The following is a 72,089-nucleotide window of genomic DNA, read 5'->3' as shown; positions in this document are numbered from 1 at the left end:
TCCCGTGGAGGAAAGTGCGCATGGTGACTGTTGTATCCCATCCCGATGCAATTTCTGTGTTTCATCAACACTCTGATAGTACACAGATTACAGAATGCCACCAGATGTGCATCGGAAACTACTACTGGTCTTCCAGGGAACGATCAAAGCGTAGAGTGTTTGAGACATTACTCCTGTGGAGGAAAATGCGCATGGTGACTGTTGTATGCAATCGCGATGCAATTTCTGTGCTTTGTCAACACTCTGATAGTCCCCAGATTACACAATGCCACCAGATGTGCATCGGAAACTACTACCGGTATTCCAGGGAACGATCAAACCATAGACTCTTTGAGACATTACTCCCGTGGAGGAAAGTGCGCATGTTGACTGCTGTATTCAATCCCGATGCAATTTCTGTGGTTCATCAACACTCTTTAGGTCCAGAGATTACAGAATGCCACCAGATGTGCATCAGAAACTACTACTGGTCTTCCAGGGAACGATCTAACCGTAGACTGTTTGAGACAATACTCCCGTGGAGGAGTGTGCACATGGTGACTGTTGTATTCAATCCCGAAGCAATTTCTGTGTTTCATCAACACTCTGATAGTCCACAGATTACAGAATGCCACCAGACGTGCATCGGAAACTACTACTGGTCTTCCAGGGAACGATCAAATCGTAGACCGTTTGAGACCTTACTAATGTGGAGGTAAGTGCGCATGGTGACTGTTGTATTCAATCCCGAGGCAATTTGTGCGTTTCAACAACACTCTGATAGTCCACAGATTACGGAATGCCACCAGATGTGCATCGGAAACTACTACTGGTCTTCCAGGGAACGATCTAGGCGTAGACTGTTTGAGACATACCTCCCATGGAGGAAAGTGCGCATGGTGACTTATGTATTCAGTCCCTATGCAATTTCTGTGTTTCATCAACACTCTGATAGTCCACAGATTACAGAATGCCACCAGATGTGCATCGGAAACTACTACTGGTCTTCCAGTCAACGATCAAAGCGTAGACTGTTTGAGAATTACTCCCACTGAGGAAAGTGCTCATGGTGACTGTTGTATTCAATCCCCATGCAATTTCTTTGTTTCATCAACACTCTGATAGTCCACAGATTACAGAATGCCTCCAGATGTGCATCGGAAACTACTACTGGTCTTCCATGGAACGATCAAAGCGTAAACTGTTTGAGACATTACTCCCATGGAGGAAAGTGCGCATGGTGAATGTTGTATTCAATCCCGATGCTATTTCTGTGTTTCATCAACACTCAGTGAGTCCACACATTTCAGAATGCCTCCAGATGTGCATCGGAAACTGCAACTGGTCTTCCAGGGAACGATCAAAGCGTAGACTGTTTGAGACATTACTCCCGTGGAGGAGAGTGCGCATGATGACTGTTGTATTCAATCCCGATGCAATTTCTGTGTTTCATCAAAACTCTGATAGTCCACAGATTTCAGAATGCCTCCAGATGTGCATCGGAAACTACTCCTTGTCTTCCAGGGAACGATCAAAGCGTAGACAGTTAGAGACATTACTCATATGGAGGAAAGTGCGCATGGTGACTGTTGTATTCAATCCCTTTGCAATTTCTGTGTTTCATCAACACTCTGATAGTCCACAGATTACAGAATGCCTCCAGATGTGCATCGGAAACTACTACTGGTCTTCCAGGGAACGCTCAAAGCGTAGACCGTTTGAGACCTTACTCCCGTGGAGGTAAGTGCGCATGGTGACTGTTGTATTCAATCCCGATGCAATTTATGTGTCTCATCAACACTCTGATTGTCCACAGATTACAGAATGCCACCAGACGTGCATCGGAAACTACTACTGGTCTTCCACGGAACGATCAAAGCGTAGACCGTTTGAGACCTTAACCCCGTAGAGGAAAGTGCGCATGGTGACTGTTGTATTCAATCCCGATGGAATTTCTGTGTTCCATCAAAACTCTGATAGTCCACAGATTACAGAATGCCTCCAGATGTGCATCGGAAAGTACTTCTGGTCTTCCATTGAACGATCAAGGCGTAGACTGTTTGAGACACTACTCCCATGGAGGAAAGTGCGCATGGCGACTGTTGTATTCAATCCCGATGCAATTTCTGTGTTTCATCAACACTCTGATAGTATACAGATTGCAGAATGCCCCAGATGTGCATCGGAAACTACTACTGGTCTTCCAGGGAAAGATCAAAGCGTAGACTGTTTGAGACATTACTCCCATGGAGCAAAGTGGGCAAGGTGACTGTTGTATTCAATCCCGCTGCAATTTCTGTGTTTCATCAACACTTAGTTAGTCCACAGATTTCAGAATGCCTCCAGATGTGCATCGGAAACTACTAGTGGTCTTCCAGGGAACGATCAAAGCGCAGCCTGTTTGAGACATTACTCCCATGGAGGAAGGTGCGCATGGTGACTGTTGTATTCAACCCCAATGCAATTTCTGTGTTTCATTAACACTCTGATACATCACAGACTACAGAATGCCTCCATATGTGCATCGGAAACTACTACTGATCTTCCTTTGAACGATCAAAGCGTGGACTGTTTGAGACATTACTCCCGTGGAGAAAGTGCGCATTGTGACTGTTGCATTCAATCCCGATGGAATTTCTGTGTTACATCAACACTCTGATAGTCCGAAGATTACAGAATGCCACCAGACGTGCATCGGAAACTACTACTGGTCTTTAGGGACGATCAAAGCGTAGACCGTTTGAGACCTTACTCCCGTGGAAGAAAGTGAGCATTGTGACTGTTGTATTAAATCCCGATGCAATTTCTGTGTTTCATCAACACTCTGTTAGTCCACAGATTACAGAACGCAACCAGATGTGCATCGGAAGCTACTACTGATCTTCCAGGGAACGATCATAGCGTAGACTGTTCGAGACATTACTCCCGTAGAGGAAAGTGCGCATGGTGACTGTTGTATTCAATCCCGATGGAATTTCTGTGTTCCATCAAAACTCTGATAGTCCACAGATTACAAAATGCCTCCAGATGTACATCGGAAAGTAGTTCTGGTCTTCCAGGGAACGATCAAAGCGTAGACTGTTTGAGACACTACTCCCATGGAGGAAAGTGCTCATGGCGACCGTTGTATTCAATCCCGATGCAATTACTGTGTTTCATCAACACTCTGATAATCCACAGATTACAGAATGATTCCAGATGTGCATCGGAAACTACTTCTGGTCTTCCTGGGAACGATCAAAGCGTATAATGTTTGAGACATTACTAACATGGAGGAAAGTGCGGATGGTGGCTGTTGTATTCAATCCCGATGCAATATCTGTGTTTCATCAACACTTTAAAGGTCCACAGATTACAGAATGCCACCAGACGTGCATCGGAAACTACTACTGGACTTCCAGGGAACGATCAAAGCGTAGATCGTTAGAGACATTACTCCCATGGAGGAAACTGCGCCTGGTGACTGTTGTATTCAATCCCGATGCAATTTCTGTGTTTCAATAACAATCTGATAGTCCACAGATTACAGAATGCCTCCAGATGTGCATCGGAAACTACTACTGGTCTTAAAGGGAACGATCAAAGCGTAGACTGTTTCAGACATTACTCCCATAGAGGAAAGTGCGGGTGGAGACTGTTGTATTCACTCCGAATGCAATTTCTGTGTTTCATCAACATTTTGATTGTCCACAGATTACAGAATGCCTAAAGATGTGCATCGGAAACTACTACTGGTCTACCAGGGAACGTTCAAAGCGTAGACTGTTTGAGACATTACTCCCACGGAGGAAAGTGCGGATGGTGACTGTTGTATTCAATACCGATGCAATTTCTGTGTTTCATCAACACACTGATGGTCCACAGATTACAGAATGCCACCAGATGTGCATCGGAAACTACTACTGGTCTACCAGGGAACGATCAAAGAGTAGACTGTTTCAGACATACCTCCCGTGGAGGAAAGTGCGCATGGTGACTGTTGTATTCAATCCCGATGCAATTTCTGTGTTTCATCAACACTCTGATAGTCCACAGATTACAGAATGCCACCAGACGTGCATCGGAAACTACTACTGGACTTCCAGGAAACGATCAAGGCGTAGACCGTTAGAGACATTACTCCCATGGAGGAAAGTGCGCATGGTGACTGTTATATTTAATCCAGATGCAATTTCTGTGATTCATCAACACTCTGATAGTCCACAAATTACAGAATGCCTCCAGATGTGCATTGGAAACTAACACTGCTCTTACAGGGAACGATCAAAGCGTAGACTGTTTGAGACATTACTCCTGTGGAGGAAAGTGCGCGTGGTGACTGTTGTATGCAATCCCAATGCAATGTCTGTGTTTCTCAGCACTCTGATACTCCACAGATTACAGAATGCCTCCAGATGTGCATCGGAAACTACTACTGGTCGTCCTGGGAACGATCAAAGCGTAGACTGTTTCAGACATTACTCCCATGGAGGAAAGTGCGGATGGGACTGTTGTATTCTCTCCCGATGCAATTTCTGTGTTTCATCAACACTCTGATAGTCCACATATTACAGAATGATACCAGATGTGCATCGGAAACTACTACTGGTCTTCCAGGGAACGACCAAAGCGTAGACTGTTTGAGACATTACTCCCATGGGGGAAAGTGCGCATGATGACTGTTGTATTCAATCCCAATGCAAATTCTGTGTTTCATCAACACTCTGATAGTCCACAGATTACAGAATGCCTCCAGATGTGCATCGGAAACTACTACTGGTCTTCCAGGGAACGATCAAAGCGTAGACTGTTAGAGACATTACTCATATGGAGGAAAGTGCGCATGGTGACTGTTGTATTCAATCCCTTTGCAATTTCTGTGTTTCATCAACACTCTGATAGTCCACAGATTACAGAATGCCTCCAGATGTGCATCGGAAACTACTACTGGTCTTCCAGGGAACGCTCAAAGCGTAGACCGTTTGAGACCTTACTCCCGTGGAGGTAAGTGCGCATGGTGACTGTTGTATTCAATCCCGATGCAATTTATGTGTCTCATCAACACTCTGATAGTCCACAGATTACAGAATGCCACCAGACGTGCATCGGAAACTACTATTGGTCTTCCACGGAACGATCAAAGCGTAGACCGTTTGAGACCTTAACCCCGTAGAGGAAAGTGCGCATGGTGACTGTTGTATTCAATCCCGATGGAATTTCTGTGTTCCATCAAAACTCTGATAGTCCACAGATTACAGAATGCCTCCAGATGTGCATCGGAAAGTACTTCTGGTCTTCCAGGGAACGATCAAGGCGTAGACTGTTTGAGACACTACTCCCATGGAGGAAAGTGCGCATGGCGACTGTTGTATTCAATCCCGATGCAATTTCTGTGTTTCATCAACACTCTGATAGTATACAGATTGCAGAATGCCCCAAATGTGCATCGGAAACTACTACTGGTCTTCCAGGGAAAGATCAAAGCGTACACTGTTTGAGACATTACTCCCATGGAGCAAAGTGGGCAAGTTGACTGTTGTATTCAATCCCGCTGCAATTTCTGTGTTTCATCAACACTCAGTTAGTCCACAGATTTCAGAATGCCTCCAGATGTGCATCGGAAACTACTAGTGGTCTTCCAGGGAACGATCAAAGCGCAGCCTGTTTGAGACATTACTCCCATGGAGGAAGGTGCGCATGGTGACTGTTGTATTCAACCCCAATGCAATTTCTGTGTTTCATTAACACTCTGATACTTCACAGACTACAGAGTGCCTCCATATGTGCATCGGAAACTACTACTGGTCTTCAGGGAACGATCAAAGCGTAGACCTTTTGAGACCTTACTCCCGTGGAAGAAAGTGCGCATTGTGACTGTTGTATTAAATCCCGATGCAATTTCTGTGTTTCATCAACACTCTGTTAGTCCACAGATTACAGAACGCAACCAGATGTGCATCGGAAGCTACTACTGATCTTCCAGGGAACGATCATAGCGTAGACTGTTCGAGACATTACTCCCGTAGAGGAAAGTGCGCATGGTGACTGTTGTATTCAATCCCGATGGAATTTCTGTGTTCCATCAAAACTCTGATAGTCCACAGATTACAAAATGCCTCCAGATGTACATCGGAAAGTAGTTCTGGTCTTCCAGGGAACGATCAAAGCGTAGACTGTTTGAGACACTACTCCCATGGAGGAAAGTGCGCATGGCGACTGTTGTATTCAATCCCGATGCAATTACTGTGTTTCATCAACACTCTGATAATCCACAGATTACAGAATGATTCCAGATGTGCATCGGAAACTACTTCTGGTCTTCCTGGGAACGATCAAAGCGTATAATGTTTGAGACATTACTAACATGGAGGAAAGTGCTGATGGTGACTGTTGTATTCAATCCCGATGCAATATCTGTGTTTCATCAACACTTTAAAGGTCCACAGATTACAGAATGCCACCAGACGTGCATCGGAAACTACTACTGGACTTCCAGGGAACGATCAAAGCGTAGATCGTTAGAGACATTACTCCCATGGAGGAAACTGCGCATGGTGACTGTTGTATTCAATCCCGATGCAATTTCTGTGTTTCAATAACAATCTGATAGTCCACAGATTACAGAATGCCTCCAGATGTGCATCGGAAACTACTACTGGTCTTAAAGGGAACGATCAAAGCGTAGACTGTTTCAGACATTACTCCCATAGAGGAAAGTGCGGGTGGAGACTGTTGTATTCACTCCGAATGCAATTTCTGTGTTTCATCAACATTTTGATTGTCCACAGATTACAGAATGCCTAAAGATGTGCATCGGAAACTACTACTGGTCTTCCAGGGAACGTTCAAAGCGTAGACTGTTTGAGACATTACTCCCACGGAGGAAAGTGCGGATGGTGACTGTTGTATTCAATACCGATCCAATTTCTGTGTTTCATCAACACACTGATGGTCCACAGATTACAGAATGCCACCAGATGTGCATCGGAAACTACTACTGGTCTTCCAGGGAACGATCAAAGAGTAGACTGTTTCAGACATACCTCCCGTGGAGGAAAGTGCGCATGGTGACTGTTGTATTCAATCCCGATGCAATTTCTGTGTTTCATCAACACTCTGATAGTCCACAGATTACAGAATGCCACCAGACGTGCATCGGAAACTACTACTGGACTTCCAGGAAACGATCAAGGCGTAGACCGTTAGAGACATTACTCCCATGGAGGAAAGTGCGCATGGTGACTGTTATATTTAATGCAGATGCAATTTCTGTGATTCATCAACACTCTGATAGTCCACAAATTACAGAATGCCTCCAGATGTGCATCGGAAACTAACACTGATCTTACAGGGAACGTTCAAAGCGTAGACTGTTTGAGACATTACTCCTGTGGAGGAAAGTGAGCGTGGTGACTGTTGTATGCAATCCCGATGCAATGTCTGTGTTTCTCAGCACTCTGATACTCCACAGATTACAGAATGCCTCCAGATGTGCATCGGAAACTACTACTGGTCGTCCTGGGAACGATCAAAGCGTAGACTGTTTCAGACATTACTCCCATGGAGGAAAGTGCGGATGGGACTGTTGTATTCTCTCCCGATGCAATTTCTGTGTTTCATCAACACTCTGATAGTCCACATATTACAGAATGATACCAGATGTGCATCGGAAACTACTACTGGTCTTCCAGGGAACGACCAAAGCGTAGACTGTTTGAGACATTACTCCCATGGAGGAAAGTGCGCATGATGACTGTTGTATTCAATCCCAATGCAATTTCTGTGTTTCATCAACACTCTGATAGTCCACAGATTACAGAATGCCTCCAGATGTGCATCGGAAACTACTACTGGTCTTCCAGGGAACGATCAAAGCGTAGACTGTTAGAGACATTACTCATATGGAGGAAAGAGCGCATGGTGACTGTTGTATTCAATCCCTTTGCAATTTCTGTGTTTCATCAACACTCTGATAGTCCACAGATTACAGAATGCCTCCAGATGTGCATCGGAAACTACTACGCTCAAAGCGTAGACCGTTTGAGACCTTACTCCCGTGGAGGTAAGTGCGCATGGTGACTGTTGTATTCAATCCCGATGCAATTCATGTGTCTCATCAACACTCTGATAGTCCACAGATTACAGAATGCCACCAGATGTGCATCGGAAACTACTACTGGTCTTCCACGGAACGATCAAAGCGTAGACCGTTTGAGACCTTAACCCCGTAGAGGAAAGTGCGCATGGTGACTGTTGTATTCAATCCCGATGGAATTTCTGTGTTCCATCAAAACTCTGATAGTCCACAGATTACAGAATGCCTCCAGATGTGCATCGGAAAGTACTTCTGGTCTTCCAGGGAACGATCAAGGCGTAGACTGTTTGAGACACTACTCCCATGGAGGAAAGTGCGCATGGCGACTGTTGTATTCAATCCCGATGCAATTTCTGTGTTTCATCAACACTCTGATAGTATACAGATTGCAGAATGCCCCAGATGTGCATCGGAAACTACTACTGGTCTTCCAGGGAAAGATCAAAGCGTAGACTGTTTGAGACATTACTCCCATGGAGCAAAGTGGGCAAGGTGACTGTTGTATTCAATCCCGCTGCAATTTCTGTGTTTCATCAACACTCAGTTAGTCCACAGATTTCAGAATGCCTCCAGATGTGCATCGGAAACTACTAGTGGTCTTCCAGGGAACGATCAAAGCGCAGCCTGTTTGAGACATTACTCCCATGGAGGAAGGTGCGCATGGTGACTGTTGTATTCAACCCCAATGCAATTTCTGTGTTTCATTAACACTCTGATACTTCACAGACTACAGAATACCTCCATATGTGCATCGGAAACTACTACTGATCTTCCTGGGAACGATCAAAGCGTGGACTGTTTGAGACATCACTCCCGTGGAGAAAGTGCGCATTGTGACTGTTGTATGCAATCCCGATGGAATTTCTGTGTTACATCAACACTCTGATAGTCCGAAGATTACAGAATGCCACCAGACGTGCATCGGAAACTACTACTGGTCTTCAGGGAACGATCAAAGCGTAGACCGTTTGAGACCTTACTCCCGTGGAAGAAAGTGCGCATTGTGACTGTTGTATTAAATCCCGATGCAATTTCTGTGTTTCATCAACACTCTGATAATCCACAGATTACAGAATGATTCCAGATGTGCATCGGAAACTACTTTTGGTCTTCCTGGGAACGATCAAGCGTATAATGTTTGAGACATTACTAACATGGAGGAAAGTGCGGATGGTGACTGTTGTATTTAATCCCGATGCAATATCTGTGTTTCATCAACACTTTAAAGGTCCACAGATTACAGAATGCCACCAGACGTGCATCGGAAACTACTACTGGACTTCCAGGGAACGATCAAAGCGTAGATCGTTAGAGACATTACTCCCATGGAGGAAACTGCGCATGGTGACTGTTGTATTCAATCCCGATGCAATTTCTGTGTTTCAATAACAATCTGATAGTCCACAGATTACAGAATGCCTCCAGATGTGCATCGGAAACTACTACTGGTCTTAAAGGGAACGATCAAAGCGTAGACTGTTTCAGACATTACTCCCATAGAGGAAAGTGCGGGTGGAGACTGTTGTATTCACTCCGAATGCAATTTCTGTGTTTCATCAACATTTTGATTGTCCACAGATTACAGAATGCCTAAAGATGTGCATCGGAAACTACTACTGGTCTTCCAGGGAACGTTCAAAGCGTAGACTGTTTGAGACATTACTCCCACGGAGGAAAGTGCGGATGGTGACTGTTGTATTCAATACCGATCCAATTTCTGTGTTTCATCAACACACTGATGGTCCACAGATTACAGAATGCCACCAGATGTGCATCGGAAACTACTACTGGTCTTCCAGGGAACGATCAAAGAGTAGACTGTTTCAGACATACCTCCCGTGGAGGAAAGTGCGCATGGTGACTGTTGTATTCAATCCCGATGCAATTTCTGTGTTTCATCAACACTCTGATAGTCCACAGATTACAGAATGCCACCAGACGTGCATCGGAAACTACTACTGGACTTCCAGGAAAAGATCAAGGCGTAGACCGTTAGAGACATTACTCCCATGGAGGAAAGTGCGCATGGTGACTGTTATATTTAATCCAGATGCAATTTCTGTGATTCATCAACACTCTGATAGTCCACAAATTACAGAATGCCTCCAGATGTGCATCGGAAACTAACACTGCTCTTACAGGGAACGATCAAAGCGTAGACTGTTTGAGACATTATTCCTGTGGAGGAAAGTGCGCGTGGTGACTGTTGTATGCAATCCCGATGCAATGTCTGTGTTTCTCAGCACTCTGATACTCCACAGATTACAGAATGCCTCCAGATGTGCATCGGAAACTACTACTGGTCGTCCTGGGAACGATCAAAGCGTAGACTGTTTCAGACATTACTCCCATGGAGGAAAGTGCGGATGGGACTGTTGTATTCTCTCCCGATGCAATTTCTGTGTTTCATCAACACTCTGATAGTCCACATATTACAGAATGATACCAGATGTGCATCGGAAACTACTACTGGTCTTCCAGGGAACGACCAAAGCGTAGACTGTTTGAGACATTACTCCCATGGAGGAAAGTGCGCATGATGACTGTTGTATTCAATCCCAATGCAATTTCTGTGTTTCATCAACACTCTGATAGTCCACAGATTACAGAATGCCTCCAGATGTGCATCGGAAACTACTACTGGTCTTCCAGGGAACGATCAAAGCGTAGACTGTTAGAGACATTACTCATATGGAGGAAAGTGCGCATGGTGACTGTTGTATTCAATCCCTTTGCAATTTCTGTGTTTCATCAACACTCTGATAGTCCACAGATTACAGAATGCCTCCAGATGTGCATCGGAAGCTACTACTGGTCATCCAGGGAACGCTCAAAGCGTAGACCGTTTGAGACCTTACTCCCGTGGAGGAAAGTGCGCATGGTGACTGTTGTATTCAATCCCGATGCAATTTATATGTCTCATCAACACTCTGATGGTCCACAGATTACAGAATGCCACCAGACGTGCATCGGAAACTACTACTGGTCTTCCACGGAACGATCAAAGCGTAGACCGTTTGAGACCTTAACCCCGTAGAGGAAAGTGCGCATGGTGACTGTTGTATTCAATCCCGATGGAATTTCTGTGTTCCATCAAAACTCTGATAGTCCACAGATTACAGAATGCCTCCAGATGTGCGTCGGAAAGTACTTCTGGTCTTGCAGGGAACGATCGAAGCGTAGACTGTTTGAGACACTACTCCCATGGAGGAAAGAGCGCATGGCGACTGTTGTATTCACTCCGAATGCAATTTCTGTGTTTCATCAACATTTTGATTGTCCACAGATTGCAGAATGCCCCAGATGTGCATCGGAAACTACTACTGGTCTTCCAGGGAACGATCAAATCGTAGACCGTTTGAGACCTTACTAATGTGGAGGTAAGTGCGCATGGTGACTGTTGTATTCAATCCCGAGGCAATTTGTGCGTTTCAACTACACTCTGATAGTCCACAGATTACGGAATGCCACCAGATGTGCATCGGAAACTACTACTGGTCTTCCAGGGGACGATCTAGGCGTAGACTGTTTGAGACATACCTCCCATGTAGGAAAGTGCGCATGGTGACTTATGTATTCAATCCCTATGCAATTTCTGTGTTTCATCAACACTCTGATAGTCCACAGATTACAGAATGCCACCAGATGTGCATCGGAAACTACTACTGGTCTTCCAGTCAACGATCAAAGCGTAGACTGTTTGAGAATTACTCCCATGGAGGAAAGTGCGCATGGTGACTGTTGTATTCAATCCCCATGCAATTTCTTCGTTTCATCAACACTCTGATAGTCCACAGATTACAGAATGCCTCCAGATGTGCATCGGAAACTACTACTGGTCTTCCATGGAACGATCAAAGCGTAAACTGTTTGAGACATTACTCCCATGGAGGAAAGTGCGCGTGGTGAATGTTGTATTCAATCCCGATGCTATTTCTGTGTTTCATCAACACTCAGTGAGTCCAAACATTTCAGAATGCCTCCAGATGTGCATCGGAAACTGCAACTGGTCTTCCAGGGAACGATCAAAGCGTAGACTGTTTGAGACATTACTCCCGTGGAGGAGAGTGCGCATGGTGACTGTTGTATTCAATCCCGATGCAATTTCTGTGTTTCATCAAAACTCTGATAGTCCACAGATTTCAGAATGCCTCCAGATGTGCATCGGAAACTACTCCTTGTCTTCCAGGGAACGATCAAAGCGTAGACTGTTAGAGACATTACTCATATGGAGGAAAGTGCGCATGGTGATTGTTGTATTCAATCCCTTTTCAATTTCTGTGTTTCATCAACACTCTGATAGTCCACAGATTACAGAATGCCTCCAGATGTGCATCGGAAACTACTACTGGTCTTCCAGGGAACGCTCAAAGCGTAGACCGTTTGAGACCTTACTCCCGTGGAGGTAAGTGCGCATGGTGACTGTTGTATTCAATCCCGATGCAATTTATGTGTCTCATCAACACTCTGATAGTCCACAGATTACAGAATGCCACCAGACGTGCATCGGAAACTACTACTGGTCTTCCACGGAACGATCAAAGCGTAGACCGTTTGAGACCTTAACCCCGTAGAGGAAAGTGCGCATGGTGACTGTTGTATTCAATCCCGATGGAATTTCTGTGTTCCATCAAAACTCTGATAGTCCACAGATTACAGAATGCCTCCAGATGTGCATCGGAAAGTACTTCTGGTCTTCCAGGGAACGATCAAGGCGTAGACTGTTTGACACACTACTCCCATGGAGGAAAGTGCGCATGGCGACTGTTGTATTCAATCCCGATGCAATTTCTGTGTTTCATCAACACTCTGATAGTATACAGATTGCAGAATGCACCAGATGTGCATCGGAAACTACTACTGGTCTTCCAGGGAAAGATCAAAGCGTAGACTGTTTGAGACATTACTCCCATGGAGCAAAGTGGGCAAGGTGACTGTTGTATTCAATCCCGCTGCAATTCCTGTGTTTCATCAACACTCAGTTAGTCCACAGATTTCAGAATGCCTCCAGATGTGCATCGGAAACTACTAGTGGTCTTCCAGGGAACGATCAAAGCGCAGCCTGTTTGAGACATTACTCCCATGGAGGAAGGTGCGCATGGTGACAGTTGTATTCAAACCCAATGCAATTTCTGTGTTTCATTAACACTCTGATACTTCACAGACTACAGAATGCCTCCATATGCGCATCGGAAACTACTACTGATCTTCCTGGGAACGATCAAAGCGTGGACTGTTTGAGACATTACTCCCGTGGAGAAAGTGCGCATTGTGACTGTTGTATTCAATCCCGATGGAATTTCTGTGTTACATCAACACTCTGATAGTCCGAAGATTACAGAATGCCACCAGACGTGCATCGGAAACTACTACTAGTCTTCAGGGAACGATCAAAGCGTAGACCGTTTGAGACCTTACTCCCGTGGAAGAAAGTGCGCATTGTGACTGTTGTATTAAATCCCGATGCAATTTCTGTGTTTCATCAACACTCTGTTAGTCCACAGATTACAGAACGCAACCAGATGTGCATCGGAAGCTACTACTGATCTTCCAGGGAACGATCATAGCGTAGACTGTTCGAGACATTACTCCCGTAGAGGAAAGTGCGCATGGTGACTGTTGTATTCCATCCCGATGGAATTTCTGTGTTCCATCAAAACTCTGATAGTCCACAGATTACAAAATGCCTCCAGATGTACATCGGAAAGTAGTTCTGGTCTTCCAGGGAACGATCAAAGCGTAGACTGTTTGAGACACTACTCCCATGGAGGAAAGTGCGCATGGCGACCGTTGTATTCAATCCCGATGCAATTACTGTGTTTCATCAACACTCTGATAATCCACAGATTACAGAATGATTCCAGATGTGCATCGGAAACTACTTCTGGTCTTCCTGGGAACGATCAAAGCGTATAATGTTTGAGACATTACTAACATGGAGGAAAGTGCGGATGGTGACTGTTGTATTCAATCCCGATGCAATATCTGTGTTTCATCAACACTTTAAAGGTCCACAGATTACAGAATGCCACCAGACGTGCATCGGAAACTACTACTGGACTTCCAGGGAACGATCAAAGCGTAGATCGTTAGAGACATTACTCCCATGGAGGAAACTGCGCATGGTGACTGTTGTATTCAATCCCGATGCAATTTCTGTGTTTCAATAACAATCTGATAGTCCACAGATTACAGAATGCCTCCAGATGTGCATCGGAAACTACTACTCGTCTTAAATGGAACGATCAAAGCGTAGACTGTTTCAGACATTACTCCCATAGAGGAAAGTGCGGGTGGAGACTGTTGTATTCACTCCGAATGCAATTTCTGTGTTTCATCAACATTTTGATTGTCCACAGATTACAGAATGCCTAAAGATGTGCATCGGAAACTACTACTGGTCTTCCAGGGAACGTTCAAAGCGTAGACTGTTTGAGACATTACTCCCATGGAGGAAAGTGCGCATGGTGACTGTTGTATTCAATACCGATCCAATTTCTGTGTTTCATCAACACACTGATGGTCCACAGATTACAGAATGCCACCAGATGTGCATCGGAAACTACTACTGGTCTTCCAGGGAACGATCAAAGAGTAGACTGTTTCAGACATACCTCCCGTGGAGGAAAGTGCGCATGGTGACTGTTGTATTCAATCCCGATGCAATTTCTGTGTTTCATCAACACTCTGATAGTCCACAGATTACAGAATGCCACCAGACGTGCATCGGAAACTACTACTGGACTTCCAGGAAACGATCAAGGCGTAGACCGTTAGAGACATTACTCCCATGGAGGAAAGTGCGCATGGTGACTGTTATATTTAATCCAGATGCAATTTCTGTGATTCATCAACACTCTGATAGTCCACAAATTACAGAATGCCTCCAGATGTGCATCGGAAACTAACACTGCTCTTACAGGGAACGATCAAAGCGTAGACTGTTTGAGACATTACTCCTGTGGAGGAAAGTGCGCGTGGTGACTGTTGTATGCAATCCCGATGCAATGTCTGTGTTTCTCAGCACTCTGATACTCCACAGATTACAGAATGCCTCCAGATGTGCATCGGAAACTACTACTGGTGGTCCTGGGAACGATCAAAGCGTAGACTGTTTCAGACATTACTCCCATGGAGGAAAGTGCGGATGGGACTGTTGTATTCTCTCCCGATGCAATTTCTGTGTTTCATCAACACTCTGATAGTCCACATATTACAGAATGATACCAGATGTGCATCGGAAACTACTACTGGTCTTCCAGGGAACGACCAAAGCGTAGACTGTTTGAGACATTACTCCCATGGAGGAAAGTGCGCATGAAGACTGTTGTATTCAATCCCAATGCAATTTCTGTGTTTCATCAACACTCTGATAGTCCACAGATTACAGAATGCCTCCAGATGTGCATCGGAAACTACTACTGGTCTTCCAGGGAACGATCAAAGCGTAGACTGTTAGAGACATTACTCATATGGAGGAAAGTGCGCATGGTGACTGTTGTATTCAATCCCTTTGCAATTTCTGTGTTTCATCAACACTCTGATAGTCCACAGATTACAGAATGCCTCCATATGTGCATCGGAAACTACTACTGGTCTTCCAGGGAACGCTCAAAGCGTAGACCGTTTGAGACCTTACTCCCGTGGAGGAAAGTGCGCATGGTGACTGTTGTATTCAATCCCGATGCAATTTATATGTCTCATCAACACTCTGATAGTCCACAGATTACAGAATGCCACCAGACGTGCATCGGAAACTACTACTGGTCTTCCACGGAACGATCAAAGCGTTGACCGTTTGAGACCTTAACCCCGTAGAGGAAAGTGCGCATGGTGACTGTTGTATTCAATCCCGATGGAATTTCTGTGTTCCATCAAAACTCTGATAGTCCACAGATTACAGAATGCCTCCAGATGTGCATCGGAAAGTACTTCTGGTCTTCCAGGGAACGATCAAAGCGTAGACTGTTTGAGACACTACTCCCATGGAGGAAAGTGCGGATGGTGACTGTTGTATTCAATCCCGATGCAATTTCTGTGTTTCATCAACACTCTGATAGTATACAGATTGCAGAATGCCCCAGATGTGCATCGGAAACTACTACTGGTCTTCCAGGGAAAGATCAAAGCGTAGACTGTTTGAGACATTACTCAAATGGAGCAAAGTGGGCAAGGTGACTGTTGAATTCAATCCCGCTGCAATTTCTGTGTTTCATCAACACTCAGTTAGTCCATAGGTTTCAGAATGCCTCCAGATGTGCATCGGAAACTACTAGTGGTCTTCCAGGGAACGATCAAAGCGTAGCCTGTTTGAGACATTACTCCCATGGAGGAAGGTGCGCATGGTGACTGTTGTATTCAACCCCAATGCAATTTCTGTGTTTCATTAACACTCTGATACCTCACAGACTACAGAATGCCTCCAGATGTGCATCGGAAACTACTACTGCTCTTCCTGGGAACGATCAAAGCGTGGACTGTTTGAGACATTACTCCCGTGGAGAAAGTGCGCATTGTGACTGTTGTATTAAATACCGATGCAATTTCTGTGTTTCATCAACACTCTGATAGTCCACAGATTACAGAACGCAACTAGATGTGCATCGGAAACTACTACTGGTCTTCCAGGGAACGATCATAGCGTAGAGTGTTCGAGACATTACTCCCGTAGAGGAAAGTGCGCATGGTGACTGTTGTATTCAATCCCGATGGAATTTCTGTGTTCCATCAAAACTCTGATAGTCCACAGATTACAAAATGCCTCCAGATGTACATCGGAAAGTACTTCTGGTCTTCCAGGGAACGGTCAAAGCGTAGACTGTTTGAGACACTACTCCCATGGAGGAAAGTGCGCTTGGCGACTGTTGTATTGAATCCCGATGCAATTACTGTGTTTCATCAACACTCTGATAATCCACTGATTACAGAATGCCTCCAGATGTGCATCGGAAACTACTTCTGGTCTTCCAGGGAACGATCAAAGCGTATAATGTTTGAGACATTACTAACATGGAGGAAAGTGCGGATGGTGACTGTTGTATTCAATCCCGATGCAATATCTGTGTTTCATCAACACTTTAAAGGTCCACAGATTACAGAATGCCACCAGACGTGCATCGGAAACTACTACTGGACTTCCAGGGAACGATCAAAGCGTAGATCGTTAGAGACATTACTCCCATGGAGGAAACTGCGCATGGTGACTGTTGTATTCAATCCCGATGCAATTTCTGTGTTTCAATAACAATCTGATAGTCCACAGATTACAGAATGCCTCCAGATGTGCATCGGAAACTACTACTGGTCTTCCAGGGAACGATCAAAGCGTAGACTGTTTCAGACATTACTCCCATAGAGGAAAGTGCGGTAGGAGACTGTGGTATTCACTCCGAATGCAATTTCTGTGTTTCATCAACATTTTGATTGTCCACAGATTACAGAATGCCTAAAGATGTGCATCGGAAACTACTACTGGTCTTCCAGGGAACGTTCAAAGCGTAGACTGTTTGAGACATTACTCCCACGGAGGAAAGTGCGGATGGGACTGTTGTATTCTCTCCCGATGCAATTTCTGTGTTTCATCAACACTCGGATAGTCCACAGATTACAGAATGCCACCAGATGTGCATCGGAAATTACTACTAGTCTTCCAGGGAACGACCAAAGCGTAGACTGTTTGAGACATTACTCCCATGGAGGAAAGTGCGCATGGTGACTGTTGTATTCAGTCCCAATGCAATTTGTGTGTTTCATCAACACTCTGATAGTCCACAGATTACAGAATGCCTCCAGATGAGCATTGGAAATTACCAGTGGTCTTTCAGGGAACGGTCAAAGCGTGGACTGTTTAAGACATTACTCCCGTGGAGGAAAGTGCGCATGGTGACTGTTGTATCCCATCGCGATGCAATTTCTGTGTTTCATCAACACCCTGATAGTCCACAGATTACAGAATGCCACCAGATGTACATCGGAAACTACTACTGGTCTTCCAGGGAACGATCAAAGCGTAGACTGTTTGAGACATTACTCCTGTGGAGGGAAGTGCGCGTGGTGACTGTTGTATGCAATCCCGATGCAATTTCTGTGCTTTGTCAACACTCTGATAGTCCCCAGATTACACAATGCCACCAGATGTGCATCGGAATCTACTACTGGTATTAAAGGGGACGATCAAACCATAGACTGATTGAGACATTACTCCCATGGTGGAAAGTGCGCATGGTGACTGTTGTATTCAATCCCGAAGCAATTTCTGTGGTTCATCAACACTCTGAAGGTCCAGAGATTACAGAATGCCACCAGATGTGCATCAGAAACTACTACTGGTCTTCCAGGGAACGATCATAGCGTAGACTGTTCGAGACATTACTCCCGTAGAGGAAAGTGCGCATGGTGACCGTTGTATTCTATCCCGATTCAATTTCTGTGTTTCATCAACAGTCTGATAGTCCACAGATTACAGAATGCCTCCAGATGAGCATTGGAAACTACCACTGATATTCCAGGGAACGATCAAAGCGTAGACTGTTTGAGACATTACTAACATGGAGGCTAATGCGCATGGTGACTGTTGTATTCAATCCCGATGCAATTTCTGTGTTTCATCAACACTTTGAAGGTCCACAGATTACAGAATGCATCCAGATGTGCCTCGGAAACTACTACTGGTCTTCCAGGGAACGATCAACGCGTAGTCTATTTGAGACATTACTCCCAAGGAGGTAAGTGCTCATGGTGACTGTTGTATTCAATCCCGATGCAATTCCTGTGTTTCATCAACAGTCTGATAATCCACAGATTAAGGAATGCCACCAGATGTGCATCGGAAACTACTACTGGTCTTCCAGGGAACGATCAAAGCCTAGACTGTTTGGGACATTACTCCCGTGGAGGAAAGTGCGCATGTTGACTGCTGTATTCAATCCCGACGCAATTTCTGTGGTTCATCAACACTCTGAAGGTCCAGAGATTACAGAATGCCATCAGATGAGCATCAGAAACTACTACTGGTCTTCCAGGGAACGATCTAACCGTAGACTGTTTGAGACATTACTCCCGTGGAGGAGTGTGCACATGGTGACTGTTGTATTCAATCCCGAAGCAATTTCTGTGTTTCATCAACACTCTGATAGTCCACAGATTACAGAATGCCACCAGACGTGCATCGGAAACTACTACTGGTCTTCCAGGGAACGATCAAATCGTAGACCGTTTGAGACCTTACTAATGTGGAGGTAAGTGCGCATGGTGACTGTTGTATTCAATCCCGAGGCAATTTGTGCGTTTCAACAACACTCTGATAGACCACAGATTACGGAATGCCACCAGATGAGCATCAGAAACTACTACTGGTCTTCCAGGGAACGATCTAACCGTAGACTGTTTGAGACATTACTCCCGTGGAGGAGTGTGCACATGGTGACTGTTGTATTCAATCCCGAAGCAATTTCTGTGTTTCATCAACACTCTGATAGTCCACAGATTACAGAATGCCACCAGACATGCATCGGAAACTACTACTGGTCTTCCAGTCAACGATCAAAGCGTAGACTCTTTGAGAATTACTCCCATGGAGGAAAGTGCGCATGGTGACTTTTGTATTCAATCCCCATGCAATTTCTGTGTTTCATCAACACTCTGATAGTCCACAGATTACAGAATGCCTCCAGATGTGCATCGGAAACTACTACTGGTCTTCCATTGAACGATCAAAGCGTAGACTGTTTGAGACATTACTCCCATGGAGGAAAGTGCGCATGGTGAATGTTGTATTCAATCCGGATGCTATCTCTGTGTTTCATCAACACTCAGTGAGTCCACACATGTCAGAATGCCTCCAGATGTGCATCGGAAACTGCAACTGGTCTTCCAGGGAACGATCAAAGCGTAGACTGTTTGAGACATTACTCCCGTGGAGGAGAGTGCGCATGGTGACTGTTGTATTCAATCCCGATGCAATTTCTGTGTTTCATCAAAACTCTGATAGTCCACAGATTACAGAATGCCTCCAGATGTGCATCGGAAACTACTCCTTGTCTTCCAGGGAACGATCAAAGCGTAGACTGTTAGAGACATTACTCATATGGAGGAAAGTGCGCATGGTGACTCTTGTATTCAATCCCTTTGCAATTTCTGTGTTTCATCAACACTCTGATAGTCCACAGATTACAGAATGAATCCAGATGTGCATCGGAAACTACTACTGGTCTTCCAGGGAACGCTCAAAGCGTAGACCGTTTTAGACCTTACTCCCGTGGAGGTAAGTGCGCATGGTGACTGTTGTATTCAATCCCGATGCAATTTATGTGTCTCATCAACACTCTGATAGTCCACAGATTACAGAATGCCACCAGACGTGCATCGGAAACTACTACTGGTCTTCCACGGAACGATCAAAGCGTAGACCGTTTGAGACCTTAACCCCGTAGAGGAAAGTGCGCATGGTGACTGTTGTATTCAATCCCGATGGAATTTCTGTGTTCCATCAAAACTCTGATAGTCCACACATTACAGAATGCCTCCAGATGTGCATCGGAAACTACTACTGGTCTTCCAGGGAACGATCAAAGTGTAGACTGTTTCAGACATTACTCCCATAGAGGAAAGTGCGGTAGGAGACTGTGGTATTCACTCCGAATGCAATTTCTGTGTTTCATCAACATTTTGATTGTCCACAGATTACAGAATGCCTAAAGATGTGCATCGGAAACTACTACTGGTCTTCCAGGGAACGTTCAAAGCGTAGACTGTTTGAGACATTACTCCAGCGGAGGAAAGTGCGGATGGTGACTGTTGTATTCAATACCGATCCAATTTCTGTGTTTCATCAACACTCTGATGGTCCACAGATTACAGAATGCCACCAGATGTGCATCGGAAACTACTACTGGTCTTCCAGGGAACGATCAAAGAGTAGACTGCTTCAGACATACCTCCCGTGGAGGAAAGAGCGCATGGTGATTGTTGTATTCAATCCCGATGCAATTTCTGTGTTTCATCAACACTCTGATAGTCTACAGATTACAGAATGCCACCAGATGTGCATCGGAAACTACTGCTGGTCTTCCTGTGAACGATCAAAGCGTAGACTGTTTCAGACATTACTCCCATGGAGGAAAGTGCGGATGGGACTGTTGTATTCTCTCCCGATGCAATTACAGTGTTTCATCAACACTCGGATAGTTTACAGATTACAGAATGCCACCAGATGTGCATCGGAAATTACTACTGGTCTTCCAGGGAACGACCAAAGCGTAGACTGTTTGAGACATTACTCCCATGGAGGAAAGTGCGCATGGTTACTGTTGTATTCAGTCCCAATGCAATTTGTGTGTTTCATCAACACTCTGATAATCCACAGATTACAGAATGCCTCCAGATAAGCATTGGAAATTACCAGTGGTCTTTCAGGGAACGGTCAAAGCGTAGACTGTTTGAGACATTACTCCCATGGAGGAAAGTGCGGATGGTGACTGTTGTATTCAATCCCGATCCAATTTCTGTGTTACATCAACACTCTGATAGTCCACAGATTACAGAATGCCACCAGATGTGCATCGGAAACTACTACTGGTCTTCCTGTGAACGATCAAAGCGTAGACTGTTTCAGACATTACTCCCATGGAGGAAAGTGCGGATGGGACTGTTGTATTCACTCCCGATGCAATTTCTGTGTTTCATCAACACTCTGATAGTCTACAGATTACAGAATGCCACCAGATGTGCATCGGAAACTACTACTGGTCTTCCTGGGAACGATCAAAGCGTAGACTGTTTGATACATTACACCTGTGGAGGAAAGTGTGCATGGTGACTCTTGTATTCAATTCCGATGCAATTTCTGTGTTTTATTAACACTCTGATAGTCCACAGATTACAGAATGCCTATAGATGTGCATCGGGAACTACTACTGGTCTTCCAGGGAACGATGAAATCGTAGACTGTTTAAGACATTACTCCCGTGGAAGGAAAGTGCGCATGGTGACTGTTGTATCCCATCCCGATGCAATATCTGTGTTTCATCAACACTCTGATAGTACACAGATTACATAATGAAACCAGATGTGCATCGGAAACTACTACTGGTCTTCCAGGAACGATCAAAGCCTAGACTGTTTGAGACATTACTCCTGTGGAGGAAAATGCGCATGGTGACTGTTGTATACAATCCCGGTGCAATTTCTGTGCCTTGTCAACACTCTGATAGTCCCCAGATTATACAATGCCACCAGATGTGCATCGGAAACTACTACTGGAATTCCAGGGAACGATCAAACCATAGACTGTTTGAGACATTACTCCCATGGTGGAAAGTGCGCATGGTGACTGTTGTATTCAATCCCGATGCAATTTCTGTGTTTCATCAACACTCTGTAAGTCCACAGATTACAGAATGCCACCAGATGTGAATCGGGAACTACTACTGGCCTTCCAGGGAACGATCAAATCGTAGACTGTTTGAGACATACCTCCCGTTTAGGAAAGTGCGCATGGTGACCGTTGTATTCAATCCCGATGCAATTTCTGTGTTTCATCAACAGTCTGATAGTCATCAGATTACAGAATGCCTCCAGATGAGCATTGGAAACTACCACTGATATTCCAGGGAACGATCAAAGCGTAGACTGTTTGAGACATTACTAACATGGAGGCTAACGCGCATGGTGACTGTTGTATTCAATCCCGATGCAATTTCTGTGTTTCATCAACACTTTGAAGGTCCACAGATTACAGAATGCATCCAGATGTGCCTCGGAAACTACTACTGGTCTTCCAGGGGACGATCAACGCGTAGTCTATTTGAGACATTACTCCCAAGGAGGTAAGTGCTCATGGTGACTGTTGTATTCAATCCCGATGCAATTCCTGTGTTTCAGCAACAGTCTGATAATCCACAGATTAAGGAATGCCACCAGATGTGCATCGGAAACTACTACTGGTCTTCCAGGGAACGATCAAAGCCTAGACTGTTTGAGACATTACTCCCGTGGAGGAAAGTGCGCATGTTGACTGCTGTATTCAATCCCGATGCAATTTCTGTGGTTCATCAACACTCTGAAGGTCCAGAGATTACAGAATGCCACCAGATGTGCATCAGAAACTACTACTGGTCTTCCAGGGAACGATCTAACCGTAGACTGTTTGAGACATTACTCCCGTGGAGGAGTGTGCACATGGTGACTGTTGTATTCAATCCCGAAGCAATTTCTGTGTTTCATCAACACTCTGATGGTCCACAGATTACAGAATGCCACCAGACGTGCATCGGAAACTACTACTGGTCTTCCAGGGAACGATCAAATCGTAGACCGTTTGAGACCTTACTAATGTGGAGGAAAGTGCGCATGGTGACCTTTGTATTCAATCCCGAGGCAATTTGTGCGTTTCAACAACACTCTGATAGACCACAGATTACGGAATGCCACCAGATGTGCATCGGAAACTACTACTGGTCTTCCAGGGAACGATCTAGGCGTAGACAGTTTGAGACATACCACCCATGGAGGAAAGTGCGCATGGTGACTGATGTATTCAATCCCTATGCAATTTCTGTGTTTCATCAACACTCTGATAGTCCACAGATTACAGAATGCCACCAGATGTGCATCGTAAACTACTACTGGTCTTCCAGTCAACGATCAAAGCGTAGACTGTTTGAGAATTACTCCCATGGAGGAAAGTGCGCATGGTGACTGTTGTATTCAATCCCCATGCAATTTCTGTGTTTCATCAACACTCTGATAGTATACAGATTGCAGAATGCCCCAGATGTGCATCGGAAGCTACTACTGGTCTTCCAGGGAAAGATCAAAGCGTAGACTGTTTGAGACATTACTCCCATGGAGCAAAGTGGGCAAGGTGACTGTTGTATTCAATCCCGCTGCAATTTCTGTGTTTCATCAACACTCAGTTAGTCCACAGATTTCAGAATGCCTCCAGATGTGCATCGGAAACTACTAGTGGTCTTCCAGGGAACGATCAAAGCGCAGCCTGTTTGAGACATTACTCCCATTTAGGATGGTGCGCATGGTGACTGTTGTATTCAACCCCAATGCAATTTCTGTGTTTCATTAACACTCTGATACTTCACAGACTACAGAATGCCTCCATATGTGCATCGGAAACTACTACTGCTCTTCCTGGGAATGATCAAAGCGTGGACTGTTTGAGACCTTGCTCCCGTGGAAGAAAGTGCGGATTGTGACTGTTGTATTAAATCCCGATGCAATTTCTGTGTTTCATCAACACTCTGATAGTCCACAGATTACAGAACGCAACCAGATGTGCATCGGAAGCTACTACTGATCTTCCAGGGAACGATCATAGCGTGGACTGTTCGAGACATTACTCCCGTAGAGGAAAGTGCGCATGGTGTTTGTTGTATTCAATCCCGATGGAATTTCTGTGTTCCATCAAAACTCTGATTGTCCACAGATTACAAAATGCCTCCAGATGTACATCGGAAAGTACTTCTGGTCTTCCAGGGAACGATCATAGCGTGGACTGTTCCAGACATTACTCCCGTAGAGGAAAGTGCGCATGGTGACTGTTGTATTCAATCCCGATGGAATTTCTGTGTTCCATCAAAACTCTGATAGTCCACAGATTACAAAATGCCTCCAGGTGTACATCGGAAAGTACTTCTGGTCTTCCAGGGAACGATCAAAGCGTACACTGTTTGAGACACTACTCCCATGGAGGAAAGTGCGCATGGCGACAGTTGTATTCAATCATGATGCAATTACTGTGTTTCATCAACACTCTGATAATCCACAGATTACAGAATGCCTCCAGATGTGCATCGGAAACTACTTCTGGTCTTCCAGGGAACGATCAAAGCGTATAATGTTTGAGACATTACTAACATGGAGGAAAGTGCGGATGGTGACTGTTGTATTCAATCCCGATGCAATATCTGTGTTTCATCAACACTTTAAAGGTCCACAGATTACAGAATGCCTCCAGATGTGCATCGGAAACTACTACTGGTCTTAAAGGGAACGATCAAAGCGTAGACTGTTTCAGACATTACTCCCATAGAGGAAAGTGCGGGTGGAGACTGTTGTATTCACTCCGAATGCAATTTCTGTGTTTCATCAATATTTTGATTGTCCACAGATTACAGAATGCCTAAAGATGTGCATCGGAAACTACTACTGGTCTTCCAGGGAACGTTCAAAGCGTAGACTGTTTGAGACATTACTCCCACGGAGGAAAGTGCGGATGGTGACTGTTGTATTCAATACCGATCCAATTTCTGTGTTTCATCAACACTCTGATGGTCCACAGATTACAGAATGCCACCAGATGTGCATCGGAAACTACTACTGGTCTTCCAGGGAACGATCAAAGAGTAGACTGTTTCAGACATACCTCCCGTGGAGGAAAGTGCGCATGGTGACTGTTGTATTCAATCCCGATGCAATTTCTGTGTTTCATCAACACTCTGATAGTCCACAGATTACAGAATGCCACCAGACGTGCATCGGAAACTACTACTGGACTTCCAGGAAACGATCAAAGCGTAGACCGTTAGAGACATTACTCCCATGGAGGAAAGTGCGCATGGTGACTGTTATATTTAATCCAGATGCAATTTCTGTGATTCATCAACACTCTGATAGTCCACAAATTACAGAATGCCTCCAGATGTGCATCGGAAACTAACACTGCTCTTACAGGGAACGATCAAAGCGTAGACTGTTTGAGACATTTCTCCTGTGGAGGAAAGTGCGCGTGGTGACTGTTGTATGCAATCCCGATGCAATGTCTGTGTTTCTCAGCACTCTGATACTCCACAGATTACAGAATGCCTCCAGATGTGCATCGGAAACTACTACTGGTCGTCCTGGGAACGATCAAAGCGTAGACTGTTTCAGACATTACTCCCATGGAGGAAAGTGCGGATGGGACTGTTGTATTCTCTCCCGATGCAATTTCTGTGTTTCATCAACACTCTGATAGTCCACATATTACAGAATGATACCAGATGTGCATCGGAAACTACTACTGGTCTTCCAGGGAACGACCAAAGCGTAGACTGTTTGAGACATTACTCCCATGGAGGAAAGTGCGCATGGTGACTGTTGTATTCAATCCCAATTCAATTTCTGTGTTTCATCAACACTCTGATAGTCCACAGATTACAGAATGCCTCCAGATGTGCATCGGAAATTACTACTGGTCTTCCAGGGAACGATCAAAGCGTAGACTGTTAGAGACATTACTCATATGGAGGAAAGTGCGCATGGTGACTGTTGAATTCAATCCCTTTGCAATTTCTGTGTTTCATCAACACTCTGATAGTCCACAGATTACAGAATGCCTCCAGATGTGCATCGGAAACTACTACTGGTCTTCCAGGGAACGCTCAAAGCGTAGACCGTTTGAGACCTTACTCCCGTGGAGGAAAGTGCGCATGGCGACTGTTGTATTCAATCCCGATGCAATTTCTGTGTTTCATCAACACTCTGATAGTATACAGATTGCAGAATGCCCCAGATGTGCATCGGAAACTACTACTGGTCTTCCAGGGAAAGATCAAAGCGTAGACTGTTTGAGACATTACTCCCATGGAGCAAAGTGGGCAAGGTGATTGTTGTATTCAATCCCGCTGCAATTTCTGTGTTTCATCAACACTCAGTTAGTCCATAGGTTTCAGAATGCCTCCAGATGTGCATCGGAAACTACTACTGGTCTTCCAGGGAACGATCAAAGCGTAGACTGTTTGAGACATTACTCCTGTGGAAGAAAGTGCGCGTGGTGACTGTTGTATGCCCTCCCGATGCAATTTCTGTGCTTTGTCAACACTCTGATAGTCCCCAGATTACACAATGCCACCAGATGTGCATCGGAATCTACTACTGGTATTAAAGGGGACGATCAAACCATAGACTGATTGAGACATTACTCCCATGGTGGAAAGTGCGCATGGTGACTGTTGTATTCAATCCCGATGCAATTTCTGTGTTTCATCAACACTCTGTAAGTCCACAGATTACAGAATGCCACCAGATGTGAATCGGAAACTACTACTGGTCTTCCAGGGAACGATCAAATCGTAGACTGTTTGAGACATACCTCCCGTTTAGGAAAGTGCGCATGGTGACCGTTGTATTCAATCCCGATTCAATTTCTGTGTTTCATCAACAGTCTGATAGTCCACAGATTACAGAATGCCTCCAGATGTGCATTGGAAACTACCACTGGTATTCCAGGGAACGATCAAAGCGTAGACAGTTTGAGACATTGCTAATATGGAGGAAAGTGCGCATGGTGACTGTTGTATTCAATCCCGATGCGATTTCTGTGTTTCATCAACACTCTGATAATCCACAGATTACAGAATGCCTCCGGATGTGCATCGGAAACTACCACTGGTCTTCCAGGGAACAATCAAAGCATAGACTGTTTGAGACATTACTAACATGGAGGCAAGTGCGCATGGTGACTGTTGTATTCAATCCCGATGCAATTTCTCTGTTTCATCAACACTTTGAAGGTCCACAGATTACAGAATGCATCCAGATGTGCCTCGGAAACTACTACTGGTCTTCCAGGGAACGATCAACGCGTAGTCTAATTGAGACATTACTCCCAAGGAGGAAAGTGCTAATGGTGACTGTTGTATTAAATCCCGATGCAATTTCTGTGTTTCAGCAACAGTCTGATAATCCACAGATTAAGGAATGCCACCAGATGTGCATCGGAAACTACCACTGGTCTTCCAGGGAACGATCAAAGCCTAGACTGTTTGAGACATTACTCCCGTGGAGGAAAGTGCGGATGTTGAATGCTGTATTCAATCCCGATGCAATTTCTGTGGTTCATCAACACTCTGATGGTCCAGAGATTACAGAATGCTACCAGATGTGCATCAGAAACTACTACTGGTCTTCCAGGGAACGATCTAACCGTAGACTGTTTGAGACATTACTCCCGTGGAGGAGTGTGCGCATGGTGACTGTTGTATTCAATCCCAATGCAATATCTGCGTTTCATCAACACTCTGATAGTCCACAGATTACAGAATGCCTCCAGATGTGCATCGGAAACTACTACTGGTCTTCCAGGGAACGATCAAAGCGTAGAACGTTAGAGACATTACTCATATGGAGCAAAGTGCGCATGGTGACTGTTGTATTCAATCCCGATGCAATTTGTGTGTTTCATCAAGACTCTGACAGCCCACAGATTACAGAATGCCTCCAGATGTGCGTCGCAAATACTACTGGTCTTAATGGGAACGATCCAAGCGTAGACCGTTAGTGACATTACTCCCATGGAGGAATGTGCGCATGGTGAATGTTGTACTCAATCCCGATGCAATTTCTGTGTTTCATCAACACTCTGATAGTCCACTGATTACAGAATGCAAACAGATGTGCATCGGAAACTACTACTGGTCTTCCAGGGAACGATCAAAGCGTAGACTGTTTGAGACATTACTCAAATGGAGGAGAGTGCGCATGGTGACTGTCGTATTCAATCCCGATGCAATTTCTGTGTCTCATCAACACTCTGATAGTCCACAGATTACAGAATGCCACCAGACGTGCATCGGAAACTACTACTGGTCTTCCAGGGAACGTTCAAAGCGTAAACTCTATGAGACATTACTCCCATGGAGGGAGGTGCGCATGGTGAGTGTTGTATTCAATCCCGATGCAATTTCTGTGTTTCATCAACACTCTGATACTAAACAGATTACAGAATACCTCCAGATCTACGTCGCAAATACTACTGGTCTTAATGGGAACGATCCAAGCGTAGACTGTTAGTGACATTACTCCCATGGAGGAATGTGCGCATGGTGACTGTTGTACTCAATCCCGATGCATTTCTGTGTTTCATCAACGCTGTGATAGTCCACTGATTACAGAATGCCCCAGATGTGCATCGGAAACTACCACTGGTCTTCCAGAGAACGAACAAAGCGTAGACTCTTGAGACATTACTAACATGGAGGCAAAAGCGCATGGTGACTATTGTATTCAATCCCGATGCAATTTCTGTGTTTCATCAACACTTTGAAGGTCCACAGATTAAAGAATGCATCCAGATGTGCATCGGAAACTACTACTGGTATTCCAGGGAACGATCAAAGCGTACACTGTTTCAGACATTACTCCCGTGGAGGAAAGTGCGGATGGTTACTGTTGTATTCAATCCCGATGCAATTTCTGTGTTTCATCAACACTCTTATAGTCCACAGATTACAGGATGCCAACAGATGTGCATCGGAAAATACTACTGGTCTTCAAGTAAACGATCAAACTGTAGACTGTTTGAGACATTATTCCCGTAGAGGAAAGTGCGCATTGTGACTGTTGTATTCAATCCCGATGCAATTTCTGTGTCTCATCAACACTCTGATAGTCCACAGATTACAGAATGCCACCAGACGTGCATTGGAAACTACTACTGGTCTTCCAGGGAACGATCAAAGCGTAGATTGTTTGTGACCTTACTCCCGCGGAAGAAAGTGCGCATTGTGACTGTTGTATTCAATCGCGATGCAATTTCTGTGTTTCATCAACACTCTGATAGTCCACAGATTACAGAACGCAACCAGATGTGCATCGGAAACTACTACTGGTCTTCCAGGGAACGATCAAAGCGTAGACTGTTTGAGACATTACTTCCGTAGAGGAAAGTGCGCATGGTGACTGTTGTATTCAATCCCGATGCAATTTCTGTGTTTCATCAACACTCTGAAACTCCACAGACTACAGAATGCCTCCAGATGTGCATCGGAAACTACTACTGCTCTTCCTGGGAACGATCAAAGCGTGGACTGTTTGAGACATTACTGCCTTGGAGGAAAGTGCGCATGGTGACTGTTGTATTCTATCCTGATGCAATTTCTGTGTTTCATCAACACTCTGATAGTCCACAGATTACAGAACGCAACCAGATGTGCATCGGAAACTACTACCGGTCTTCCAGGGAACGATCGAAGCGTAGACTCTTAGAGACATTACTCCCAATGAGGAAAGTGCGCATGGTGACTGTTGTATTCAATCCCGCTGCAATTTCTGTGTTTCATCAACACTCATTTAGTCCACAGATTTCAGAATGAATCCAGATGTGCATCTGAAACTACTACTGGTCTTCCAGGGAACGATCAAAGCGTAGAATGTTTGAGACATTACTAACATGAAGGAAAGTGCGCATGGTGACTGTTGTATTCAATCCCGATGCAATTTCTGTGTTTCATCAACACTTTGAAGGTCCACAGATTACGGAATGCCTCCAGATGTGCATCGGAAACTTTTTCAGGTCTTCCAGGGAACGATCAAAGCGTAGAATGTTTGAGACATTACTCCCATGGAGGAAAGTGCGCATGGTGACTGTTGTATTCAATCCCGATGAAATTTCTGTGTTTCAACAACACTCTGATAGTCCACAGATTACAGAATGCTCCCAGATGTGCATCGGAAACTGCTACTGGTCTTCCAGGGAACGATCGAAGCGTAGAGTCTTAGAGACTTTACTCCCAATGAGGAAAATGCGCATTGTGACTGTTGTATTCATTCCCGATGCAATTTCTGTGTTTCATCAACACTCTGATAGTCCACAGATTACAGAACGCAACCAGATGTGCATCGGAAACTACTACTGGTCTTCCTGGGAACGATCAAAGCGCAGACTGTTAGAGACATTACTAACATGTAGGCAAGTGCGCATGGTGACTGTTGTAATCAATCCTGATGCAATTTCAGTGTTTCTTCAACACTCTGATAGTCCACAGATTACAGAATGTCAACAGTTGTGCATCGGAAACCACTACTGGTCTTGCAGGGAACGATCAAATCGTAGACTGTTTGAGACATTTCTCCCATGGAGAAAAGTGTTGATGGTGACTGTTATATTCAATCCCGATGCAATTTCAGTGTTTCATCAACACTCTGATAGTCCACAGAATACAGAATGCCACCATATGTGCATCGGAAACTACTACTGGTCTTCCAGGGAACGATCAAAGCGTAGACTGTTGGAGACATTACACCCATGGAGGAAAGTGCGCATGGTGACTGTCGTATTCAATCCCAATGCATTTTCTGTGTTTCATCAACACTCTGTTAGTCCACAGATTACAGAATGCCTCCAGACGTGCATCGGAAACTACCACTGGTTTTCCAGGGAACGTTCAACGCGTAGACTGTTTGAGACACTACTCCCATGGAGGAAAGAACGGATGGTGACTGTTGTATTCAATCCCGATGCAATTTCTGTGTTTCATCAACACTCTGATAGTCCACAGATTACAGAACGCAACCAGATGTGCATCGGAAACTACTACTGGTCTTCCAGGGAACGATCAAAGCGTAGGCTGTTTGAGACATTACTCCCATGGAGGAAAGTGCGCATGCTGACTGTTGTATTCAATCCTGATGCAATTTCTTTGTTTCATCAACACTGTGATAGTCCACAGATTACAGAATGCCACCAGACGTGCATCGGAAACTACCACTGGTCTTCCAGGGAACGATCAAAGCGTAGACCGTTTGTGACCTTACTCCCGTGGAAGAAAGTGCGCATTGTGACTGTTGTATTCAATCCCGATGCAATTTCTGTGTTTCATCAACAATCTGATAGTCCACAGATTACAGAACGCAACCAGATGTGCACCGGAAACTACTACTGGTCTTCCAGGGAACGATCAAAGCGTAGATTGTTTGAGACATTACTCCCGTAGAGGAAAGTGCGCATGGTGACTGTTGTATTCAATCCTGATGCAATTTCTTTGTTTCATCAACACTCTGACAGTCCATACTGTGCAGAATGCCCCCAGATGTGCATCGGAAACTACTGCTGGTCTTCCAGGGAACGATCAAAGTGTAAACTGTTTGAGACATTACTCCCATGGAGAAAAGTGCGCATGGTGACTGTTGTATTCAATCCCGATGCAATTTCTGTGTTTCATCAACACTCTGATAGTCCACACATTACAGAATGTCCCCAGATGTGCATCGGAAACTACTACTGGTCTTCCAGGGAACGATCAAAGCGTAGGCTGTTTAAGACATTACTCCCATGGAGGAACGTGCGCATTGTGACTGTTGTATTCAATCCTGATGCAATTTCTTTGTTTCATCAACACTCTGATAGTCCACACTGTACAGAATGCCCCCAGATGTGCATCGGAAACTACTGCTGGTCTTAGAGGGAACGATCAAAATGTGAACTGTTTGAGATATTACTCCCATGGAGGAAAGTTCGCATGGTGACTGTTGTATTCAATCCCGATGCAATTTCTGTGTTTCAACAACACTCTGATAGTCCACAGATTACAGAATGCCTCCAGATGTGCATCGGAAAGTACTTCTGGTCTTCCAGGGTACAATCAAAGCGTAGACTGTTTGAGACACTACTCCCATGGAGGAAAGTGCGCATGGCGACTGTTGTATTCAATCCCGATGCAATTACTGTGTTTCATCAACACTCTGATAGTCCACAGATTACAGAAAGCCTCCAGATGTGCATCGGAAACTACTTCTGGTTTTCCAGGGTACGATCAAAGCGTAGACTGTTTGAGACACTACTCCCATGGAGGAAAGTGCGCATGGCAACTGTTGTATTCAATCCCGATGCAATTACTGTGTTTCATCAACACTCTGATAGTCCACAGATTACGGAATGCCTCAAGATGTGCATCGGAAACTACTTCTGGTCTTCCAGGGAACGATCAAAGCGTACACTGTTTGAGACATTACTCCCATGGAGGAAAGTGCGCATGGTGACTGTTGTATTCAATCCTGATGCAATTTCTTTGTTTCATCAACACTCTGACAGTCCATACTGTGCAGAATGCCAACAGATGTGCATCGGAAACTACTGCTGGTCTTCCAGGGAACGATCAAAGTGTAAACTGTTTGAGACATTACTCCCATGGAGAAAAGTGCGCATGGTGACTGTTGTATTCAATCCCGATGCAATTTCTGTGTTTCATCAACACTCTGATAGTCCACACATTACAGAATGTCCCCAGATGTGCATCGGAAACTACTACTGGTCTTCCAGGGAACGATCAAAGCGTAGGCTGTTTAAGACATTACTCCCATGGAGAAACGTGCGCATTGTGACTGTTGTATTCAATCCTGATGCAATTTCTTTGTTTCATCAACACTCTGATAGTCCACACTGTACAGAATGCCCCCAGATGTGCATCGGAAACTACTGCTGGTCTTAGAGGGAACGATCAAAATGTGAACTGTTTGAGATATTACTCCCATGGAGGAAAGTGCGCATGGTGACCGTTGTATTCAATCCCGATGCAATTTCTTTGTTTCATCAACACTCTGATAGTCCACACTGTACAGAATGCCCCCAGATGTGCATCGGAAACTACTGCTGGTCTTAGAGGGAACGATCAAAATGTGAACTGTTTGAGACATTACTCCCATGGAGGAAAGTGCGCATTGTGACTGTTGTATTCAATCCCGATGCAATTTCTGTGTTTTATCAACACTCTGATAGTCCACAGACGTATAGAATGCCTCCAGATGTGCATCGGAAACTACTACTGGTCTTCCAGGGAACGATCAAAGCGTAGAATGCTTGCGACATTACTCCCATGTAGGAAAGTGCGCATGGTGACTGTTGTATTCAATCCCGATGCAATTTCTGTGCTTCATCAACACTTTGAAGGTCCACAGATTACAGAATGCCTCCAGACGTGCATCGGAAACTACCACTGGTTTTCCAGGGAACGTTCAACGCGTAGACTGTTTGAGACACTACTCCAATGGAGGAAAGAACGGATGGTGACTGTTGTATTCAATCCCGATGCAATTTCTGTGATTCATCAACACTCTGATAGTCCACAGATTACAGAACGCAACCAGATGTGCATCGGAAACTACCACTGGTCTTCCAGGGAACGATCAAAGCCTAGACTGTTTGAGACATTACTCCCGTGGAGGAAAGTGCGGATGTTGACTGCTGTATTCAATCCCGATGCAATTTCTGTGGTTCATCAACACTCTGATGGTCCAGAGATTACAGAATGCTACCAGATGTGCATCAGAAACTACTACTGGTCTTCCAGGGAACGATCTAACCGTAGACTGTTTGAGACATTACTCCCGTGGAGGAGTGTGCGCATGGTGACTGTTGTATTCAATCCCAATGCAATATCTGCGTTTCATCAACACTCTGATAGTCCACAGATTACAGAATGCCTCCAGATGTGCATCGGAAACTACTACTGGTCTTCCAGGGAACGATCAAAGCGTAGAACGTTAGAGACATTACTCATATGGAGCAAAGTGCGCATGGTGACTGTTGTATTCAATCCCGATGCAATTTGTGTGTTTCATCAAGACTCTGACAGCCCACAGATTACAGAATGCCTCCAGATGTGCGTCGCAAATACTACTGGTCTTAATGGGAACGATCCAAGCGTAGACCGTTAGTGACATTACTCCCATGGAGGAATGTGCGCATGGTGAATGTTGTACTCAATCCCGATGCAATTTCTGTGTTTCATCAACACTCTGATAGTCCACTGATTACAGAATGCAAACAGATGTGCATCGGAAACTACTACTGGTCTTCCAGGGAACGATCAAAGCGTAGACTGTTTGAGACATTACTCAAATGGAGGAGAGTGCGCATGGTGACTGTTGTATTCAATCCCGATGCAATTTCTGTGTCTCATCAACACTCTGATAGTCCACAGATTACAGAATGCCACCAGACGTGCATCGGAAACTACTACTGGTCTTCCAGGGAACGTTCAAAGCGTAAACTCTATGAGACATTACTCCCATGGAGGGAGGTGCGCATGGTGAGTGTTGTATTCAATCCCGATGCAATTTCTGTGTTTCATCAACACTCTGATACTAAACAGATTACAGAATACCTCCAGATCTACGTCGCAAATACTACTGGTCTTAATGGGAACGATCCAAGCGTAGACTGTTAGTGACATTACTCCCATGGAGGAATGTGCGCATGGTGACTGTTGTACTCAATCCCGATGCATTTCTGTGTTTCATCAACGCTGTGATAGTCCACTGATTACAGAATGCCCCAGATGTGCATCGGAAACTACCACTGGTCTTCCAGAGAACGAACAAAGCGTAGACTCTTGAGACATTACTAACATGGAGGCAAAAGCGCATGGTGACTATTGTATTCAATCCCGATGCAATTTCTGTGTTTCATCAACACTTTGAAGGTCCACAGATTAAAGAATGCATCCAGATGTGCATCGGAAACTACTACTGGTATTCCAGGGAACGATCAAAGCGTACATTGTTTCAGACATTACTCCCGTGGAGGAAAGTGCGGATGGTTACTGTTGTATTCAATCCCGATGCAATTTCTGTGTTTCATCAACACTCTTATAGTCCACAGATTACAGGATGCCAACAGATGTGCATCGGAAAATACTACTGGTCTTCAAGTAAACGATCAAACTGTAGACTGTTTGAGACATTATTCCCGTAGAGGAAAGTGCGCATTGTGACTGTTGTATTCAATCCCGATGCAATTTCTGTGTCTCATCAACACTCTGATAGTCCACAGATTACAGAATGCCACCAGACGTGCATTGGAAACTACTACTGGTCTTCCAGGGAACGATCAAAGCGTAGATTGTTTGTGACCTTACTCCCGCGGAAGAAAGTGCGCATTGTGACTGTTGTATTCAATCGCGATGCAATTTCTGTGTTTCATCAACACTCTGATAGTCCACAGATTACAGAACGCAACCAGATGTGCATCGGAAACTACTACTGGTCTTCCAGGGAACGATCAAAGCGTAGACTGTTTGAGACATTACTTCCGTAGAGGAAAGTGCGCATGGTGACTGTTGTATTCAATCCCGATGCAATTTCTGTGTTTCATCAACACTCTGAAACTCCACAGACTACAGAATGCCTCCAGATGTGCATCGGAAACTACTACTGCTCTTCCTGGGAACGATCAAAGCGTGGACTGTTTGAGACATTACTGCCTTGGAGGAAAGTGCGCATGGTGACTGTTGTATTCTATCCTGATGCAATTTCTGTGTTTCATCAACACTCTGATAGTCCACAGATTACAGAACGCAACCAGATGTGCATCGGAAACTACTACCGGTCTTCCAGGGAACGATCGAAGCGTAGACTCTTAGAGACATTACTCCCAATGAGGAAAGTGCGCATGGTGACTGTTGTATTCAATCCCGCTGCAATTTCTGTGTTTCATCAACACTCATTTAGTCCACAGATTTCAGAATGAATCCAGATGTGCATCGGAAACTACTACTGGTCTTCCAGGGAACGATCAAAGCGTAGAATGTTTGAGACATTACTAACATGAAGGAAAGTGCGCATGGTGACTGTTGTATTCAATCCCGATGCAATTTCTGTGTTTCATCAACACTTTGAAGGTCCACAGATTACGGAATGCCTCCAGATGTGCATCGGAAACTACTTCAGGTCTTCCAGGGAACGATCAAAGCGTAGAATGTTTGAGACATTACTCCCATGGAGGAAAGTGCGCATGGTGACTGTTGTATTCAATCCCGATGAAATTTCTGTGTTTCAACAACACTCTGATAGTCCACAGATTACAGAATGCTCCCAGATGTGCATCGGAAACTGCTACTGGTCTTCCAGGGAACGATCGAAGCGTAGAGTCTTAGAGACTTTACTCCCAATGAGGAAAATGCGCATTGTGACTGTTGTATTCAATCCCGATGCAATTTCTGTGTTTCATCAACACTCTGATAGTCCACAGATTACAGAACGCAACCAGATGTGCATCGGAAACTACTACTGGTCTTCCTGGGAACGATCAAAGCGCAGACTGTTAGAGACATTACTAACATGTAGGCAAGTGCGCATGGTGACTGTTGTAATCAATCCTGATGCAATTTCAGTGTTTCTTCAACACTCTGATAGTCCACAGATTACAGAATGTCAACAGTTGTGCATCGGAAACCACTACTGGTCTTGCAGGGAACGATCAAATCGTAGACTGTTTGAGACATTTCTCCCATGGAGAAAAGTGTTGATGGTGACTGTTATATTCAATCCCGATGCAATTTCAGTGTTTCATCAACACTCTGATAGTCCACAGAATACAGAATGCCACCATATGTGCATCGGAAACTACTACTGGTCTTCCAGGGAACGATCAAAGCGTAGACTGTTGGAGACATTACACCCATGGAGGAAAGTGCGCATGGTGACTGTCGTATTCAATCCCAATGCATTTTCTGTGTTTCATCAACACTCTGTTAGTCCACAGATTACAGAATGCCTCCAGACGTGCATCGGAAACTACCACTGGTTTTCCAGGGAACGTTCAACGCGTAGACTGTTTGAGACACTACTCCCATGGAGGAAAGAACGGATGGTGACTGTTGTATTCAATCCCGATGCAATTTCTGTGTTTCATCAACACTCTGATAGTCCACAGATTACAGAACGCAACCAGATGTGCATCGGAAACTACTACTGGTCTTCCAGGGAACGATCAAAGCGTAGGCTGTTTGAGACATTACTCCCATGGAGGAAAGTGCGCATGCTGACTGTTGTATTCAATCCTGATGCAATTTCTTTGTTTCATCAACACTGTGATAGTCCACAGATTACAGAATGCCTCCAGATGTGCATCGGAAAGTACTTCTGGTCTTCCGGGGTACAATCAAAGCGTAGACTGTTTGAGACACTACTCCCATGGAGGAAAGTGCGCATGGCGACTGTTGTATTCAATGCCGATGCAATTACTGTGTTTCATCAACACTCTGATGGTCCACAGATTACAGAATGCCACCAGACGTGCATCGGAAACTACCACTGGTCTTCCAGGGAACGATCAAAGCGTAGACCGTTTGTGACCTTACTCCCGTGGAAGAAAGTGCGCATTGTGACTGTTGTATTCAATCCCGATGCAATTTCTGTGTTTCATCAACAATCTGATAGTCCACAGATTACAGAACGCCACCAGATGTGCACCGGAAACTACTACTGGTCTTCCAGGGAACGATCAAAGCGTAGATTGTTTGAGACATTACTCCCGTAGAGGAAAGTGCGCATGGTGACTGTTGTATTCAATCCTGATGCAATTTCTTTGTTTCATCAACACTCTGACAGTCCATACTGTGCAGAATGCCCCCAGATGTGCATCGGAAACTACTGCTGGTCTTCCAGGGAACGATCAAAGTGTAAACTGTTTGAGACATTACTCCCATGGAGAAAAGTGCGCATGGTGACTGTTGTATTCAATCCCGATGCAATTTCTGTGTTTCATCAACACTCTGATAGTCCACACATTACAGAATGTCCCCAGATGTGCATCGGAAACTACTACTGGTCTTCCAGGGAACGATCAAAGCGTAGGCTGTTTAAGACATTACTCCCATGGAGGAACGTGCGCATTGTGACTGTTGTATTCAATCCTGATGCAATTTCTTTGTTTCATCAACACTCTGATAGTCCACACTGTACAGAATGCCCCCAGATGTGCATCGGAAACTACTGCTGGTCTTAGAGGGAACGATCAAAATGTGAACTGTTTGAGATATTACTCCCATGGAGGAAAGTGCGCATGGTGACCGTTGTATTCAATCCCGATGCAATTTCTTTGTTTCATCAACACTCTGATTGTCCACACTGTACAGAATGCCCCCAGATGTGCATCGGAAACTACTGCTGGTCTTAGAGGGAACGATCAAAATGTGAACTGTTTGAGACATTACTCCCATGGAGGAAAGTGCGCATGGTGACTGTTGTATTCAATCCCGATGCAATTTCTGTGTTTTATCAACACTCTGATAGTCCACAGACGTATAGAATGCCTCCAGATGTGCATCGGAAACTACTACTGGTCTTCCAGGGAACGATCAAAGCGTAGAATGCTTGCGACATTACTCCCATGTAGGAAAGTGCGCATGGTGACTGTTGTATTCAATCCCGATGCAATTTCTGTGTTTCATCAACACTTTGAAGGTACACAGATTACAGAATGCCTCCAGATGTGCATCGGAAACTACTACTGGTCTTCCATCGAACGATCAAAGCGTATACAGTTTGAGACATTATTCCCATGGAGGAAAGTTCGCATGGTGACTGTTGTATTCAATCCCGATGCAATTTCTGTGTTTCAACAACACTCTGATAGTCCACAGATTACAGAATGCCTCCAGATGTGCATCGGAAAGTACTTCTGGTCTTCCAGGGTACAATCAAAGCGTAGACTGTTTGAGACACTACTCCCATGGAGGAAAGTGCGCATGGCGACTGTTGTATTCAATCCCGATGCAATTACTGTGTTTCATCAACACTCTGATAGTCCACAGATTACAGAAAGCCTCCAGATGTGCATCGGAAACTACTTCTGGTTTTCCAGGGTACGATCAAAGCGTAGACTGTTTGAGACACTACTCCCATGGAGGAAAGTGCGCATGGCGACTGTTGTATTCAATCCCGATGCAATTACTGTGTTTCATCAACACTCTGATAGTCCACAGATTACGGAATGCCTCAAGATGTGCATCGGAAACTACTTCTGGTCTTCCAGGGAACGATCAAAGCGTACACTGTTTGAGACATTACTCCCATGGAGGAAAGTGCGCATGGTGACTGTTGTATTCAATCCTGATGCAATTTCTTTGTTTCATCAACACTCTGACAGTCCATACTGTGCAGAATGCCAACAGATGTGCATCGGAAACTACTGCTGGTCTTCCAGGGAACGATCAAAGTGTAAACTGTTTGAGACATTACTCCCATGGAGAAAAGTGCGCATGGTGACTGTTGTATTCAATCCCGATGCAATTTCTGTGTTTCATCAACACTCTGATAGTCCACACATTACAGAATGTCCCCAGATGTGCATCGGAAACTACTACTGGTCTTCCAGGGAACGATCAAAGCGTAGGCTGTTTAAGACATTACTCCCATGGAGGAACGTGCGCATTGTGACTGTTGTATTCAATCCTGATGCAATTTCTTTTTTTCATCAACACTCTGATAGTCCACACTGTACAGAATGCCCCCAGATGTGCATCGGAAACTACTGCTGGTCTTAGAGGGAACGATCAAAATGTGAACTGTTTGAGATATTACTCCCATGGAGGAAAGTGCGCATAGTGACCGTTGTATTCAATCCCGATGCAATATCTTTGTTTCATCAACACTCTGATAGTCCACACTGTACAGAATGCCCCCAGATGTGCATCGGAAACTACTGCTGGTCTTAGAGGGAACGATCAAAATGTGAACTGTTTGAGACATTACTCCCATGGAGGAAAGTGCGCATTGTGACTGTTGTATTCAATCCCGATGCAATTTCTGTGTTTTATCAACACTCTGATAGTCCACAGCCGTATAGAATGCCTCCAGATGTGCATCGGAAACTACTACTGGTCTTCCAGGGAACGATCAAAGCGTAGAATGCTTGCGACATTACTCCCATGTAGGAAAGTGCGCATGGTGACTGTTGTATTCAATCCCGATGCAATTTCTGTGCTTCATCAACACTTTGAAGGTCCACAGATTACAGAATGCCTCCAGACGTGCATCGGAAACTACCACTGGTTTTCCAGGGAACGTTCAACGCGTAGACTGTTTGAGACACTACTCCAATGGAGGAAAGAACGGATGGTGACTGTTGTATTCAATCCCGATGCAATTTCTGTGATTCATCAACACTCTGATAGTCCACAGATTACAGAACGCAACCAGATGTGCATCGGAAACTACTACTGGTCTTCCAGGGAACGATCAAAGCGTAGGCTGTTTGAGACATTACTCCCATGGAGGAAAGTGCGCATGCTGACTGTTGTATTCAATCCTGATGCAATTTCTTTGTTTCATCAACACTCTGATAGTCCACAGATTACAGAATGCCTCCAGATGTGCATCGGAAAGTACTTCTGGTCTTCCAGGGTACAATCAAAGCGTAGACTGTTTGAGACACTACTCCCATGGAGGAAAGTGCGCATGGCGACTGTTGTATTCAATGCCGATGCAATTACTGTGTTTCATCAACACTCTGATGGTCCACAGATTACAGAATGCCACCAGACGTGCATCGGAAACTACCACTGGTCTTCCAGGGAACGATCAAAGTGTAGACCGTTTGTGACCTTACTCCCGTGGAAGAAAGTGCGCATTGTGACTGTTGTATTCAATCCCGATGCAATTTCTGTGTTTCATCAACAATCTGATAGTCCACAGATTACAGAACGCAACCAGATGTGCATCGGAAACTACTACTGGTCTTCCAGGGAACGATCAAAGCGTAGACTGTTTGAGACATTACTCCCGTAGAGGAAAGTGCGCATGGTGACTGTTGTATTTAATCCCGATGGAATTTCTGTGTTCCATCAAAACTCTGATAGTCCACAGATTACAGAATGCCTCCAGAAGTGCATCGGAAAGTACTTCTGGTATTCCAGGGTACAATCAAAGCGTAGACTGTTTGAGACACTACTCCCATGGAGGAAAGTGCGCATGGCGACTGTTGTATTCAATCCCGATGCAATTACTGTGTTTCATCAACACTCTGATAGTCCACAGATTACAGAAAGCCTCCAGATGTGCATCGGAAAGTACTTCTGGTCTTCCAGGGTACGATCAAAGCGTAGACTGTTTGAGACACTACTCCCATGGAGGAAAGTGCGCATGGCGACTGTTGTATTCAATCCCGATGCAATTACTGTGTTTCATCAACACTCTGATAGTCCACAGATTACGGAATGCCTCAAGACGTGCATCGGAAACTACTTCTGGTCTTCCAGGGAACGATCAAAGCGTACACTGTTTGAGACATTACTCCCATGGAGGAAAGTGCGCATGGTGACTGTTGTATTCAATCCTGATGCAATTTCTTTGTTTCATCAACACTCTGACAGTCCATACTGTGCAGAATGCCCCCAGATGTGCATCGGAAACTACTGCTGGTCTTCCAGGGAACGATCAAAGTGTAAACTGTTTGAGACATTTCTCCCATGGAGAAAAGTGCGCATGGTGACTGTTGTATTCAATCCCGATGCAATTTCTGTGTTTCATCAACACTCTGATAGTCCACACATTACAGAATGTCCCCAGATGTGCATCGGAAACTACTACTGGTCTTCCAGGGAACGATCAAAGCGTAGGCTGTTTAAGACATTACTCCCATGGAGGAACGTGCGCATGGTGACTGTTGTATTCAATCCTGATGCAATTTCTTTGTTTCATCAACACCCTGATAGTCCACACTGTACAGAATGCCCCCAGATGTGCATCGGAAACTACTGCTGGTCTTAGAGGGAACGATCAAAATGTGAACTGTTTGAGACATTACTCCCATGGAGGAAAGTGCGCATGGTGACCGTTGTATTCAATCCCGATGCAATTTCTTTGTTTCATCAACACTCTGATAGTCCACACTGTACAGAATGCCCCCAGATGTGCATCGGAAACTACTGCTGGTCTTAGAGGGAACGATCAAAATGTGAACTGTTTGAGACATTACTCCCATGGAGGAAAGTGCGCATGGTGACTGTTGTATTCAATCCCGATGCAATTTCTGTGTTTTATCAACACTCTGATAGTCCACAGACGTATAGAATGCCTCCAGATGTGCATCGGAAACTACTACTGGTCTTCCAGGGAACGATCAAAGCGTAGAATGCTTGCGACATTACTCCCATGTAGGAAAGTGCGCATGGTGACTATTGTATTCAATCCCGATGCAATTTCTGTGTTTCATCAACACTTTGAAGGTCCACAGATTACAGAATGCCTCCAGATGTGCATCGGAAACTACTACTGGTCTTCCAGGAAACGATCAAAGCGTATACAGTTTGAGACATTATTCCCATGGAGGAAAGTTTGCATGGTGACTGTTGTATTCAATCCGATGCAATTTCTGTGTTTCAACAACACTCTGATAGTCCACAGATTACAGAATGCCTCCAGATGTGCATCGGAAACTACTACTGGTCATCCAGGGAACGATCAAAGCGTAAACTGTTTGAGACATTACTCCCATGGAGGAAAGTGTGCATGGTGACTGTTGTATTCAATCCCGATGCAATTTCTGTGTTTCAACAACACTCTGATAGTCCACAGATTACAGAATGCCTCCAGATGTGCATCGGAAACTACTACTGGTCTTCAAGGGAACGATCAAAGCGTAGACTGTTTGAGATATTACTCCCATTTATAAAAATTGCGCATGGTGACTGTTGTATTCAATCCCGATGCAATTTCTGTGTTTCAACAACACTCTGATAGTCCACACATTACAGAATGCCCCCAGATGTGCATCGGAAACTACTACTGGTCTTCCAGGGAACGATCAAAGCGTAAACTCTTTGAGACATTACTCCCATGGAGGAAAGTGCGCATGGTGACTGTTGCATTCAATCCCGATGCAATTTCTGTGTTTCATCATCACTCTGTTAGTCCACAGCTTACAGAATGCCTCCAGATGTGCATCGGAAACTACTACTGATCTTCCAGGTAACAATCAGAGCGTAAACTGTTTGAGACATTACTCCCATGGAGGAATGTGCGCATGGTGACTGTTGTATTCAATCCTGATGCAATTTCTGTGTCTCATCAACACTTTGAAGGTACCCAGATTACAGAATGCCTCCAGATGTGCATCGAAGCTACTACTGGTCTTCCAGGAAACGATCAAAGCGTAGACTGTTTGAGATATTACTCCCATTTTGGAAAATAGCGCATGGTGACTGTTGTATTCAATCCCGATTCAATTTCTGTGTTTCATCAACACTCTGTTAGTCCACAGATTACAGAATGCCTCCAGATGTGCATCGGAAACTACTACAGGTCTTCCAGGGAACGATCAAAGCGTAAACTGTTTGAGAAATTACTCCCATGGAGGAAAGTGCGCATGGTGACTGTTGTATTCAATCCTGGTGCAATTTCTGTATTTCATCAACACTCTGATAGTCCACACATTACAGAATGTCCCCAGATGTGCATCGGAAACTACTACTGGTCTTCCATCGAACGATCAAAGCGTAAACTCTTTGAGACATTACACCCATTGAGGAAAGTGCGCATGGTGACTGTTGTATTCAATCCCGATGGAATTTCTGTGTTCCATCAAAACTCTGATAGTCCACAGATTACACAATGCCTCCAGATGTGAATCGGAAAGTACTTCTGGTCTTCCAGGGTACGATCAAAGCGTAGACTGTTTGAGACACTACTCCCATGGAGGAAAGTGCGCATGGCGTCTGTTGTATTGAATCCCGATGCAATTACTGTGTTTCATCAACACTCTGATAGTCCACAGATTACAGATTGCTTCAAGATGTGCATCGGAAATTACTTCTGGTCTTCCAGGGAACGATCAAAGCGTAGCCTTTTTGAGACATTACTACCATGGAGAAAGGTGCGCTTGGTGACTGTTGTATTCAATCCCGATGCAATTTCTGTGTTTCATCAACTCTCTGATAGTCCACAGATTACAGAATGCCACCAGACGTGCATCGGAAACTACTACTGGTCTTCCTGGGAACGATCAAAGCGTGGACTGTTTGAGACATTACTCCCAAATAGGAAAGTGCGCATGGTGACTGTTGTATTCAATCCCTATGCAATTTCTGTGTTTCATCAACAATCTGATGGTCCACAGATTACAGAATTCCTCCAGATGTGCATCGGAAACTACTACTGGTCTTCCAGGGAGCAATCAAAGCGTAGAAAGTTTGAGACTTTACTCCCATGGAGGAAAGGGCGCATGGTGACTGTTGTATTCAATCCCGATGCAATTTCTGTGTCTCAACAGCACTCTGATAATCCACAGATTACCGAATGCCACCAGATGTGCATCGGAAACTACTACTGGTCTTCCAGGGAACGATCAAACCGTAGACTGTTTGAGACATTACTCCCGTGGAGAATGTGCGCTGGTGACTGTTGTATTCCATTACGATGCAATTTCTGTTTCATCAACACTCTGATAGTCCGTAGATTATAGAATGCCACCAGACGTGCATCGGAAACTACTGCTGGTCTTCCAGGGAACGATCAAAGCGTAGACTGTTTGAGACATTACTCCTGCGGAGGAAAGTGAGCATGGTGATTGTGGTATTCAATCCCGATGCAATATCTGTGTTTCATCAACACTCTGATAGTCCACAGATTACAGAATGCCACCAGACGTGCATCGGAAACTACTACTGGTCTTCCAGGAAACGATCACAGCGTAGACCGTTTGAGACCTTACTACCGTGGAACAGAGTGCGCATGGTGACTGTTGTATTCAATCCCGATGCAATATCTGTGTTTCATCAACACTCTGATAGTCCACAGATTACAGAACGCAACCAGATGTGCATCGGAAACTACTACTGGTCTTCCAGGGAACGATCAAAGCGTAGACTGTTGGAGACATTACACCCATGGAGGAAAGTGCGCATGGTGACTGTCGTATTCAATCCCAATGCATTTTCTGTGTTTCATCAACACTCTGTTAGTCCACAGATTACAGAATGCCTCCAGACGTGCATCGGAAACTACCACTGGTTTTCCAGGGAACGTTCAACGCGTAGACTGTTTGAGACACTACTCCAATGGAGGAAAGAACGGATGGTGACTGTTGTATTCAATCCCGATGCAATTTCTGTGATTCATCAACACTCTGATAGTCCACAGATTACAGAACGCAACCAGATGTGCATCGGAAACTACTACTGGTCTTCCAGGGAACGATCAAAGCGTAGGCTGTTTGAGACATTACTCCCATGGAGGAAAGTGCGCATGCTGACTGTTGTATTGAATCCTGATGCAATTTCTTTGTTTCATCAACACTCTGATAGTCCACAGATTACAGAATGCCTCCAGATGTGCATCGGAAAGTACTTCTGGTCTTCCAGGGTACAATCAAAGCGTAGACTGTTTGAGACACTACTCCCATGGAGGAAAGTGCGCATGGCGACTGTTGTATTCAATGCCGATGCATTTACTGTGTTTCATCAACACTCTGATGGTCCACAGATTACAGAATGCCACCAGACGTGCATCGGAAACTACCACTGGTCTTCCAGGGAACGATCAAAGCGTAGACCGTTTGTGACCTTACTCCCGTGGAAGAAAGTGCGCATTGTGACTGTTGTATTCAATCCCGATGCAATTTCTGTGTTTCATCAACAATCTGATAGTTCACAGATTACAGAACGCAACCAGATGTGCATCGGAAACTACTACTGGTCTTCCAGGGAACGATAAAAGCGTAGACTGTTTGAGACATTACTCCCGTAGAGGAAAGTGCGCATGCTGACTGTTGTATTTAATCCCGATGGAATTTCTGTGTTCCATCAAAACTCTGATAGTCCACAGATTACAGAATGCCTCCAGAAGTGCATCGGAAAGTACTTCTGGTCTTCCAGGGTACAATCACAGCGTAGACTGTTTGAGACACTACTCCCATGGAGGAAAGTGCGCATGGCGACTGTTGTATTCAATCCCGATGCAATTACTGTGTTTCATCAAAACTCTGATAGTCCACAGATTACAGAAAGCCTCCAGATGTGCATGGGAAACTACTTCTGGTTTTCCAGGGTACGATCAAAGCGTAGACTGTTTGAGACACTACTCCCATGGAGGAAAGTGCGCATGGCGACTGTTGTATTCAATCCCGATGCAATTACTTTGTTTCATCAACACTCTGATAGTCCACAGATTACGGAATGCCTCAAGATGTGCATCGGAAACTACTTCTGGTCTTCCAGGGAACGATCAAAGCGTACACTGTTTGAGACATTACTCCCATGGAGGAAAGTGCGCATGGTGACTGTTGTATTCAATCCTGATGCAATTTCTTTGTTTCATCAACACTCTGACAGTCCGTACTGTGCAGAATGCCCCCAGATGTTCATCGGAAACTACTGCTGGTCTTCCAGGGAACGATCAAAGTGTAAACAGTTTAAGACATTACTCCCATGGAGAAAAGTGCGCATGGTGACTGTTGTATTCAATCCCGATGCAATTTCTGTGTTTCATCAACACTCTGATAGTCCACACATTACAGAATGTCCCCAGATGTGCATCGGAAACTACTACTGGTCTTCCAGGGAACGATCAAAGCGTAGGCTGTTTAAGACATTACTCCCATGGAGGAACGTGCGCATGGTGACTGTTGTATTCAATCCTGATGCAATTTCTTTGTTTCATCAACACTCTGATAGTCCACACTGTACAGAATGCCCCCAGATGTGCATCGGAAACTACTGCTGGTCTTAGAGGGAACGATCAAAATGTGAACTGTTTGAGACATTACTCCCATGGAGGAAAGTGCGCATGGTGACCGTTGTATTCAATCCCGATGCAATTTCTTTGTTTCATCAACACTCTAATAGTCCACACTGTACAGAATGCCCCCAGATGTGCATCGGAAACTACTGCTGGTCTTAGAGGGAACGATCAAAATGTGAACTGTTTGAGATATTACTCCCATGGAGGAAAGTGCGCATGGTGACTGTTGTATTCAATCCCGATGCAATTTCTGTGTTTTATCAACACTCTGATAGTCCACAGACGTATAGAATGCCTCCAGATGTGCATCGGAAACTACTACTGGTCTTCCAGGGAACGATCAAAGCGTAGAATGCTTGCGACATTACTCCCATGTAGGAAAGTGCGCATGGTGACTGTTGTACTCAATCCCGATGCAATTTCTGTGTTTCATCAACACTTTGAAGGTCCACAGATTACAGAATGCCTCCAGATGTGCATCGGAAACTACTACTGGTCTTCCAGGAAACGATCAAAGCGTATACAGTTTGAGACATTATTCCCATGGAGGAAAGTTCGCATGGTGACTGTTGTATTCAATCCCGATGCAATTTCTGTGTTTCAACAACACTCTGATAGTCCACAGATTACAGAATGCCTCCAGATGTGCATCGGAAACTACTACTGGTCATCCAGGGAACGATCAAAGCGTAAACTGTTTGAGACATTACTCCCATGGAGGAAAGTGTGCATGGTGACTGTTGTATTCAATCCCGATGCAATTTCTGTGTTTCAAAAACACTCTGATAGTCCACAGATTACAGAATGCCTCCAGATGTGCATCGGAAACTACTACTGGTCTTCAAGGGAACGATCAAAGCGTAGACTGTTTGAGATATTACTCCCATTTATAAAAATTGCGCATGGTGACTGTTGTATTCAATCCCGATGCAATTTCTGTGTTTCAACAACACTCTGATAGTCCACACATAACAGAATGCCCCCAGATGTGCATCGGAAACTACTACTGGTCTTCCAGGGAACGATCAAAGCGTAAACTCTTTGAGACATTACTCCCATGGAGGAAAGTGCGCATGGTGACTGTTGCATTCAATCCCGATGCAATTTCTGTGTTTCATCATCACTCTGTTAGTCCACAGCTTACAGAATGCCTCCAGATGTGCATCGGAAACTACTACTGATCTTCCAGGTAACAATCAGAGCGTAAACTGTTTGAGACATTACTCCCATGGAGGAATGTGCGCATGGTGACTGTTGTATTCAATCCTGATGCAATTTCTGTGTCTCATCAACACTTTGAAGGTACCCAGATTACAGAATGCCTCCAGATGTGCATCGAAGCTACTACTGGTCTTCCAGGAAACGATCAAAGCGTAGACTGTTTGAGATATTACTCCCATTTTGGAAAATAGCGCTTGGTGACTGTTGTATTCAATCCCGAATCAATTTCTGTGTTTCATCAACACTCTGTTAGTCCACAGATTACAGAATGCCTCCAGATGTGCATCGGAAACTACTACAGGTCTTCCAGGGAACGATCAAAGCGTAAACTGTTTGAGAAATTACTCCCATGGAGGACAGTGCGCATGGTGACTGTTGTATTCAATCCTGGTGCAATTTCTGTATTTCATCAACACTCTGATAGTCCACACATTACAGAATGTCCCCAGATGTGCATCGGAAACTACTACTGGACTTCCATCGAACGATCAAAGCGTAAACTCTTTGAGACATTACACCCATTGAGGAAAGTGCGCATGGTGACTGTTGTATTCAATCCCGATGGAATTTCTGTGTTCCATCAAAACTCTGATAGTCCACAGATTACACAATGCCTCCAGATGTGAATCGGAAAGTACTTCTGGTCTTCCAGGGTACGATCAAAGCGTAGACTGTTTGAGACACTACTCCCATGGAGGAAAGTGCGCATGGCGTCTGTTGTATTGAATCCCGATGCAATTACTGTGTTTCATCAACACTCTGATAGTCCACAGATTACAGATTGCTTCCAGATGTGCATCGGAAATTACTTCTGGTCTTCCAGGGAACGATCAAAGCGTAGCCTTTTTGAGACATTACTCCCATGGAGAAAGGTGCGCATGGTGACTGTTGTATTCAATCCCGATGCAATTTCTGTGTTTCATCAACTCTCTGATAGTCCACAGATTACAGAATGCCACCAGACGTGCATCGGAAACTACTACTGGTCTTCCTGGGAACGATCAAAGCGTGGACTGTTTGAGACATTACTCCCATGGAGGAAAGTGCGCATGGTGACTGTTGTATTCAATCCCGATGCAAGTTCTGTGTCTCATCAACACTCTGATAGTCCACAGATTACAGAATGCCTCCAGATGTGCATCGGAAACTACCACGTGTCTTCCAGGGATCGATCAAAGCGTAGAATGTTTGAGACCTTGCTAACATGAAGGTAAGTGCGCATGGTGACTGTTGTATTCAATCCCGATTCAATTTCTGTGTTTCATTTACACTTTGAAGGTCCACAGATTACAGAATCCATCCAGATGTGCATCGGAAACTACTACTGGTCTTCCAGGGAACAATCAAAGCGTAGAAAGTCTGAGACTTTACTCCCATGGAGGAAAGGGCGCATGGTGACTGTTGTATTCAATCCCGATGCAATTTCTGTGTCTCAACAGCACTCTGATAATCCACAGATTACCGAGTGCCACCAGATGTGCATCGGAAACTACTACTGGTCTTCCAGGGAACGATCAAACCGTAGACTGTTTGAGACATTACTCCCGTGGAGAATGTGCGCATGGTGACTGTTGTATTCCATTACGATGCAATTTCTGTTTCATCAACACTCTGATAGTCCGTGGATTATGGAATGTCACCAGACGTGCATCGGAAACTACTGCTGGTCTTCCAGGGAACGATCAAAGCGTAGACTGTTTGAGACATTACTCCTGCGGAGGAAAGTGAGCATGGTGATTGTGGTATTCAATCCCGATGCAATTTCTGTGTTTCATCAACACTCTGATAGTCCACAGATTACAGAATGCCACCAGACGTGCATCGGAAACTACTACTGGTCTTCCAGGAAACGATCAAAGCGTAGACCGTTTGAGACCTTACTACCGTGGAACAGAGTGCGCATGGTGACTGTTGTATTCAATCCCGATGCAATATCTGTGTTTCATCAACACTCTGATAGTCCACAGATTACAGAACGCAACCAGATGTGCATCGGAAACTACTACTGGTCTTGTAGGGAACGATCAAAGCGTAGACTGTTTGAGACAATATTCCCGTAGAGGAAAGTGCGCATGGTGAATGTTGTATTCAATCCCGATGCAATTTCTGTGTTCCATCAATACTCTGATAGTCCACAGATTACAGAATGCCTCCAGATGTGCATCGGAAACGACTTCTGGTCTTCCAGGGAACGATCGAAGCGTAGACTGTTTGAGACACTACTCCCATGGAGCAAAGTGCGCATGGTGACTGTTGTATTCAATCCCGATGCCATTTCTGTGTTTCATCTACACTCTGATAGTCCACAGATTACAGAATGCTTCCAGATGTGCATCGGAAACTACTACTGGTCTTCCAGGGAACGATCAAAGCTTAGCCTGTTTGAGACATTACTCCCATGGATTAAGGTGCGCATGTTGACTGTGGTATTCAATCCCGATGCAATTTCTGTGTTTCATCAACACTCTGATAGTCCACAGATTACAGAATGCCTCCAGATGTGCATCGGAAACTACTTCTGGTCTTCCAAGGAACGACCAAAGCGTAGCCTGTTTGAGACTTTACTCCCATGGAGCAAAGTGGGCATGGTGACTGTTGTATTCAATCCCGATGAAATTTCTGTGTTTCATCAACACTCTGATAGTCCACACATTACAGAATGCCTCCTGATGTGCATCGGAAACTACTACTAGTCTTCCAGGGAACGATCGAAGCGTAGACTCTTAGAGACATTACTCCCAATGAGGTAAATGCGCATGTTGGCTGTTGTATTCAATCCCGATGCAATTTCTGTGTTTCATCAACACTCTGATAGTCCACAGATTACAGAACGCAACCAGATGTGCATCGGAAACTACTACTGGTCTTCCAGGGAACGATCAAAGCGTAGACTGTTTGAGACATTACTCCCGTAGAGGAAAGTGCGAATTATGACTGTTGTATTCAATCCCGATGCAATTTCTGTGTTCCATCAATACTCTGATAGTCCACAGATTACAGAATGCCTCCAGATGTGCATCAGAAAGTACTTCTGGTCTTCCAGGGAACGATCGAAGCGTAGACTGTTTGAGACACTACTCATATGGAGGAAAGTGCGCATGGCGACTGTTGTATTCAATCCTGATGCAATTACTGTGTCTCATCAACACTCTGATACTCCACAGATTGCAAAATGCCCCAGATGTGCATCGGAAACTACTACTGGTCTTCCAGGGAAAGATCAAAGCGTAGACTGTTTGAGACATTTCTCCCATGGAGGAAAGTGCGCAAGGTGACTGTTGTATTCAATCCCGCTCTAATTTCTGTGTTTCATCAACACTCAGTTAGTCCACAGATTTCAGAATGCCTCCAGATGTGCATCGGAAACTACTACTGGTCTTCCAGGGAACGATCAAAGCGTAGAATGTTTGAGACATTACTAACATGAAGGAAAGTGCGCATGGTGACTGTTGTATTCAATCCCGATGCAATTTCTGTGTTTCATCAACACTTTGAAGGTCCACAGATTACAGAATGCCTCCATATGTGCATCGGAAACTAGTACTGCTCTTTCTGGGAACGATCAAAGCGTGGACTGTTTGAGACATTACTCCCATGGAGGTAAGTGCGCATGGTGAATGTTGTATTTCATCCCGATGAAATTTCTGTGTTTCATCAACACTCTGATAGTCCACAGATTACAGAACGCCACCAGATGTGCATCGGAAACTACTACTGGTCTTCCAGGGAACGATCAAAGCGTAGACTGTTTGAGACATTACTCCCGTGGAGGAAAGTGCGCATGGTGACTGTTGTATTCAATCCCGATGCAATTTCTGTGTTCCATCAATACTCTGATAGTCCACAGATTACACAAGGCTTCCAGATGTGCATCGGAAAGTACTTTTGGTCTTCCAGGGAACGATCAAAGTTTAGACTGTTTGAGACACTACTCCCATGGAGCCAAGTGCGCATGGTGACTGTTGTATTCAATCCCGATGCCATTTCTGTTTTTCATCTACACTCTGATAGTCCACAGATTACAGAATGCTTCCAGATGTGCATCGGAAACTACTACTGGTCTTCCAGGGAACGATCAAAGCGTAGCCTGTTTGAGACATTACTCCCATGGAGGAAGGTGCGCATGGTGACTGTTGTATTCTATCCCGATGCAATTTCTGTGTTTCATCAACACTCAGTTAGTCCAAGGATTTCAGAATGCCTCCAGATGTGCATCGGAAACTACTACTGGTCTTCCAGGGAACGATCAAAGCGTAGACTGTTTGAGACATTACTCCCTTGGAGTAAATAACGCATGGTGACTTTTGTATTTAATCCCGATGCAATTTCTGTGTTTCATCAACTCTCTGATAGACCACAGATTACAGAACGCAACCAGATGTGCATCGGAAACTACTACTGGTCTTATAGGGAACGATCAAAGCGTAGACTGTTTGAGACATTATTCCCGTAGAGGAAAGTGCGCATGGTGACTGTTGTATTCAATCCCGATGCAATTTCTGTGTTCCATCAATACTCTGATAGTCCACAGATTACAGAATGCCTCCAGATGTGCATCGGAAACTACTTCTGGTCTTCCAGGGAACGATCGAAGCGTAGACTGTTTGAGACACTACTCCCATGGAGCAAAGTGTGCATGGTGACTGTTGTATTCAATCCCGATGCAATTTCTGTGTTTCATCAACACTATGATAGTCCACAGTTTACAGAATGCCTCCAGATGTGCATCGGAAACTACTACTGGTCTTCCAGTTAACGATAAAAGTGTAGACTCCTAGAGACATTACTCCAATGTAGGAAAGTGCGCATGGTGACTGTTGTATTCAATCCCGATGCAATTTCTGTGTTTCATCAACACTCTGATAGTCCACAGATTACAGAATGCCTCCAGATGTGCATCGGAAACTACCACGTGTCTTCCAGGGATCGATCAAAGCGTAGAATATTTGGGACTTTGCTAACATGAAGGAAAGTGCGCATGGTGACTGTTGTATTCAATCCCGATTCAATTTCTGTGTTTCATTAACACTTTGAAGGTCCACAGATTACAGAATCCATCCAGATGTGCATCGGAAACTACTTCTGGTCTTCCAGGGAACGATCAAAGCGTACACTGTTTGAGACATTACTCCCATGGAGGAAAGTGCGCATGGTGACTGTTGTATTCAATCCTGATGCAATTTCTTTGTTTCATCAACACTCTGACAGTCCATACTGTGCAGAATGCCCCCAGATGTGCATCGGAAACTACTGCTGGTCTTCCAGGGAACGATCAAAGTGTAAACTGTTTGAGACATTTCTCCCATGGAGAAAAGTGCGCATGGTGACTGTTGTATTCAATCCCGATGCAATTTCTGTGTTTCATCAACACTCTGATAGTCCACACATTACAGAATGTCCCCAGATGTGCATCGGAAACTACTACTGGTCTTCCAGGGAACGATCAAAGCGTAGGCTGTTTAAGACATTACTCCCATGGAGGAACGTGCGCATGGTGACTGTTGTATTCAATCCTGATGCAATTTCTTTGTTTCATCAACACCCTGATAGTCCACACTGTACAGAATGCCCCCAGATGTGCATCGGAAACTACTGCTGGTCTTAGAGGGAACGATCAAAATGTGAACTGTTTGAGACATTACTCCCATGGAGGAAAGTGCGCATGGTGACCGTTGTATTCAATCCCGATGCAATTTCTTTGTTTCATCAACACTCTGATAGTCCACACTGTACAGAATGCCCCCAGATGTGCATCGGAAACTACTGCTGGTCTTAGAGGGAACGATCAAAATGTGAACTGTTTGAGACATTACTCCCATGGAGGAAAGTGCGCATGGTGACTGTTGTATTCAATCCCGATGCAATTTCTGTGTTTTATCAACACTCTGATAGTCCACAGACGTATAGAATGCCTCCAGATGTGCATCGGAAACTACTACTGGTCTTCCAGGGAACGATCAAAGCGTAGAATGCTTGCGACATTACTCCCATGTAGGAAAGTGCGCATGGTGACTGTTGTATTCAATCCCGATGCAATTTCTGTGTTTCATCAACACTTTGAAGGTCCACAGATTACAGAATGCCTCCAGATGTGCATCGGAAACTACTACTGGTCTTCCAGGAAACGATCAAAGCGTATACAGTTTGAGACATTATTCCCATGGAGGAAAGTTTGCATGGTGACTGTTGTATTCAATCCGATGCAATTTCTGTGTTTCAACAACACTCTGATAGTCCACAGATTACAGAATGCCTCCAGATGTGCATCGGAAACTACTACTGGTCATCCAGGGAACGATCAAAGCGTAAACTGTTTGAGACATTACTCCCATGGAGGAAAGTGTGCATGGTGACTGTTGTATTCAATCCCGATGCAATTTCTGTGTTTCAACAACACTCTGATAGTCCACAGATTACAGAATGCCTCCAGATGTGCATCGGAAACTACTACTGGTCTTCAAGGGAACGATCAAAGCGTAGACTGTTTGAGATATTACTCCCATTTATAAAAATTGCGCATGGTGACTGTTGTATTCAATCCCGATGCAATTTCTGTGTTTCAACAACACTCTGATAGTCCACACATTACAGAATGCCCCCAGATGTGCATCGGAAACTACTACTGGTCTTCCAGGGAACGATCAAAGCGTAAACTCTTTGAGACATTACTCCCATGGAGGAAAGTGCGCATGGTGACTGTTGCATTCAATCCCGATGCAATTTCTGTGTTTCATCATCACTCTGTTAGTCCACAGCTTACAGAATGCCTCCAGATGTGCATCGGAAACTACTACTGATCTTCCAGGTAACAATCAGAGCGTAAACTGTTTGAGACATTACTCCCATGGAGGAATGTGCGCATGGTGACTGTTGTATTCAATCCTGATGCAATTTCTGTGTCTCATCAACACTTTGAAGGTACCCAGATTACAGAATGCCTCCAGATGTGCATCGAAGCTACTACTGGTCTTCCAGGAAACGATCAAAGCGTAGACTGTTTGAGATATTACTCCCATTTTGGAAAATAGCGCATGGTGACTGTTGTATTCAATCCCGATTCAATTTCTGTGTTTCATCAACACTCTGTTAGTCCACAGATTACAGAATGCCTCCAGATGTGCATCGGAAACTACTACAGGTCTTCCAGGGAACGATCAAAGCGTAAACTGTTTGAGAAATTACTCCCATGGAGGAAAGTGCGCATGGTGACTGTTGTATTCAATCCTGGTGCAATTTCTGTATTTCATCAACACTCTGATAGTCCACACATTACAGAATGTCCCCAGATGTGCATCGGAAACTACTACTGGTCTTCCATCGAACGATCAAAGCGTAAACTCTTTGAGACATTACACCCATTGAGGAAAGTGCGCATGGTGACTGTTGTATTCAATCCCGATGGAATTTCTGTGTTCCATCAAAACTCTGATAGTCCACAGATTACACAATGCCTCCAGATGTGAATCGGAAAGTACTTCTGGTCTTCCAGGGTACGATCAAAGCGTAGACTGTTTGAGACACTACTCCCATGGAGGAAAGTGCGCATGGCGTCTGTTGTATTGAATCCCGATGCAATTACTGTGTTTCATCAACACTCTGATAGTCCACAGATTACAGATTGCTTCAAGATGTGCATCGGAAATTACTTCTGGTCTTCCAGGGAACGATCAAAGCGTAGCCTTTTTGAGACATTACTACCATGGAGAAAGGTGCGCTTGGTGACTGTTGTATTCAATCCCGATGCAATTTCTGTGTTTCATCAACTCTCTGATAGTCCACAGATTACAGAATGCCACCAGACGTGCATCGGAAACTACTACTGGTCTTCCTGGGAACGATCAAAGCGTGGACTGTTTGAGACATTACTCCCATGGAGGAAAGTGCGCATGGTGACTGTTGTATTCAATCCCTATGCAATTTCTGTGTTTCATCAACAATCTGATGGTCCACAGATTACAGAATTCCTCCAGATGTGCATCGGAAACTACTACTGGTCTTCCAGGGAGCAATCAAAGCGTAGAAAGTTTGAGACTTTACTCCCATGGAGGAAAGGGCGCATGGTGACTGTTGTATTCAATCCCGATGCAATTTCTGTGTCTCAACAGCACTCTGATAATCCACAGATTACCGAATGCCACCAGATGTGCATCGGAAACTACTACTGGTCTTCCAGGGAACGATCAAACCGTAGACTGTTTGAGACATTACTCCCGTGGAGAATGTGCGCTGGTGACTGTTGTATTCCATTACGATGCAATTTCTGTTTCATCAACACTCTGATAGTCCGTAGATTATAGAATGCCACCAGACGTGCATCGGAAACTACTGCTGGTCTTCCAGGGAACGATCAAAGCGTAGACTGTTTGAGACATTACTCCTGCGGAGGAAAGTGAGCATGGTGATTGTGGTATTCAATCCCGATGCAATATCTGTGTTTCATCAACACTCTGATAGTCCACAGATTACAGAATGCCACCAGACGTGCATCGGAAACTACTACTGGTCTTCCAGGAAACGATCACAGCGTAGACCGTTTGAGACCTTACTACCGTGGAACAGAGTGCGCATGGTGACTGTTGTATTCAATCCCGATGCAATATCTGTGTTTCATCAACACTCTGATAGTCCACAGATTACAGAACGCAACCAGATGTGCATCGGAAACTACTACTGGTCTTATAGGGAACGATCAAAGCGTAGACTGTTTGAGACAATATTCCCGTAGAGGAAAGTGCGCATGGTGACTGTTGTATTCAATCCCGATGCAATTTCTGTGTTCCATCAATACTCTGATAGTCCACAGATTACAGAATGCCTCCAGATGTGCATCGGAAACTACTTCTGGTCTTCCAGGGAACGATCGAAGCGTAGACTGTTTGAGACACTACTCCCATGGAGCAAAGTGCGCATGGTGACTGTTGTATTCAATCCCGATGCCATTTCTGTGTTTCATCTACACTCTGATAGTCCACAGATTACAGAATGCTTCCAGATGTGCATCGGAAACTACTACTGGTCTTCCAGGGAACGATCAAAGCTTAGCCTGTTTGAGACATTACTCCCATGGAGGAAGGTGCGCATGTTGACTGTGGTATTCAATCCCGATGCAATTTCTGTGTTTCATCAACACTCTGATAGTCCACAGATTACAGAATGCCTCCAGATGTGCATCGGAAACTACTTCTGGTCTTCCAAGGAACGACCAAAGCGTAGACTGTTTGAGACTTTACTCCCATGGAGCAAAGTGGGCATGGTGACTGTTGTATTCATTCCCGATGCAATTTCTGTGTTTCATCAACACTCTGATAGTCCACACATTACAGAATGCCTCCTGATGTGCATCGGAAACTACTACTAGTCTTCCAGGGAACGATCGAAGCGTAGACTCTTAGAGACATTACTCCCAATGAGGTAAATGCGCATGGTGGCTGTTGTATTCAATCCCGATGCAATTTCTGTGTTTCATCAACACTCTGATAGTCCACAGATTACAGAACGCAACCAGATGTGCATCGGAAACTACTACTGGTCTTCCAGGGAACGATCAAAGCGTAGACTGTTGGAGACATTACACCCATGGAGGAAAGTGCGCATGGTGACTGTCGTATTCAATCCCAATGCATTTTCTGTGTTTCATCAACACTCTGTTAGTCCACAGATTACAGAATGCCTCCAGACGTGCATCGGAAACTACCACTGGTTTTCCAGGGAACGTTCAACGCGTAGACTGTTTGAGACACTACTCCAATGGAGGAAAGAACGGATGGTGACTGTTGTATTCAATCCCGATGCAATTTCTGTGATTCATCAACACTCTGATAGTCCACAGATTACAGAACGCAACCAGATGTGCATCGGAAACTACTACTGGTCTTCCAGGGAACGATCAAAGCGTAGGCTGTTTGAGACATTACTCCCATGGAGGAAAGTGCGCATGCTGACTGTTGTATTCAATCCTGATGCAATTTCTTTGTTTCATCAACACTCTGATAGTCCACAGATTACAGAATGCCTCCAGATGTGCATCGGAAAGTACTTCTGGTCTTCCAGGGTACAATCAAAGCGTAGACTGTTTGAGACACTACTCCCATGGAGGAAAGTGCGCATGGCGACTGTTGTATTCAATGCCGATGCATTTACTGTGTTTCATCAACACTCTGATGGTCCACAGATTACAGAATGCCACCAGACGTGCATCGGAAACTACCACTGGTCTTCCAGAGAACGATCAAAGCGTAGACCGTTTGTGACCTTACTCCCGTGGAAGAAAGTGCGCATTGTGACTGTTGTATTCAATCCCGATGCAATTTCTGTGTTTCATCAACAATCTGATAGTTCACAGATTACAGAACGCAACCAGATGTGCAACGGAAACTACTACTGGTCTTCCAGGGAACGATAAAAGCGTAGACTGTTTGAGACATTACTCCCGTAGAGGAAAGTGCGCATGCTGACTGTTGTATTTAATCCCGATGGAATTTCTGTGTTCCATCAAAACTCTGATAGTCCACAGATTACAGAATGCCTCCAGAAGTGCATCGGAAAGTACTTCTGGTCTTCCAGGGTACAATCAAAGCGTAGACTGTTTGAGACACTACTCCCATGGAGGAAAGTGCGCATGGCGACTGTTGTATTCAATCCCGATGCAATTACTGTGTTTCATCAAAACTCTGATAGTCCACAGATTACAGAAAGCCTCCAGATGTGCATGGGAAACTACTTCTGGTTTTCCAGGGTACGATCAAAGCGTAGACTGTTTGAGACACTACTCCCATGGAGGAAAGTGCGCATGGCGACTGTTGTATTCAATCCCGATGCAATTACTGTGTTTCATCAACACTCTGATAGTCCACAGATTACGGAATGCCTCAAGATGTGCATCGGAAACTACTTCTGGTCTTCCAGGGAACGATCAAAGCGTACACTGTTTGAGACATTACTCCCATGGAGGAAAGTGCGCATGGTGACTGTTGTATTCAATCCTGATGCAATTTCTTTGTTTCAACAACACTCTGACAGTCCATACTGTGCAGAATGCCCCCAGATGTTCATCGGAAACTACTGCTGGTCTTCCAGGGAACGATCAAAGTGTAAACTGTTTGAGACATTACTCCCATGGAGAAAAGTGCGCATGGTGACTGTTGTATTCAATCCCGATGCAATTTCTGTGTTTCATCAACACTCTGATAGTCCACACATTACAGAATGTCCCCAGATGTGCACCGGAAACTACTACTGGTCTTCCAGGGAACGATCAAAGCGTAGGCTGTTTAAGACATTACTCCCATGGAGGAACGTGCGCATGGTGACTGTTGTATTCAATCCTGATGCAATTTCTTTGTTTCATCAACACTCTGATAGTCCACACTGTACAGAATGCCCCCAGATGTGCATCGGAAACTACTGCTGGTCTTAGAGGGAACGATCAAAATGTGAACTGTTTGAGACATTACTCCCATGGAGGAAAGTGCGCATGGTGACCGTTGTATTCAATCCCGATGCAATTTCTTTGTTTCATCAACACTCTAATAGTCCACACTGTACAGAATGCCCCCAGATGTGCATCGGAAACTACTGCTGGTCTTAGAGGGAACGATCAAAATGTGAACTGTTTGAGATATTACTCCCATGGAGGAAAGTGCGCATGGTGACTGTTGTATTCAATCCCGATGCAATTTCTGTGTTTTATCAACACTCTGATAGTCCACAGACGTATAGAATGCCTCCAGATGTGCATCGGAAACTACTACTGGTCTTCCAGGGAACGATCAAAGCGTAGAATGCTTGCGACATTACTCCCATGTAGGAAAGTGCGCATGGTGACTGTTGTACTCAATCCCGATGCAATTTCTGTGTTTCATCAACACTTTGAAGGTCCACAGATTACAGAATGCCTCCAGATGTGCATCGGAAACTACTACTGATCTTCCAGGAAACGATCAAAGCGTATACAGTTTGAGACATTATTCCCATGGAGGAAAGTTCGCATGGTGACTGTTGTATTCAATCCCGATGCAATTTCTGTGTTTCAACAACACTCTGATAGTCCACAGATTACAGAATGCCTCCAGATGTGCATCGGAAACTACTACTGGTCATCCAGGGAACGATCAAAGCGTAAACTGTTTGAGACATTACTCCCATGGAGGAAAGTGTGCATGGTGACTGTTGTATTCAATCCCGATGCAATTTCTGTGTTTCAAAAACACTCTGATAGTCCACAGATTACAGAATGCCTCCAGATGTGCATCGGAAACTACTACTGGTCTTCAAGGGAACGATCAAAGCGTAGACTGTTTGAGATATTACTCCCATTTATAAAAATTGCGCATGGTGACTGTTGTATTCAATCCCGATGCAATTTCTGTGTTTCAACAACACTCTGATAGTCCACACATAACAGAATGCCCCCAGATGTGCATCGGAAACTACTACTGGTCTTCCAGGGAACGATCAAAGCGTAAACTCTTTGAGACATTACTCCCATGGAGGAAAGTGCGCATGGTGACTGTTGCATTCAATCCCGATGCAATTTCTGTGTTTCATCATCACTCTGTTAGTCCACAGCTTACAGAATGCCTCCAGATGTGCATCGGAAACTACTACTGATCTTCCAGGTAACAATCAGAGCGTAAACTGTTTGAGACATTACTCCCATGGAGGAATGTGCGCATGGTGACTGTTGTATTCAATCCTGATGCAATTTCTGTGTCTCATCAACACTTTGAAGGTACCCAGATTACAGAATGCCTCCAGATGTGCATCGAAGCTACTACTGGTCTTCCAGGAAACGATCAAAGCGTAGACTGTTTGAGATATTACTCCCATTTTGGAAAATAGCGCTTGGTGACTGTTGTATTCAATCCCGAATCAATTTCTGTGTTTCATCAACACTCTGTTAGTCCACAGATTACAGAATGCCTCCAGATGTGCATCGGAAACTACTACAGGTCTTCCAGGGAACGATCAAAGCGTAAACTGTTTGAGAAATTACTCCCATGGAGGACAGTGCGCATGGTGACTGTTGTATTCAATCCTGGTGCAATTTCTGTATTTCATCAACACTCTGATAGTCCACACATTACAGAATGTCCCCAGATGTGCATCGGAAACTACTACTGGACTTCCATCGAACGATCAAAGCGTAAACTCTTTGAGACATTACACCCATTGAGGAAAGTGCGCATGGTGACTGTTGTATTCAATCCCGATGGAATTTCTGTGTTCCATCAAAACTCTGATAGTCCACAGATTACACAATGCCTCCAGATGTGAATCGGAAAGTACTTCTGGTCTTCCAGGGTACGATCAAAGCGTAGACTGTTTGAGACACTACTCCCATGGAGGAAAGTGCGCATGGCGTCTGTTGTATTGAATCCCGATGCAATTACTGTGTTTCATCAACACTCTGATAGTCCACAGATTACAGATTGCTTCCAGATGTGCATCGGAAATTACTTCTGGTCTTCCAGGGAACGATCAAAGCGTAGCCTTTTTGAGACATTACTCCCATGGAGAAAGGTGCGCATGGTGACTGTTGTATTCAATCCCGATGCAATTTCTGTGTTTCATCAACTCTCTGATAGTCCACAGATTACAGAATGCCACCAGACGTGCATCGGAAACTACTACTGGTCTTCCTGGGAACGATCAAAGCGTGGACTGTTTGAGACATTACTCCCATGGAGGAAAGTGCGCATGGTGACTGTTGTATTCAATCCCGATGCAAGTTCTGTGTCTCATCAACACTCTGATAGTCCACAGATTACAGAATGCCTCCAGATGTGCATCGGAAACTACCACGTGTCTTCCAGGGATCGATCAAAGCGTAGAATGTTTGAGACCTTGCTAACATGAAGGTAAGTGCGCATGGTGACTGTTGTATTCAATCCCGATTCAATTTCTGTGTTTCATTTACACTTTGAAGGTCCACAGATTACAGAATCCATCCAGATGTGCATCGGAAACTACTACTGGTCTTCCAGGGAACAATCAAAGCGTAGAAAGTCTGAGACTTTACTCCCATGGAGGAAAGGGCGCATGGTGACTGTTGTATTCAATCCCGATGCAATTTCTGTGTCTCAACAGCACTCTGATAATCCACAGATTACCGAGTGCCACCAGATGTGCATCGGAAACTACTACTGGTCTTCCAGGGAACGATCAAACCGTAGACTGTTTGAGACATTACTCCCGTGGAGAATGTGCGCATGGTGACTGTTGTATTCCATTACGATGCAATTTCTGTTTCATCAACACTCTGATAGTCCGTGGATTATGGAATGCCACCAGACGTGCATCGGAAACTACTGCTGGTCTTCCAGGGAACGATCAAAGCGTAGACTGTTTGAGACATTACTCCTGCGGAGGAAAGTGAGCATGGTGATTGTGGTATTCAATCCCGATGCAATTTCTATGTTTCATCAACACTCTGATAGTCCACAGATTACAGAATGCCACCAGACGTGCATCGGAAACTACTACTGGTCTTCCAGGAAACGATCAAAGCGTAGACTGTTTGAGACCTTACTACCGTGGAACAGAGTGCGCATGGTGACTGTTGTATTCAATCCCGATGCAATATCTGTGTTTCATCAACACTCTGATAGTCCACAGATTACAGAACGCAACCAGATGTGCATCGGAAACTACTACTGGTCTTGTAGGGAACGATCAAAGCGTAGACTGTTTGAGACAATATTCCCGTAGAGGAAAGTGCGCATGGTGAATGTTGTATTCAATCCCGATGCAATTTCTGTGTTCCATCAATACTCTGATAGTCCACAGATTACAGGATGCCTCCAGATGTGCATCGGAAACGACTTCTGGTCTTCCAGGGAACGATCGAAGCGTAGACTGTTTGAGACACTACTCCCATGGAGCAAAGTGCGCATGGTGACTGTTGTATTCAATCCCGATGCCATTTCTGTGTTTCATCTACACTCTGATAGTCCACAGATTACAGAATGCCTCCAGATGTGCATCGGAAACTACTTCTGGTCTTCCAAGGAACGACCAAAGCGTAGCCTGTTTGAGACTTTACTCCCATGGAGCAAAGTGGGCATGGTGACTGTTGTATTCAATCCCGATGAAATTTCTGTGTTTCATCAACACTCTGATAGTCCACACATTACAGAATGCCTCCTGATGTGCATCGGAAACTACTACTAGTCTTCCAGGGAACGATCGAAGCGTAGACTCTTAGAGACATTACTCCCAATGAGGTAAATGCGCATGTTGGCTGTTGTATTCAATCCCGATGCAATTTCTGTGTTTCATCAACACTCTGATAGTCCACAGATTACAGAACGCAACCAGATGTGCATCGGAAACTACTACTGGTCTTCCAGGGAACGATCAAAGCGTAGACTGTTTGAGACATTACTCCCGTAGAGGAAAGTGCGAATTATGACTGTTGTATTCAATCCCGATGCAATTTCTGTGTTCCATCAATACTCTGATAGTCCACAGATTACAGAATGCCTCCAGATGTGCATCAGAAAGTACTTCTGGTCTTCCAGGGAACGATCGAAGCGTAGACTGTTTGAGACACTACTCATATGGAGGAAAGTGCGCATGGCGACTGTTGTATTCAATCCTGATGCAATTACTGTGTCTCATCAACACTCTGATACTCCACAGATTGCAAAATGCCCCAGATGTGCATCGGAAACTACTACTGGTCTTCCAGGGAAAGATCAAAGCGTAGACAGTTTGAGACATTTCTCCCATGGAGGAAAGTGCGCAAGGTGACTGTTGTATTCAATCCCGCTCTAATTTCTGTGTTTCATCAACACTCAGTTAGTCCACAGATTTCAGAATGCCTCCAGATGTGCATCGGAAACTACTACTGGTCTTCCAGGGAACGATCAAAGCGTAGAATGTTTGAGACATTACTAACATGAAGGAAAGTGCGCATGGTGACTGTTGTATTCAATCCCGATGCAATTTCTGTGTTTCATCAACACTTTGAAGGTCCACAGATTACAGAATGCCTCCATATGTGCATCGGAAACTAGTACTGCTCTTTCTGGGAACGATCAAAGCGTGGACTGTTTGAGACATTACTCCCATGGAGGAAAGTGCGCATGGTGAATGTTGTATTTCATCCCGATGAAATTTCTGTGTTTCATCAACACTCTGATAGTCCACAGATTACAGAACGCCACCAGATGTGCATCGGAAACTACTACTGGTCTTCCAGGGAACGATCAAAGCGTAGACTGTTTGAGACATTACTCCCGTGGAGGAAAGTGCGCATGGTGACTGTTGTATTCAATCCCGATGCAATTTCTGTGTTCCATCAATACTCTGATAGTCCACAGATTACAGAAGGCTTCCAGATGTGCATCGGAAAGTACTTTTGGTCTTCCAGGGAACGATCAAAGTTTAGACTGTTTGAGACACTACTCCCATGGAGCCAAGTGCGCATGGTGACTGTTGTATTCAATCCCGATGCCATTTCTGTTTTTCATCTACACTCTGATAGTCCACAGATTACAGAATGCTTCCAGATGTGCATCGGAAACTACTACTGGTCTTCCAGGGAACGATCAAAGCGTAGCCTGTTTGAGACATTACTCCCATGGAGGAAGGTGCGCATGGTGACTGTTGTATTCTATCCCGATGCAATTTCTGTGTTTCATCAACACTCAGTTAGTCCAAGGATTTCAGAATGCCTCCAGATGTGCATCGGAAACTACTACTGGTCTTCCAGGGAACGATCAAAGCGTAGACTGTTTGAGACATTACTCCCTTGGAGTAAATAACGCATGGTGACTTTTGTATTTAATCCCGATGCAATTTCTGTGTTTCATCAACTCTCTGATAGACCACAGATTACAGAACGCAACCAGATGTGCATCGGAAACTACTACTGGTCTTATAGGGAACGATCAAAGCGTAGACTGTTTGAGACATTATTCCCGTAGAGGAAAGTGCGCATGGTGACTGTTGTATTCAATCCCGATGCAATTTCTGTGTTCCATCAATACTCTGATAGTCCACAGATTACAGAATGCCTCCAGATGTGCATCGGAAACTACTTCTGGTCTTCCAGGGAACGATCGAAGCGTAGACTGTTTGAGACACTACTCCCATGGAGCAAAGTGTGCATGGTGACTGTTGTATTCAATCCCGATGCAATTTCTGTGTTTCATCAACACTATGATAGTCCACAGTTTACAGAATGCCTCCAGATGTGCATCGGAAACTACTACTGGTCTTCCAGTTAACGATAAAAGTGTAGACTCCTAGAGACATTACTCCAATGTAGGAAAGTGCGCATGGTGACTGTTGTATTCAATCCCGATGCAATTTCTGTGTTTCATCAACACTCTGATAGTCCACACATTACAGAATGTCCCCAGATGTGCATCGGAAACTACTACTGGTCTTCCAGGGAACGATCAAAGCGTAGGCTGTTTAAGACATTACTCCCATGGAGGAACGTGCGCATGGTGACTGTTGTATTCAATCCTGATGCAATTTCTTTGTTTCATCAACACTCTGATAGTCCACACTGTACAGAATGCCCCCAGATGTGCATCGGAAACTACTGCTGGTCTTAGAGGGAACGATCAAAATGTGAACTGTTTGAGACATTACTCCCATGGAGGAAAGTGCGCATGGTGACCGTTGTATTCAATCCCGATGCAATTTCTTTGTTTCATCAACACTCTAATAGTCCACACTGTACAGAATGCCCCCATATGTGCATCGGAAACTACTGCTGGTCTTAGAGGGAACGATCAAAATGTGAACTGTTTGAGATATTACTCCCATGGAGGAAAGTGCGCATGGTGACTGTTGTATTCAATCCCGATGCAATTTCTGTGTTTTATCAACACTCTGATAGTCCACAGACGTATAGAATGCCTCCAGATGTGCATCGGAAACTACTACTGGTCTTCCAGGGAACGATCAAAGCGTAGAATGCTTGCGACATTACTCCCATGTAGGAAAGTGCGCATGGTGACTGTTGTACTCAATCCCGATGCAATTTCTGTGTTTCATCAACACTTTGAAGGTCCACAGATTACAGAATGCCTCCAGATGTGCATCGGAAACTACTACTGGTCTTCCAGGAAACGATCAAAGCGTATACAGTTTGAGACATTATTCCCATGGAGGAAAGTTCGCATGGTGACTGTTGTATTCAATCCCGATGCAATTTCTGTGTTTCAACAACACTCTGATAGTCCACAGATTACAGAATGCCTCCAGATGTGCATCGGAAACTACTACTGGTCATCCAGGGAACGATCAAAGCGTAAACTGTTTGAGACATTACTCCCATGGAGGAAAGTGTGCATGGTGACTGTTGTATTCAATCCCGATGCAATTTCTGTGTTTCAAAAACACTCTGATAGTCCACAGATTACAGAATGCCTCCAGATGTGCATCGGAAACTACTACTGGTCTTCAAGGGAACGATCAAAGCGTAGACTGTTTGAGATATTACTCCCATTTATAAAAATTGCGCATGGTGACTGTTGTATTCAATCCCGATGCAATTTCTGTGTTTCAACAACACTCTGATAGTCCACACATAACAGAATGCCCCCAGATGTGCATCGGAAACTACTACTGGTCTTCCAGGGAACGATCAAAGCGTAAACTCTTTGAGACATTACTCCCATGGAGGAAAGTGCGCATGGTGACTGTTGCATTCAATCCCGATGCAATTTCTGTGTTTCATCATCACTCTGTTAGTCCACAGCTTACAGAATGCCTCCAGATGTGCATCGGAAACTACTACTGATCTTCCAGGTAACAATCAGAGCGTAAACTGTTTGAGACATTACTCCCATGGAGGAATGTGCGCATGGTGACTGTTGTATTCAATCCTGATGCAATTTCTGTGTCTCATCAACACTTTGAAGGTACCCAGATTACAGAATGCCTCCAGATGTGCATCGAAGCTACTACTGGTCTTCCAGGAAACGATCAAAGCGTAGACTGTTTGAGATATTACTCCCATTTTGGAAAATAGCGCTTGGTGACTGTTGTATTCAATCCCGAATCAATTTCTGTGTTTCATCAACACTCTGTTAGTCCACAGATTACAGAATGCCTCCAGATGTGCATCGGAAACTACTACAGGTCTTCCAGGGAACGATCAAAGCGTAAACTGTTTGAGAAATTACTCCCATGGAGGACAGTGCGCATGGTGACTGTTGTATTCAATCCTGGTGCAATTTCTGTATTTCATCAACACTCTGATAGTCCACACATTACAGAATGTCCCCAGATGTGCATCGGAAACTACTACTGGACTTCCATCGAACGATCAAAGCGTAAACTCTTTGAGACATTACACCCATTGAGGAAAGTGCGCATGGTGACTGTTGTATTCAATCCCGATGGAATTTCTGTGTTCCATCAAAACTCTGATAGTCCACAGATTACACAATGCCTCCAGATGTGAATCGGAAAGTACTTCTGGTCTTCCAGGGTACGATCAAAGCGTAGACTGTTTGAGACACTACTCCCATGGAGGAAAGTGCGCATGGCGTCTGTTGTATTGAATCCCGATGCAATTACTGTGTTTCATCAACACTCTGATAGTCCACAGATTACAGATTGCTTCCAGATGTGCATCGGAAATTACTTCTGGTCTTCCAGGGAACGATCAAAGCGTAGCCTTTTTGAGACATTACTCCCATGGAGAAAGGTGCGCATGGTGACTGTTGTATTCAATCCCGATGCAATTTCTGTGTTTCATCAACTCTCTGATAGTCCACAGATTACAGAATGCCACCAGACGTGCATCGGAAACTACTACTGGTCTTCCTGGGAACGATCAAAGCGTGGACTGTTTGAGACATTACTCCCATGGAGGAAAGTGCGCATGGTGACTGTTGTATTCAATCCCGATGCAAGTTCTGTGTCTCATCAACACTCTGATAGTCCACAGATTACAGAATGCCTCCAGATGTGCATCGGAAACTACCACGTGTCTTCCAGGGATCGATCAAAGCGTAGAATGTTTGAGACCTTGCTAACATGAAGGTAAGTGCGCATGGTGACTGTTGTATTCAATCCCGATTCAATTTCTGTGTTTCATTTACACTTTGAAGGTCCACAGATTACAGAATCCATCCAGATGTGCATCGGAAACTACTACTGGTCTTCCAGGGAACAATCAAAGCGTAGAAAGTCTGAGACTTTACTCCCATGGAGGAAAGGGCGCATGGTGACTGTTGTATTCAATCCCGATGCAATTTCTGTGTCTCAACAGCACTCTGATAATCCACAGATTACCGAGTGCCACCAGATGTGCATCGGAAACTACTACTGGTCTTCCAGGGAACGATCAAACCGTAGACTGTTTGAGACATTACTCCCGTGGAGAATGTGCGCATGGTGACTGTTGTATTCCATTACGATGCAATTTCTGTTTCATCAACACTCTGATAGTCCGTGGATTATGGAATGCCACCAGACGTGCATCGGAAACTACTGCTGGTCTTCCAGGGAACGATCAAAGCGTAGACTGTTTGAGACATTACTCCTGCGGAGGAAAGTGAGCATGGTGATTGTGGTATTCAATCCCGATGCAATTTCTGTGTTTCATCAACACTCTGATAGTCCACAGATTACAGAATGCCACCAGACGTGCATCGGAAACTACTACTGGTCTTCCAGGAAACGATCAAAGCGTAGACCGTTTGAGACCTTACTACCGTGGAACAGAGTGCGCATGGTGACTGTTGTATTCAATCCCGATGCAATTTCTGTGTTTCATCAATACTCTGATAGTCCACAGATTACAGAATGCCTCCAGATGTGAATCGGAAACTACTTCTGGTCTTCCAGGGAACGATCGAAGCGTAGACTGTTTGAGACATTACTCCCATGGAGGAAGGTGCGCATGTTGACTGTGGTATTCAATCCCGATGCAATTTCTGTGTTTCATCAACACTCTGATAGTCCACAGATTACAGAATGCCTCCAGATGTGCATCGGAAACTACTTCTGGACTTCCAAGGAACGATCAAAGCGTAGACTGTTTGAGACATTACTCCCATGGAGGAAAGTGTGCATGGTGACTGTTGTATTCAATCCCGATGAAATTTCTGTGTTTCATCAACACTCTGATAGTCCACAGATTACAGAACGCAACCAGATGTGCATCGGAAACTACTACTGGTCTTCCAGGGAACGATCAAAGCGTAGACTGTTTGAGACATTACTCCCGTAGAGGAAAGTGCGAATTATGACTGTTGTATTTAATCCCGATGCAATTTCTGTGTTCCATCAATACTCTGATAGTCCACAGATTACAGAATGCCTCCAGATGTGCATCAGAAAGTACTTCTGGTCTTCCAGGGAACGATCGAAGCGTAGACTGTTTGAGACACTACTCATATGGAGGAAAGTGCGCATGGCGACTGTTGTATTCAATCCTGATGCAATTACTGTGTCTCATCAACACTCTGATACTCCACAGATTGCAAAATGCCCCAGATGTGCATCGGAAACTACTACTGGTCTTCCAGGGAAAGATCAAAGCGTAGACTGTTTGAGACATTTCTCCCATGGAGGAAAGTGCGCAAGGTGACTGTTGTATTCAATCCCGCTCTAATTTCTGTGTTTCATCAACACTCAGTTAGTCCACAGATTTCAGAATGCCTCCAGATGTGCATCGGAAACTACTACTGGTCTTCCAGGGAACGATCAAAGCGTAGAATGTTTGAGACATTACTAACATGAAGGAAAGTGCGCATGGTGACTGTTGTATTCAATCCCGATGCAATTTCTGTGTTTCATCAACACTTTGAAGGTCCACAGATTACAGAATGCCTCCATATGTGCATCGGAAACTAGTACTGCTCTTTCTGGGAACGATCAAAGCGTGGACTGTTTGAGACATTACTCCCATGGAGGAAAGTGCGCATGGTGAATGTTGTATTTCATCCCGATGAAATTTCTGTGTTTCATCAACACTCTGATAGTCCACAGATTACAAAACGCCACCAGATGTGCATCGGAAACTACTACTGGTCTTCCAGGGAACGATCAAAGCGTAGACTGTTTGAGACATTACTCCCGTGGAGGAAAGTGCGCATGGTGACTGTTGTATTCAATCCCGATGCAATTTCTGTGTTCCATCAATACTCTGATAGTCCACAGATTACAGAATGCTTCCAGATGTGCATCGGAAAGTACTTTTGGTCTTCCAGGGAACGATCAAAGTTTAGACTGTTTGAGACACTACTCCCATGGAGCCAAGTGCGCATGGTGACTGTTGTATTCAATCCCGATGCCATTTCTGTTTTTCATCTACACTCTGATAGTCCACAGATTACAGAATGCTTCCAGATGTGCATCGGAAACTACTACTGGTCTTCCAGGGAACGATCAAAGCGTAGCCTGTTTGAGACATTACTCCCATGGAGGAAGGTGCGCATGGTGACTGTTGTATTCTATCCCGATGCAATTTCTGTGTTTCATCAACACTCAGTTAGTCCAAGGATTTCAGAATGCCTCCAGATGTGCATCGGAAACTACTACTGGTCTTCCAGGGAACGATCAAAGCGTAGACTGTTTGAGACATTACTCCCTTGGAGTAAATAACGCATGGTGACTTTTGTATTTAATCCCGATGCAATTTCTGTGTTTCATCAACTCTCTGATAGACCACAGATTACAGAACGCAACCAGATGTGCATCGGAAACTACTACTGGTCTTATAGGGAACGATCAAAGCGTAGACTGTTTGAGACATTATTCCCGTAGAGGAAAGTGCGCATGGTGACTGTTGTATTCAATCCCGATGCAATTTCTGTGTTCCATCAATACTCTGATAGTCCACAGATTACAGAATGCCTCCAGATGTGCATCGGAAACTACTTCTGGTCTTCCAGGGAACGATCGAAGCGTAGACTGTTTGAGACACTACTCCCATGGAGCAAAGTGTGCATGGTGACTGTTGTATTCAATCCCGATGCAATTTCTGTGTTTCATCAACACTATGATAGTCCACAGTTTACAGAATGCCTCCAGATGTGCATCGGAAACTACTACTGGTCTTCCAGTTAACGATAAAAGTGTAGACTCCTAGAGACATTACTCCAATGTAGGAAAGTGCGCATGGTGACTGTTGTATTCAATCCCGATGCAATTTCTGTGTTTCATCAACACTCTGATAGTCCACAGATTACAGAATGCCTCCAGATGTGCATCGGAAACTACCACGTGTCTTCCAGGGATCGATCAAAGCGTAGAATATTTGAGACCTTGCTAACATGAAGGAAAGTGCGCATGGTGACTGTTGTATTCAATCCCGATTCAATTTCTGTGTTTCATTAACACTTTGAAGGTCCACAGATTACAGAATCCATCCAGATGTGCATCGGAAACTACTACTGGTCTTCCAGGGAACAATCAAAGCGTAGACAGTTTGAGACATTACTCCCATGGAGGAAAGGGCGCATGTTGACTGTTGTATTCAATCCCGATGCAATTTCTGTGTCTCAACAACACTCTGATAATCCACAGATTACCGAATGCCACCAGATGTGCATCGGAAACTACTACTGGTCTTCCAGGGAACGATCAAACCGTAGACTGTTTGAGACAT

The sequence above is a fragment of the Schistocerca gregaria genome, chromosome 7 (assembly GCF_023897955.1).
Source record: "Schistocerca gregaria isolate iqSchGreg1 chromosome 7, iqSchGreg1.2, whole genome shotgun sequence".
Classification (NCBI taxonomy): domain Eukaryota; kingdom Metazoa; phylum Arthropoda; class Insecta; order Orthoptera; family Acrididae; genus Schistocerca; species Schistocerca gregaria.
The sequence above is the reverse complement of the archived record's forward strand: the minus strand, read 5'-3'. Positions refer to the sequence as shown.